The 72,089-nt window shown below is 33.8% G+C and overlaps 2 protein-coding genes across 4 annotated transcripts; both read left to right on the top strand.

Annotated features, from left to right (window-relative positions):
* Positions 1–1,928: 1,928 nt before the first annotated feature.
* On the top strand, positions 1,929–2,825 carry LOC149240935 (protein AGENET DOMAIN (AGD)-CONTAINING P1-like). Its single transcript, XM_089370378.1, has 2 exons — positions 1,929–2,447; positions 2,625–2,825. The coding sequence occupies exons 1-2, from the start codon at positions 2,028–2,030 to the stop codon at positions 2,823–2,825; spliced, it is 621 nt and encodes a 206-aa protein (XP_089226504.1). The 5' UTR covers positions 1,929–2,027.
* Positions 2,826–44,949: 42,124 nt separating this feature from the next.
* On the top strand, positions 44,950–46,622 carry LOC149240934 (protein AGENET DOMAIN (AGD)-CONTAINING P1-like). 3 transcript variants are annotated; one of them, XM_089367404.1, is made up of 3 exons: positions 44,950–45,713; positions 45,879–46,202; positions 46,353–46,622. In XM_089367404.1, the coding sequence occupies exons 1-2, from the start codon at positions 45,294–45,296 to the stop codon at positions 46,173–46,175; spliced, it is 717 nt and encodes a 238-aa protein (XP_089223530.1). In that variant the 5' UTR covers positions 44,950–45,293; the 3' UTR covers positions 46,176–46,202; positions 46,353–46,622. The 3 variants fall into 3 exon arrangements, with proteins under 3 accessions (XP_089223530.1, XP_089223529.1, XP_089223528.1); XM_089367403.1 differs by having other exon boundaries at positions 46,347–46,621; XM_089367402.1 differs by having other exon boundaries at positions 45,879–46,622.
* The last annotated feature ends 25,467 nt before the right edge of the window (positions 46,623–72,089 follow it).

Genomic DNA, 72,089 nt, shown 5'->3' with positions numbered 1-72,089 from the left:
CACGCCATATGAACATGAAGCACCCAATTTTTCATGTGAGTCAGTTGAAGAGATGTAGTCTTGATTCAGACCATCCAGAGAGGGTTGAATCGACGAGAGGACCAGCCGGGATTGTGGACAGACCAGGACTAGAGTTGGAGAAGATTTTGAGTCTCAGAACTACAGGAGTTGGTTGCCACATGCGACGGGAATTTCTTTGCAGATGGAAAGATGCACCGGAGGAGGACAGCTGGGAAACGGAGGACTCACTTTGGAGATGGAAGGACAAGATCGCAAAATATGACAGAAGGTTGAGAAGGAAGGCAAGAATTGTCGGGACGACAATGACTTCTAGTGGGGGAGGATGTAACGCCCTGCAGTTCATACCGGGCGCGCGCTCCTCCGACTCGCGAATTTGACTAAGTGTTGGTCACCATCGCACATATACGCGCGGAGTAATATGACTTGTGACGGTTATGTATATGCGATGGATGAGTGTGCGATGAGCATACCCGCACTTGGGGCGAGCCGACGGTGGACAAACCAAGTATGGGGCGCTCATTGTTATGATTGTGAGGTCGGCCAAGGTTGGGCGCACAACCATTGTGCGCTTATATATTGGTGAGGTTGCGGTACATTTGAGACATCGAACTTCGCTCTTGCTCCAACGCACAAGGAGATGTGCGCAGATTGGAGAAGGCGCAGGTCGCATTTCGACGGAGACATGGATGAGCCTGTCGAGCCGGGCGCTATAGTTGGAAGTCGATTGTGTGTGTGGTGCGCACGGGCACTCACCGCACGGAGGTGTGACTTTGTTGAGTGTTGAGGTTCGGGTGTGGGTTTGTGTATGGGTGCACCCACCCGCCCAACGATGCAAGGAGTTAACACTTCGTTGTAACTTGTATTTCGGTGGAGTTTTGGCAAAACCGCCGTGCGCTCTTGCACGGGCGGGCGCCCTCCCGATCATTGTAAAATTCTGCATTTCTAATAAAAGAGATTGATTATTATTATTGCCGAGTTGATTTTATTATTGTATATTGCTAATGGTTTCCGCACATTAATAATATGAATTCATGTGTATTATGAATTGTTAAGGCGTAGTTCGTAAAGTTTATTAACGATGGCACATCTTAATAACTTAGGCGGTGCCGCACCTGGCCAATTTAACGAAAAAAGAATTGGGGGCGTGACACCTGGGAACCCATGGCCACCCCACAGGTTTGTTCATAGAACTCACCTTCAAAACAGAAAAAAGTAGAAGTGAGGTAGATCTCAACTAATTTGGCAGTAATGATGAGTAATATGAAAGATGATAAATTTGACATCTTAAAACGTTTCCTGAATAATTCGAATTTTGGAAATTAAACAATTTAAGCTTGTAATTCTCAAAAATTTCTACTAAATTATAAACAAAATTAACCCATAATAATAATAAAAAAAACAATTTTATTAAAATTATTGATTTTAATTTAATAATAAAAAAGCAATTTTATTAAAATTGTTGATTTTAATTTTATGCCAATAATAAGAAAGAAAAAAAGAATGATCTATTAGTTAAACTGGCTATTAAAATTATTGATTTGATTTTTATACATGCAATTAAAAATCATTAATTCTTGAACCTCGAGAGTGGACCACTCCTAATGAAAGCATTGATGCATTAATTCCCTTTTGGGTTGGTCTCTAGTTTGGGGAGAACATGAATAGGATTGGTTCTAATTTTAAGGAGGGCTTGCTTTTGTGTAACTCACATTGGTTCTAATTTTAAGGAGGGCTTGCTTTTGTGTAACTCACAGTCATATATGGCTCGATATTTTTAGGCGGCTCTGTTTTTCTTTTATCAGAACTCTCAATTATATATGGGGAGCACGGAAGACAATTCGAGAGAACAGTGAACCATAATTGTATTTTATTGTTTTGTGAAACCCTCCAAATTCGAAGGGAATTGATCTCGTGGTGTGGTGTTCAGAGACAGAATCCATTTATTTGTAAAGTATTTTTGATAATTTTCCATCCAATAATTTGGCAGTGTTGCAGGAGGTAGAAACATGGAGTTGAGGGAAGGAATGAGGGTTGAGGTGTGCAGCAGTGAGGATGGATATGGCGGTGCTTGGTTCGAGGGAGTTATCGTTGCTGTTACAGCAAATGGCTGGCGTTGCAAGATACGATATGATAAATTTGTGACGAATGATGGAAAACCATTGGAGGAGGAGGCGTGGCTGCACAGTGAAGTGAGACCAATTCCACCCCACATTCAGTTGCCTCTCCATTGCTCAGCTGGGGACGCAGTGGAAGCTTATGACACAGACTGCTGGTGGCGCGGCTTCATCGTCAAATTGCTTACAGGCGCAGAAGAGGAGCTTTGGGCGGTCTACTTCCCTGACACTCGCACTCTCAAGGCATACCCCCATTCAGAATTACGCCCAGCTCAACATTGGCTCCAGGGAAACTGGGTCTTGGCGCCTCAGGTTCTACTCTTAAGTTTTAACAGATATAACACTGATTCCTATAACAATGGGGTTTTCTTGGTACAATAATTCATGGAAGGTTTTTGTGATCTGGTGGTAAAAACTATTTGAATAACTATATTAAATTAGGGTTTCTATTATACTTTAGTTAAGTAACGAATAATAAACCGTATGCAGGAAAATAGAACAGTGATAGAGCAAGTAATCCGGTATTTTGCTCTCCACAACTTGGAAGAAATTCCTTTCACATCACGCGGAGAAGGCGACGGAAAGAAAGGAAGACAGGCTGTCAAGGGAAGAAGAGGTTCTGGTAAAGGGAAAAAGTTGAATACGACTGTACGATTGTTAAGAGGACAGTGCCTGGTTGAAAAACGTTAGAATACCCAAAAATGCTGAACTGGGCCCTCTACTTTCAACTCTAAATTCTCTCCACAGAGTTGGGAACGCAGTCAAGAGAAGCGGGACTTAAGTTGATTTATATAATGAATAGTAAATCATAGCACTGGCAGTTTAGCTGGACAACAAGACACAAATGGGACTTGATTCAATACTTTGGACCACACACAAATTAATCTCAGTAATTTTTGTTCATGGCTAGATCAGTGTGCCCCTTTTATTTTTATATAGGATTTCCACATTCAATAGATAAATTTCTATATTGTAAAGTCATGAGTGATTTTGACTTTAAATATTTTTACGCACTCCAAAAATCTTGGATGAATTGCTATTCTTCCACAGATTATGTGTTTTTTTTAAAGAATTCTTAATGACTTGTACATGAAATCTTATCTGTTCAATAAAAAGGTTGATCATTTCTTATTAATTTTTCTTTTCCCAAAAGAAAACAATACTTTTGACATTTCAACCTTGTCGAGCGCATTTAATAGTAAACCTTGTTAAGTTCACTTAGCAATAAATAAAAAGTGTATATGCTTTTATAGCTAAGAGAAAGATTTTTATATTTATATTTAAACATATCATTAGGTTAGGTTATTTCAAAGAATTCACAAAATAGCTTGGAAAACAATGAAAATTTTTATAAGATTATGATAAAATTTGACAAAATTTTTTGAAATTCTAAATTACAGTTGTCAAATTTCAAGATTTTGGATGCCTTAATAATTTTTTATAATATTTTAACCATAAAAAAAATTGATTCAAACACTCTATCACTCTAATTTTTAATTTTTTTTAAAAGATTTTGAAAAAAAATCCAACACCCAAATAAATTTGTGATATCAATATACCACACCATATCAATTCATAAGAAAAATTTTATATTTAAAACTATCAACGCAGTGGAAACTCAAAAAGCTTTTGTCTAAATCATTATGCATACAACTTCTCAAAGGATATGTACTCCAATATACAATGGTCAAGAATGTGCATAAATTTTTTGTCTAAATCATTATGCGTACAAATTCTCAAAGGATATGTACTCCAATACACAATGGTCAAGAAATTAACAATGTGCATTGGCGTTGGCGTTGTTTACAAAAGCCACAAATGGGCGGTTTTTTGTTGGAATAATTTTGCCAGAATTTCTATTCTTTTTTCGAGCTTGGTAATTCAGCTACTATACAACAGTACGAAGAAACGTGATTTAACAGAAACTTAATTGTAATTCATTTTTCATTATGATTACATCATTTTTCATAAACACCTACAGCATTAGCTAACATTTCACAAATGTTGTTACTAATGACAGTACGGAGAAACGTGATTTAACATGGACCATGTTATGCCTACATTTTCATAAATATCTGCAGCACATTCAACCTTTCATAAATATCAAGATTTACTTCAACAACGCAGTTTAATTGTTAAATATTATTATTATTATATACAATATTTGCTAGGATGAATTTAACTGCTTTAAAATATATATTTTTTAGTGTATAAATAGATTTAGAGTTTTGAAAAAAAAAATTTAGCGATATTAAAATTCCAAAAAATTGAATTAGAATTTATGCCAAAATTAATATGAGCAAAACGTGTAAACTACATCTATTTGAACAATGTTCTTTGTAAATTTAATTATTTAATCGAGATTTAAGAAAATATAACATTTAATTTTTTGTTTAGTTTTAAAAACAATATACAGTTTTTTTCCCGTGTAATTATTTAACCATCAATGAAACAAGATCATCAAACAAAGAACGAGTTTAAATATAAAGTATCAGTTTATTTTGTAATTTTTTTTAGCATTCATTTAATTTTTGTTTAATTTTAAAAACAATATACAGTTTTTTTTCCCGTGTAATTATATAACATTTAATTTTTTTGTTTAGTTTTAAAAACAATATACAGTTTTTTTCCCGTGTAATTATTTAACCATCAATGAAACAAGATCATCAAACAAAGAACGAGTTTAAATATAAAGTATCAGTTTATTTTGTAATTTTTTTAGCATTCATTTAATTTTTGTTTAGTTTTAAAAACAATATACAGTTTTTTTTCGCGTGTAATTATTTAACCATCAATGAGACAACATCAGCAAACAAAGAACGAGTTTAAATATAAAGTACCAGTTTATTTTGTAATTTTTTAGCATTCATAATTCGAATAGTGTTATCTAATAATTTTCTATTTTTAAAATTGTATTTTTTAATGTATAAATAGATTTGATGTTTTAAAAATATTGGAACATTTTATTTTATATAGGCTGAACAACTTAAATTTATAATTTTAACAATTTCTAGTTTGATTTCTAGTCAAATTAGTGAAAAAATATGCCAAAAATATCCTAAATATAGAAGTGCATGAAATTAAATTGCTTGTGGGGAATAAGACTCTCCACAACCATTTGACTACTAAAGTCTATGGAGGTGTACATGATTTATTCCTTTTAGATTTGAACTTGTGACCTCTTATGAAGAAACACATGTTCTTAGCATACTTGGTGATGTCACTTGTTCGAACTAGGGATCAACAATTGAAAGAGAATATTTCCAACTATTTTCAATTTTCAATCTTTATTTTGGACATATGGGTGATAACATGGAGCTAGGTTACACTTTTTAGCGATGGGACAATTTCAAGGGCAATCAATTTTTAAGGGCTTGATCGAGTTGTTGAGGCAATTAAAAATAGTTTGATTGAGCATTTAAACAAACCCTCAATCGAGCTCTTGTGTAACCCCACGTTAAAATCTATGTAAATATAGATAATAATATGCAAACTTTAAAATTGTAAGTATTTGATAGTTATAGAAAAACTAAATTTAATTACTAATTACATTTAATAAGTAATTAACAATAGTGTGGATTAATTTCTCATTACATTTCTACCTTTTTGGTATCCCACTTACAATTGAAATTGTAATTGTAATATTTTTAGTAACTTAAAAATTAGTTTTCTATATATATATATATCCACTTGTTCAGGAAAAAAATGGTTGTAGTAATAATTAACATAGTTGTAATAATGGTAATTTTTTGTGTATAGATTTGAAAAAATATTCCATCCCACTTGCAATTGAAATTGTAATTTCACACTGCTTAAAATATATATTTATAAAATTCACTAGAGAGTTGATAATCATAACTATTAAAATCAAACTTTTATATATATATATATATATATAGATATACTTGTTCAAGGAAAAAATGTGTAGTAATAATTAACGTAGTTGTAATACTTGTAAGTTATAATTACTATAGTTGTAATGGATGCAATGCTATCTGTTGTTATAAATCTTTCTCAACTTGTAGATTGTGATTGCACTCAATTTTGTGAGTAGTTTGCACACTTGCCAAGTATATATAGAAATATTTACTCTTGATTTAAATTTACAATATATATTTTTTAAATAATAAAAACTTAAGGAAATCATAAATTTTAAAACATTATTTGACTAATTTGAATTTGAGTAATCTAGAATTAAATGTGCATATGAAATTATTTTTAAAATAATAATATTATAACATTTAGTTTAGATTAGTTTTTTTTTTTATTCATTATAATTTGATTTATTTTTATTGAAAATTTCTATATAAAAAAATTATAAAATGATTAAGTATAAAAATATGTGATATTTAAAATCAAAATAATAAACAAATTATCATTTTTAAGAATGTCAAACAAAGTTAAAATCTTTTATAGAACGTTATTTATATATTATTTTTTTGGTAAAATAAAATATAATTTAGATTTATAATTAAGGAAAATTAGAGTTTAGAATATATTTAAATATTTATAAAAATTATTTCCGCGGAATAAATAAATTTTATAATTTGCTAAAACAAAAGTATTGAGTAGCTTCCTTTTTTTCTTAGATAATTATGATACATCGATGGAGTTATAGACTCTATCGATATTTGAAATTTGAATTTCAAACACTCGATTGAGGGCTTAAAATATTTGAAATTTGAATTTCAAATATAGACTCTATCCATATTTGAAATTTGAATTTTAAACACTCGATTCAGGTCTTAAAATATTTGAAATTTAAATTTCAACTATTGAATCGACGGTTTTAAGTGCTTGATGGAGCTCTTGAGGGCCTAAAAATAGAGTTTTAACTCATCTTTTGTAGGTTTCTCTGCAACACCATTTTTTACCCTAGAGCAATCTAAACAAAAATTTTCTTTAAGTGGCGAAATTGATCGTGTTGGATTCACGAAGGAACCTTCTATCCAATGGCATATGAGTTTGACATTTTCAAATTTATATGATATTTTTTATCTAATTTCTTTTAAACATAATGCATGAAACTTTTTTGAACAATTTCAAAGGGGCTGAATCAAAAATCAATAATATAAAATATAGATTCTTTTAAACATAATGCATGAAACTCTTTTGAACAATTTCAAAGGAGCTGAATAAAAAATCAATAATATAAAATATACATAATATCACTATCTTCGTTTACGAGTCGAGCCCTCTTCAAAGAGTACTCTTGTTTTTTCAATTTATTGAAAGAGTTGAAAAAAACCTTACCTGAACACATGTGTCTCCAAAATGAAATTGAAATATTACTATACCAACTTCCAAAAATAATAAAAATATAATCCTTGATATATATATATATATATAAGACTACCATAGTTTTGCAAAAACTTGCAAGTGCATATATTGCATTTAATGGAAAATTGAGAGATTATACTACACTAAAACTTTTTGTAAAAGATATCATTAGGACAAAAACATAATTCTTCACATATTGTATTTTTACTCCTAATCAAAATTCACAATGCTTATATGAATTTGGAGGGCTCAATTCGATAAAAGAGGAAAAAATTGAAATTTCATCGCCATATTTGGCCCAAAAGTGTAACCCATATTTATGCATTCACCCATATGTATTCTCCTCTGTCACAATTATTCCAACAATCTCCCCCTTTTTCATTGATAAAATCTGCAATAATACTAAAGAACTCCCCTTATTTGTAATTCTTCTTGTGCTAGAAACTTCTCTCCTTTTGACATCAATGACAAAGGGGTGGTCCCATTGAACTTGTGTTTCTCCTTATTTGTAATTTGTATTCTTTTGTACTTTCAACCCTTGTTTTATTTGCAGCTTCTCTTAGTGACTACAACTCATCTACTATCTATAATCTCTCTTAGCTACTAAAACTATTCTTCCTTTATGTTATCTCTCCTTATGTCTACATATCTCCCCCTTTGGCATCAATGGAAAAGGGATATTTTTACTTCTTGTTACAATTTCTCCCCCTAAAATGTTAAAAATAAAGCAATTACTTCCTCTTGTTTACTTCTTCTTTGTCTGCAACTATGCTCCCCCTATCAAGGTTGTGTTTCTTTGTCCTTGCATGTAAAATTTACTCTTTTGTAGCTCTTCTCTTGAGACTACTCCCCCTATACTTGAACTTCCTTTTACTTCTTCTTTTTGGGACTACTCACCCTAGTCTTCTGCTTCATTTTATATACATCTTAACTCCTTTGATTGTAACAAGTTTGACTATAGATGGTCTACTTTCCATAATTTATAAGGAGTGATATTCTTCACTCTAATTTGTGCTCTATTCAAAATATAGAGTATTGTGTAGACTGCATCTCCCCAAGTTGTGTCTAGTAGACTAGGTTCCTTTAGCATTGTTCCTTCTGTTTTCTGTAAAGTTCTATTCTTCTTTTCAATAACTCCATTTTGTTATGGATTCCTCACCATTGACAATTATCTTCTAATCCTATGATTTTCACAAAATTCATTAGAGGTAAACTCATTTCATCTATCTGATCTTAAACACTTAATTTTTAGATTAGTTTCATTTTCAATCAGAGCTTTGAAAACTTTAAATTTCTCAAATCCTTTAAATTTTTTTAAGGAATATAACCCAGGCCATTCTTTTGTCATCATCAATAAAAACATAAAATATGTCTCACCTTTTAATATTTATATTCTTGTTTACATGAAGAGATTTCTATGATTACGTTCTAATGGTAATGGCTTTCATGATAAGTATTATTTTGTCTTAAAGCTAAACCTAGCTTGTTTCCCATGCTCACCTTTTAATATTTATATTCTTGTTTACATGAAGAGATTTCTATGATTACGTTCTAATGGTAATGGCTTTCATGATAAGTATTATTTTGTCTTAAAGCTAAACCTAGCTTGTTTCCCATGCTGACATGGATTGCAAATATTGCAAATAATATCATTTGGTCATATATTGAAGCTAATCCTCGTCTACTATCTCATAAATGGATGGGGGTGAGAGAATAAAGAGTCGTTAATTTAGTTATTTTACTGATGCAAAATGTATTTATAGAATAAAACCTCAAAACAATAGATAATATAAAAATTTTATTAATTTAATAAATATAGAAAATTATTAAAATACAAAGTAATTCCATTTCGAACTCATAAATATAAAATTAAAAATTAAAAATTCACACCTAAAAAATCAAAGTTCACTCTTAAAATCCAAATAGAAAACAAAACATATATATTCCAAACTCCTAGATAGAGAAAACAACACAGAAAACCATTAAATTCAAACCTAAGAGCTCAAAGTTTAGCCTCGAAACAATAATGGGAAAACAAAGATTTACGTAGATTTGATGGGCTCTTTTATTAGGAAGCTCTGAGGTTCATCCTTATAGTTTGAGAAATGTTCTTTTCATTCTTAGCCCAGGAATGGCTCTCCCCACTTAGGAAAATGATGTACAAGAAGATGACTTGTTGTTTATTTTTTAGTACATAATATATTTTTCCCAATAATTTTTTCCTTATTTTACATTTCAAGTGCTTGTCTTATGATTTAATTGAAAGTACGGGATAGACAGCAATAGTGATGGGAAGGAGCTTTTGACATAAATAACTCAATTTTTTCCTTATTTGTATTTTAAACATTGCTTAGCATTGTAAAGACTATGTTGATAACCAATTATATTTAATTCACATTCACTAAAAATCATGTAATCCATGTTTACATAAAAATAACAATTTCATTAAATCTAAAATTGAAACCAAATTTTAATAAAACATATCATATATATATATATATATATATATATATGCACATGAGTGCACGGTTCAGTGGTCAGGGCACTCGCACTCCGTCCGCGTTCGATCCTTCATTGTGTTGTTGCGCAGCCTATGTTGTTCCATTGCAAATGTATTCAAGTTGATGTGATGGATTGGATGTGACAATTGTCAGCTTGACTGATATGTATATATGTATAAAAAAGAGGGCCCAATATCGCTTCTTCTGAGAACTAGCCCCTCCCTTTATATATATATATAATATTTCGAATTATTATTGTAAATTATAAATATTAACAATCAAATACATGATAGGCCAACAAATCTTATTTTGAGTGGTTTGGTTTATGAAATTCAAGTCTTTTGAAAAATATTTATTTTCAATTTTTATTCATGAAAATAATTTAAATATTTTAAAATTTATGTTTAAATAAATTTTTCTATTGAAAAAGGAAAAATATATTTTTAATTTTTATTTATCAAAGTTGTATAGAGAAAATGAATGTGTCTAATTTATCAATGGAATGGTTTTTTTAAAGTTTTATTTTTCTGGTTAATTTTAATTAAAATCAGGTAAAGATTTTTAGAAACTTGAGCTTAAGTTTTTTTATTTGTAGAATTCTAGTGCTTGAAAGGTCTTTTAGAATGGTGAATCTATTTATACATTCAAAAATATATTTTAACCAACAAAAAAACACAATTTTACTTGAGATTGTATAGCCAAATTCCAAAGCAAAAATGATTATATATATAAATAATTAAACAAAATATAGAAATATAATATAAAATAATGGATACAGAACGAAAATTTTGGTAAATAATTTATTTTTAAAAATTATTAATTTAATGTGTTTTAAGTTTTAATTTCAAAGTTTACATGGAGATTTATGATAAGAACTATTTGTATAGAAAATCTTAAACATATTTTTTTTCATTTCACAATAACATTGTTTCCCACTTAAACTCTGTCTAAATAATTAAAAAATTAAAAATAAAAATAGAATAATTCAATTAAAAAAAACTATTTTACGAGTTTTTCATTTAACACTAATGTTGTCTTTACCTTAAACTTTACTCTACACAAATTATCAATTTAATATTTATTTTAATAAAAATATTATAATACATTAAGGAAAAATATTACAATATTTATTTTAATAAAAATATTATAATACATTGTCCACTTGGGTAGTTTAAGTGGTGATGGCTGGGGAATGAAATCTCACTGAATGAGAGATCTTGGGTTCGAATTGTGTACTACCTTCCCCAATCTTGGATTCAAATCTTGTACTACAAAATCAATGAAATGGCAAAAACTTTTAAAAGATTAAAAATAAATAAAAAATGTTATTTTAATAACTATTTTAATAAAATAAATAGCCATGTGCACTCAGTCAAGGGAATGCAGAAAACTTGAATGAGTTATATATATATATATATATATATATTTATTTATTTATTTTAAACAGAAATATATACGTCATTAACGAAGCGACTTCACGGCACATCTGCACAGAGTCAACGGTATAGAGAAACTTGGAGACATTATCGGCGCTAAAATTTCTGTTGTAAACCTTTTCTGAGAATTATTATTTTAAAATGGTATTAACAATGATGTATTAAAAAAAATAACTATCCAAAATTTATTTGGAAAATTATGAGTAGTTAAAATAATGTGGAAAATTTTAAAAATCTAAATTACAATTATCATGCCTCAAATGTTTTTGAGTGCCCCCAACGCTTTTTATAATACTAAATCTATTTTCATTATTAAAAACAAAATTCAAATATTCTTATTGTTAATTTCTTTAATTAAAGACCAGATTCAAATATTCTTATTGTTAATTTTTTTTTAAATAACTTAATTGAGCCATTTTTAAGCTGACTTCTCCGGAAACAACGCTATACTGGCCGGCAGTCCCGAGCGGTCACGGTGATATATGTTGGAATTTGAAGGTAAAATACTTGTAATTAATTAAATATATTAGATAGGTTATTAAGATTATATTTTAAATATATTTTGTAATTTAAAAAAATAAATATGCGATATATGTTATAAAAGTTAGTTTTCAGATGTTTTTTAAATTAAATTCGAAAAAGTGATTGCAACCCACTTAAGTAAAGCATTGGTGCAATTTTTTTTCCTTTATTTTGGTCTCTTATTTTTAGAGAATATGGATATCTTTGAGGTAATGTGTTTTTTTGTTTTTCTTTCGTCAAAACTCACAATTTCACAATTATAAATGGCAGAATATTTTTGAGCCTCTCATTATAAGAGAAGAGAATATGGATATGGATATTTGAAGTTGGTTTTGCTTTTCTCTGTTTCTCAACCAACTATTTAGAGTTCATGTTGGAGTTTGAATTAGGATAAAAAAACAATCTATCTTATTGTGTTTTATTTGGATTTTTATTGAGAACAATTTGGACATCTTTTTTTTCATTCTTGTTACTGCAATTAAATAGTGCAACTAATCTACGTTTTCAAGATTAAGGTGTTGCCCTCTTTTCCTTTAGTATTAATTATATTAATTATTTGTCTCTTTTTTTCTAGAATTGTTTAGTGAGCTTTAGTATTAATTATATTAATTATTTGTCTCTTTTTTTCTAGAAATATTTAGTGAGCTTGTAAGGGTGGAATTTCCAATAATCCTTCTTAGTGTGTATATTTCAATCACAATCCTAGCATCCATGGATGGAAAATGTTGCTTTTTTTGTGTGACTATCTCAACCTTTTTCTCATTCCAAATTTTTTCTCTTTTTTCTATTGCTTTGGTGTCCTGGTGTCCTTGTTTGCCTATGTTTGATTGATTTTGATTTCTACTTGTCTTCCTTGAAGTATTAGGCTTGACCATTGGTTCATCAATGATTTTTTTTAATATCATCATTTGATGCCAATAGTAATGCTACCAAGTACTTATCAATATATTTGGGATTTTGAGAGAGACACCCTAGTGAATAGCCCTCTTCATGAACTATGGAGTGAAATCATGCATTGATTTCCCTTACCTCCACCTAAATCAATGCCTTAAAATGTATCAATGTGTCTTGTATTTGTTTGAGTACAATCAATTTTTTATCATGTCCTTGAAATCTTTTAATTGATCATTAGTGACTATTTTTCTAGTGTTTTTCCCATTGCATCAATCTCCCACCATCGACTTCAAGCTTCAACCAGGTAAGTGTGATCCAACCTTTTTGAGTTTGTGTATCTCGAAGTACGTCTCCATATACTATATCCATTGGTTCAATTTGATGCTACCATTGATGTCAACATGGAAATGATGTTTTGGAATCCAACTTGACCATGGGGGCTTCACTCAATGAACCTCCAACATATCACATGCAATCATGGCACTATACAATACCCTTAATTTGAATACATATTGGAAAATACTTCTAAAAATCACATTATTTCACCCCCTACTAATACCAACTCAATACACCTTCCCAATTTAAAAAACACTTACTTTCACTAGATATTGTAGGTATCCATCTTTTCATTAACATTTTTTATACCCTTTTATGTTTTTTCATTAAGAAACATTTTTTATACCTACCAATATAAAAATCTTTTACCCCCTATTATATGCTCAATATATTATGTCATATTTTCCTCAATATATATCCCCTAATATGAATGCATGTGGTATGGTATTTCTCCCCAGTAAATCCCCCATGAACTTGACCTTATGATCTTCTTTCTCATATTCATCCTGATGTTCCCTTGTTATTGTTAATCCTCTAGTTCTTTTTTCTTTTTATCCCTAGAAATGAATCTTTCCTTTTATACTCACTACAAGTACTTACCATACAAGTCTCACCAAACATAATAAATACTTACCATACAAGTCTCACCAAGCCTAATAAATTTATGCGCTAATATCATATGATCTATAAATGGTTTTCTTATGGCCTATCTCTTTTGTCAACACATATGTTGATGGAGCTTAAATTCTTAAGGCCTTTATGTCTCAACACGCTTAAGTACATGCTCTTTGTTCTTTGTTTAGAATAGTTTCAAGCTATGTGTATTTGCAAAAGGCATTAAGTCGAATGGAAACACAATTAGTATGCAATTGTACACATACAAGACTCTCGAAACCACACTTTGTTTCACTTTTCCATATTAGTGGTTTTCCTTTCATATATTCCTTTCTATTTAAACATGAAATACTCATACTCCATTTTAAACACACTTTTGATTTTAAAGCCAAAGCACGAATATGGCACTATGGTGTTACATATCTTGCTTTTATGATTATTTTGAAGCAAACAACATTGCGTTAAGGCTCACCTTAGCTAACATAATGATGAATTATCACACAAACCAAAACTTTGAGCCAATACACAATTGGACAACTATGTGAAAGGGAATATTTTGGATATGGGAAGGATTGTCAAGATATGACTTGTGGGAAGGGCATATGAGTCGTAGGAGAGAGAAACTTTCTAGCGAATAGCAATGTTGCAATGTATAGCCTAGGATAATGGTGTACAACCTATGGGGAGAGATAATACACTAGATTGTAAATAAATTGTAGTCTTTAGAGAGTGTATAGCCTATAAAGAGTGAAAAGAGGTGATCCAATAAGTAAATTACAACTTTGAGAGAATATCATGTGGGGAGTGAGAGAACACTAGCCAATAGGAAAAAATTACAACTTAGTTAATGATAGCTTATAGAGAGTGAAAAGAGGCCATCTAGTAAGTAAATTACAACCTTGAGAGAGAGAGTGTATCCCGTGTGGGGAGTTAGAGAACACTAGCCAACAAAAAAATGACAACTTAGCTAATAAACTTGCAACTCGTAGGAGGGAAAAATTCAACAATAGTCATAAAAAACCAAATTAACAATTCCCTACAATTGTAACAACCTTGGAATGAAGTCCATTGATCTCCCATCTCTTAAGTGGATGAATGTGGGAGAATAAAGAGATCTTGGGTTAGATATTTTACTCATGGGAAATGTATCTATAGAAGAAAACCTTAAAAAAAATAGCTATTAAAGAATTTATATTAACTTAATCAACACAATAAACTATTTAAATACACATTAGTTCCATTTAAAACTCATAGATAGAGAAACCAACACAAAAAATCATTAGATTCACACCTAAGAGCTCAAAGTTTACCTTGGAAACCCAAATGAGAAAACTAACATTTAATTGGCTTTGGTTAGGTTTTTTATTATGCAGTAATGGGTAGATTACATGCTCCTGAATTTATTCTTATATGCTCATGAATTTATTCTTATAGTTTAAGTGAGGTTCTTCTTCGTTCTTATCCAAGGAACTCTCCCCAACTCTCCCCATGTAGGGAAACAATATATTGGAAAATGCATTAGCTCAAGGAATGGTAGAATGTTAGAGATTCCCAACCCTTCAAACTTCCCCAAGCTCATTTCTCGTCCTTTGTCTCTTTTTTTTTTTCCTACTTCTATACATTAAAAAGAGGGAAGTTTCATGTTGTTATTTTATTTTTTTAATGCATAATATAAGTTTGACCATAAAATTATTTGTTGAAAGTTTACATTTCCAATTCTTGTCATATAATTTAAGTGAATGTAGGGGTGGACACCAATAGGGATGGCAAGGGGCTCTTCACACGAACAATCTATCTCCTTTTTCATTTGTAGCCTTAAACATTGTTAATCATTGTAAAGCTTGTGACAACTAATTTTTCTTGTGTATCTTTGATTAACATCCATTAAAGGTTGTGGAATTCATTTTTGCATAAAAGTAACAGTTTCATCAATCCAAAATACTAATTGGAATAAAGATAACTCAACCAAATTTACATCAATGGACGTGTTTATTTTTTAATAGGTTTTTTTCTATATATTATGTTATTATATAGGGATTTAACCTTTGTGGGATATTTTGAAATATTCATTGTAGTATACACAAATCAAAGGTTGAGATTTATTTTGAAAGCAATTATCTTTTTTCTTCCCTTTTAATTAAATTGATTAATTAAAGAAAAACATATGAACAAGTCTCATATTAAGTGAACTATGAAACTATGATTTTTTGGACATCGAGTATTGATAAACCATCCTATTGTAACAAACCCTAAGAATCTCCATGGTAAAGTGGGAGTAAATCTCCATTGCTAAAAATGTTTTTCCATGTTTTTTTAAATGTATATATGTTTAATTTATCTATTAACTATTTTTAATAATAATATAAACTAAAGTTAGATTTTAGTTTGTTTTTATGAATGTTTTAATTTTAGCAATGAAATGTAGTGTGAAGTTTCTGTTTTGATGCTAAATAGATATTTATCAACCATTGAATTTATATGGCTATTTTGATAATAAAACATATCAAAATCTTAAAATATTTATTTTTAAAATATATATTAGAATGTTAATTGGAAAAAAATAATGACATATATTTGAAATTATTATTGTAAGAAGGAAATACAAGATATGAAAACAATTTAAATTTGAAAAAGAAACATTTATTTTCAATTTTTATTATATATTAAAATCTTAAAAATATAATTTTCAATGTTTACTTTTATTTATATATTTATATATTAATTTTAAAAAATTATTTTACTTTTAAAAAGTTATTGAGCTGAGAGGTTCATTCTACAACCCACTATGAGGGGATGTCCATGCCCTTTAAAATAAAAATAAAAAATAAAAAATATGTTCTAAATAGAAAAGTAATGCTACTATAACTAAAAAAAATGAATATGTTATAAAGTAATATGAAGAGATGTTCATGGCCTTTAAAATAAAAATAAAAAATAAAAAATATGTTCTAAATAGAAAAATAATATCTACTATAATTAAAAAAATGAATATGTTATAAAGTAATTAGAAATAAAAAAAATGTGTTAATTAGATGTTTAAATCTTATACATTTCCAAAATATTTCAACAAGAGATTTAAATACACTATTTGAATATCTATGTTAACTAATTTTAACAAGAGATTTAAATAAACTATTTGAGGATCTATGTTAACTTAACTAATTTTAACAGGAAATTTAAAATAATAATAATAATATCCATTTTTTAGGTCACGCTCAAGCCAAACACCAAATTGGTGTATGAGACCCCCTTGTTTGTGGGACAAGGGAGCCACCTCAGCGCAACGATTTGGTGTACCACACCCCCTTGTTTGTGGGACAAGGGACCCACCTCTGTGCAACGATTTGGATTTGGTGTACGAGACCCCCTTGTTTGTTTGTGGGACAAGGGACCCACCTCTGCGCAACCATTTGGATTTGGTGTACGAGACCCCCTTGTTTGTGGGACAAGGGACCCACAAGGGACCCACCTCCGCGGAGCTATTTGGTGTATGAGACCCCCTTGTTTGTGGGACAAGGGACCCACGATTTGGATTTGGTGTACAAGACCCCATTGTTTGTGGGACAAGGGACCCACCTCCGCGTAGCGATTTGACTGCTAAATTTACAAAGGCATACATACTCTAGCCCCCTCTCGTTTCGAACCTATGACCTCTTAGGAGGAAACATATGCTCTTAACCATTAGGCCCACTCAAGATAAACTATTTGAAGATCTATGTTAACTAATTTATGTCGATATGAACTTCATATATATTCACATTAAAAATAAAATAAAATAAAATAATTATGGTTAAATTTTTTATTTGGTCCTATATATACTCTATTTAGCATTTAAAAATACAATTTAAACAATGAAAAATAACACATTTTTGCACTATAAAAAAAATTACATGTGAAAAAATTTTATCCCTCTTGGCTCATGTTAAATCTGTACTTATGGATCTATGTTGGTTGAGCGAGAGGCTCATTCTACAATCCAATATGAGAGGATGTGTAAGTTTTTCCTTTCAATTTGTGTTCTAAATAGAAAAATAATGTTGGCTAAAAAAAAAAAAGTTTTAAAGTAACTAGAAGTAAAAAAATGTGTGAATTAGATGTTTAAATCTTATACTTTTCAAAAATATTTTAACAAGATATTTAAATATCTATGTTAACTAATTTATGCCAATATCAACTTCATATATAATAAGTTTTTATGATTAAAATTTTTATTCAGTTCTATATATACTCTATTTAGCATTCAAAAATACAATTTAAACAATGAAAAATAAAACATTGTATTTTGCACTCTAAAAATTTGTGTGTGAAAAAATTTGATCTCTCGGTTCATGTTGTTGGTTTTAATTATATAGAGATTATTTTAAGCGTGTTTTAAATTATCATTCAGAGACTATTTTATCAGTGAACAATAATGTTCTCTCCAACTTAATTTCTATTTAAAAAAACCTTTAAAAAAAAAATTCAATGTGAAATCACTTCCCCTCACCCAGATCGGGGCGATATATTGAACATATCCTACCAAGCTTACAAAAAAAATTAATACAGAATAATGAAAGAAAAAGAAAAAAAAAATTAATTCAGAATAATAAATTAAAAAAATCAACCGCCAAAAAACTATTTTGTCTTTTTGGATTAACAATAATACTGTCCCCGCTTTAAAAAATCAACCGCGGAAAAAGAAAAGCTGGTTTTTCGGATTAATAATAATGCTGTCTCCCACTTAAACTCATATTAAATAATTACTAAAAAAGAAAGAGAAAAATATGTTAATTTAAAATCTATTTTAATAAAAGTAACACAATACCTTGGGAAAGCGACTTCACTGACCTTTTGCACGTAGTCCAGATCCTCGAGAAAATTGGAGAAATCATGTGTGCGAACTTTTTGTGAGAATTGTTATTTTAAAATTGTATTAAAAAATTAACGAGATAAAGAAAACAAACGGTATCGAGAAGTGACAGTGATGTGTTTTGATGGTAAAATATTCGTAATTAATTGAATGATTAGATATGGTTAAAATTATATTTTTATCTTTTTTAAATTAAAAAAATAATTAAGTGATTAAATATGTAATATATGTTATTAAAATTATTTTTTTAATTCCAAAAGTGAGCGCGATCCACTTCCATAAGTGATGCTTCTGCTTGGCTAAGAGCTCGTCTTCCTCGGACGTAAGGAAACAGGTTAACGGCCCAAGACCCAGAGGCATCTGGCAGGAGTGAAAGCCTGCTCCCTTACGGACCACCAGCGGGTTATTTCATGTGGCGTGGTTTTCCTTGATAACAGTGATGTGTCAACTGACATTCGCGGATAGCAGCGAGAGATGGCTGTCCTCACTGTTGGTTTGACAAACTGAGTTTGATAGGTTTTTCCACCTTTTGAAAAAAAAAAAAAAAAAAAAGAAAGAAAGAAAGAAAGTAAGCATCGATTTCTTTCGGGTAACGTGATTTATCTGCTTTTTGTTTTATCGAAACTCACAATTATAATTGGTAGAATATATTTGTACGTCCGATTTAAAGAGAAAATGGATATTTAAAACTGGTTGTGCTTTTCTCTGCTTTTCTTTCGATTTAAGCTCTCAATTATATATGATGAATAAAGACAATTGCGAAGGTGTATAAAAAGTGGGGTTGTTTGTAGGAATGTACAAGGTAAATTTTTCATACAGAATATCAAAGGACACCGCTCACAAACAGATCACAGATCAATACACTAGTATTGTTGACGTGGTTAAAACCGTCAAAGAGGGAAACAGTGCACAGTCTCAGTCAACGTGGCCATTTTAGGCAATTTATTAATAAAAGAATGAAAATTTACATAAACTTCTCTCATGAACGGTTACCTTACAAATGACCCTCCATGCTCTTTAAATAGAGATCATGGACCAATCGGGTGTTAAGCCACAGATCAAGTGTCGGTAATACCGAGGAGAGAATGAACCGTCGGATCACTATATATCGTAACCGTCAGATTGTAAGTTATAAAAGTACATAGTAAAAAAACACACTTTACCTAACTCTACACTAGACCAAGTTATACTTAACTATTTCCTATGTGTCGGAATATCCTAACATCCCCCCTTAAGAACAACTTGGGATAGGATTGAAGGATGTACAAATATAACACAATAGGAGAATGAAGGAGACATTAGAACCTATCCTGTCACGCCCCCAGGCCTACGGTAGTCTTCCAACCGTGTCCGGCGAGGTGCGGCACCACCGTACACTTTCTTTTTAGCAATACTCGTGCACATGGACTACGCCTTTCCACGTTAACATACTTAGTTTGTTTTTCTCAACCAAGTAAAAGCATTAACCTTTATACTTAATGAAGCCCATACTCATTCATTATCCAATATGCAATTAAACCGAGAACACAACAATTGCACACAAGTATAAAGGGAGGGGCAACTCCCGAAAAGTCTGCCCGATAATAATATATTATGAACTCTTCAATAATACATCATACAAGTGTGCCTGGCAAAATCCAAGGCCAACACTTAGAATATTTACAACAAGGCATAAGACAGCCTTCTACATACACATTTGTGCACCTTTGCCCAAGAGCGGGTACCCACACGGGTCACCAAGACGCTCATACAATCCTACACAAATACCGTGTACAGAACCTCCTCAACCGTGATAACCCTTCACATAACCCAATCCAAAACATGCGAGATCCTCTTAACCTTTATGCGCATGAGGAATGCGCATCTCCTTAAGACCTTCGCACTTTTCCTTGTCCTTATGCGAAGACACTCCAAGCGAAGTTCGATGGAGAAATGAAGCTCCATCCTCCATAATATATACGCTCTCCTTCATGTGTTTTAAGGGGGGGTGCACCACTCATGGCCGACCCCACCATTTCACATATAAGCCCATGTATATATATTATTTTATTTTAATTAACCACACATATTTATATGTGCGTACAAGCCTCCATATAATATGCTTTCTTCTTATGTTTTAAGGGGGGTGCTCCACTCATGGCCGCCCCCACCATTTTACATATAAGCCCATACATATTATATTTTATTCTTATTACCCACGCATATTTACATTCCTTAACATATGTGTATAAGTCTCCATAATATATGTTTATGGGTATTAATACATGTGCCCAACACTTAGCCATATCCCGGCCTAAGTGCCTTTCGTCACATATTTCGTCGCACAGTTCGTCGCATTTCCAGCTCGTTGTTCGTCGCATTTCCAGCTCATTGTTCGTCGCATTTCTAGCTCGCCGGGTGACCGCACCTGCTCGTCGGGTGACCGCGCCCGCACCCGCCTGTTGTCAGCTTGCCGGGTGACCGCACCCGCTCGTCAGGTGACCGCGCCCGCGTCCGCCCGTGTATGTCAGCTCGCCGGGTGACCACACCCGCTCGTCGGGTGACCGCGCCCGCGCCCGCCTGTGTATGTCAGCTCGCCGGGTGACCGCACCCGCTCGTCGGGTGACCGCGCCCGCGCCCGCCTGTATGTCAGCTCGCCGGGTGACCGCACCCGCTCATCGGGTGACCGCGCCCGCGCCCGCTCGCCGGGTGACCACGCCCGCTCGTCGTGCACGGGGCGCCCGCCCATCGTGCAAGGGCGCCCGCTCGCCGTGCGCGCCTACCCGGGTCGTGCCCACCGCTCGTCCGTCGTGTAAAGAGGTGCTCGCCCGTCGTGTGAAGGGGCGCCCGCCCGTCACGTGCCTGCCCGAATCATGAGGGCCTTACATATCCCCCCTTAGTGACAACTTCCTGAACTCCAACCATAAATCGAAGTTTAGTAAACTTCACCTTTGTGAAAGCCTTTGTAAATATGTCTGCAACTTAATCATTTGTTGAACAATATTGCACTTCAAGAACATGGTCGTGAATGAGCTTTCTGATGAAGTGCATGTGCAGTTCAATGTGTTTGTTGCGCTGATGTTGGACTAGATCTTTGCATAGTTGAATGACACTTTGATTATCATGCCAAAGTGTAGTCGGACACTGCTGTTGAAAGCCAAACTCTGACAGGATCTGACGAAGCCACATGGCTTCCTTACTAGCTTCTACGGCACCACGATACTCTGCTTCTGTTGAAGAAAGAAAAATGGCACTTTGTTTCTTGCAAGCCCATGTAATAGGTCATGAACCAAGAGTGAACACATACCCTGCAGTAGACTTTCGATCATCACCAGCCCAATCAAAATCAGTGAAACCAACCAATAGAGGAGATGCTTATGCATTGTAATGAATCCCAAACTGAACTGTACCCCGAACAAAACGAAGTATTCTTTTAGCTGCTTTCCAATGACTTTCAAGTGCGTTTTGCATAAACTGAGCAATAAGGCCAACGGCAAAGGAAAGGTCAGGACGAGCATGCGTTAGATACAAAAGTTTTCCTACAAGTTGACGGTATAAGGTAGCATCAACTTCAGGGGAAGTACAAGTGACTGAAAGTTTGGCTCCAGACTGAAAGGGAGAAGGGGTTGGCTTACAGTTTTCCATGTGAAAATGGCGTAGAAGATCACATGCATGGACTGGGAGAGGGAAATACCATCCTTGGATTGCAAGACTTGAAGACCAAGAAAATAATGCAAGTGTCATAAGTCTGTCATTTTAAACTTCTTTTTAAGGCTGAACTTCACATGGTTTATAAAGTTGGGATCGCTACCAGTAAGGATAAGATCATCAACATAAAGAACAAGAATGATAAGAGACTTGCCCACTTTCTTGGTGTAGACAGTGTTGTCAAAATAACACCTAGAAAATCCAGTTTCTAAAAGAAAGTTATCCATTTTGGCATACAAGGCCTGAGGGGCTTGCTTGAGACCATAAAGGGATTTCTTAAGCCGACATACAAGGCTTGAGTCTGTTTGTATAAAGCCAGTAGGTTGTTCCATATAGATTTCTTCATGCAAGTCCCCATGCAAGAAGGCAGATTTAACATCCATCTGATGGACTTCCCATTTGAAAGAGACAGCAAGGGAAAGAAAAAAGCGGATAGAGTTCATTTTGGAAACAGAGGAGAAGGTTTCAGTATATTCAATGCCTTCAACTTGTGAAAAACCCTTAGCAACAAGACGAGCTTTATGTTTATCAACTTTTCCATCTGGTCCATACATGGTTCTGTAAACCCATTTGCATCTAACAATATCCCATATATCATTTGTCAATAATGAACGATATTCTTCATTCATTGTTGCGTCCCAATCTGGATGGCGTGAAGCTTCTACAAAGGTGTCAGGATCATAATTCGCTGAAGCTTGCGCTAGCAAAGAAGAGGCTCTATCGAACTGAAAACGTGTGCGTTGTTGATCTGTAGGATCACCGGCAAGAGCACCTATTGCATCTTGAGTAGCACAGACCCATTTTGGAAGCTGAGGAGCTGAAGGAGGATCCTGAGAAGGTGGGGGAGGATTGTCATCCTCGTTGTCATCATCTAAAGAATAAATATTTTCAGAAGTAGAAGGGATAGAGAGAGGTGGCACATCCACTGAACTAGGCTCGTAGGCCGATATATTTTCAACAAACTTTACATCTCTTCTAATGATAACATTTTTGGACTTCAGTGGAATAAGTCTGTATCCTTTGACATCTTCAGAATATCCAACAAAAATATATTTTTCACTCTTAGGTTCTAAAGCTTTATGTTTCTCATCTGGAATATGAGCCCATGCTTCACTTCCAAAAACACTAAAGTGACTTATATATGGTTTAATTGAGCTCCATGCTTCTTCTAGAGTGATATTCTTTAAAACCTTAGTAGGAATGCGATTTATTATGTAATTTGCACAGTTAATTGCTTTTGCCCAAAAATTAAGACTAAGTCCTTTAGATTGAAGCATACAATTAGCCATTTCCTTTAAGGTGCGATTCTTCCTTTCAGTTAGACCATTTTGTTGTGGAGTATATGGAACAGTATATTGCATTTGAATTCCATTCTCAGTGCAAAAGTTGATGAATTTGTTGTTAACATATTCTCCACCATTATCAGATCTTAGCTTAAGAATTTGATGTCCAGATTGTTTTTCAACAAAGGCCTTAAAGACCAAGAACATGTTAAATACTTCACTCTTGAGTTTTAAGAAGTATACCCAAGTGCGTCTGGAGAAATCATCAATGAAAGTTAAGAAATACTTGTAGCCAGAGAATGAAACAACTGGAAGTGGACCACATAAATCACTATGCACAAGCTATAAAGGGGCTGAGGCATGCCAAGAGGCACATTTTTCAAAACTATCCCGATGATGTTTTCCAAGTACACATCTGAAACAAACACCATCTCTGCAAGATACCATTGGAAGACCTGTCACCATATTTTCTTTACATAGATTCTGAAGGGAGCGATAGTTTAAGTGACCAAATCGCTCATGCCAAAGTTTGCTCACTTCATCATTATGAGCAACAAATACCGAGGGAAGATTTGATGACCCAAAGTTGTTAAACTTATACAACCTTGTAGAATCATCAGCAATGCCAATAGCTAAAATCTGTCTAGGATCTCTTAGGTCCTTAATTACAACATTGTGAGGTGAAAATTCAACGATTTTACCTCCACTTGAATGAGTTGTCTGATATATAGATAAAAGGTTGCAGGATAAGGTTGGAACACATAATACATCATTAAATTGACCATTGTCTATATGAACAGTTCCAGTCCCTACAACACTAAGAGATCTATCATCACCAACATATATATTTTTAGTGTTACAATCATTTAAAGAAGAAAACATGGCTTTGTTTTTGGCCATGTGATAAGAAGCTCCAGAATCAATGAACCACTCATGAGAATGAGAAGAATAAGATACATTTAATGCATATCCATATCGAGATGCTTGACAACCACATGCAGAAAGTGCTATTCCTGAAGATGAAGTTAAAGTTGTTGAGTGCTCCAAATGGATGATGTGCTTCTTCATCATTGCTTCCAAGGCTTCCATCTTCTTAAAGCATTTGGATTCTAAGTGGCCATTTCGATTACAAAAGTGGCAATGTCTATCAGTCTTCTTCCCTTTGTTTCTATTTGCCTTATCATTTTGTTGAAATGAAAAAATCATTTTGAGACTGAAATGACTTAAGACCCTTGTTTGGTTTAGGACCATTTTTTTTAGGATGCGACTTCTTAGAATTCTTTGAATTTGGTTGTTGCTGGGTGGGTATGCTTTCTTTGAAGAGTTTCCAAGATTAAGAAGACCAACATGTAAGAATTTTTCTTGTTCTCTTATTAAATAATCACAAAAAGCATCAAAGGGGACTTGTAGTCTTGTCCTTGAGAAATGAAGGCTTCTCTTGTAGAATGGAAGGTGGAAACAAACACAAAGTAGGCTAATCCCAACTTAGTAAGGATGAAATAAATAAGGTTACCGTCTTCTTTCTTAACCTTAACATATTCCAAGAGAAGTCTAAGGGTCTTGAACTTGGATAAAAAATCTTCAATGGAAGAAAAATTATTGGGGTCTAATGTAAGCAACTCATTTTCAAGTTGATGGGCTCTAAGTTCATTTTTAATTCCAAAAATTTTAGTGACCTGTTGCATTGCGTCATTAGGAGTATCAAGTTCTGCGATATGGAATCTAAGGTCTGGAGAAATAGACATCCCTATCAACCCATGTGCTTGATCTTGCCTATTTTCCCATTTGGCTACCTTATCTTCATCTTTCGGTTTGGTTTCTTGGCCTGAGACTATTCTATAAAGACCTTTACTTCTAAGTAAATCCACAATGTAGGACCACCATTGGAAGTAGTTGGTGCTGTCAAGAATAAATTGACATGGACTTTCCATTCTAATAGAAACTGAAACTATAGACACTGAAATTAAGTGTTCCAATGGAAAGATCTCGAAAAATTACGCTGATTAAAAAAAAGGGCTCTGAAAACGGCTTCCGGATGAAGAAATTATGGTTTTTTGAAGAAAAGTTGTTGAAGATGCCGACGAAGTGTGGGAATGTGCAGAAATGAATGATAATGTTATATTTAAAAAAAAAAAATCCATCTATTTATTTCATTGCCTGGATCTGATTCATCATCTTGTCCTGAGGACTGATTGGTTTGAAACTCGTCGACGATATTACTCCTATGTGATTTTTCAGAAAGATTTTGTTATTATTAATATGGATCACAGAAGTCTAAACTCCAAATATATATATATATATATATATATATATATATATATATATATTATCTTCAATTTAAATTTTAGTTAAATAATTAATTAAAAAAGGGAAAATAAATGTCGATTTAATATTTATTTTAATAAAAATAATTGCACTTCTAGTTTAGTATGGAGGAGATGTTGTAGGATTTAGTTATACTATGTTATGTGACATGTCATGTAAACATTTTGCCTCTCTCCAATTACATAAAAATAAAAATAATTATTAATTATAATTATTAATTAAAATATTTTGAATTAGTCAAATTACATAAAATTAAAAATAGAAATAAAATAAAATATTAAAATTAATAATTATTAAACCATTTTAGATTTATCTTAATTATGAATCTATGAAGTGTGGATAGGTTCAAAATTTCAGAAGTGTAAACCTTTCCTCAAGTTCTGCAGTGAATAAGAATTTGCACTTTAAGACATTTGATATCTAGACACTAATAAATTCATAGTTAAAATAAATCTAGAATTGTATAATATATTAAGAATTTTACAGTGAATAAGAGAGTTGCACTTTAAGACATAAGAAGGGACAACTTCAAAAAACATGTACATGGAGTCAAGGAAATGGAGAAAGCTTAAATAATTCAAAAAAGAAAAGGGAAAAAATATTAATTTGACATCAATTTTAATAAAACTATATAATAAACAACTTCACGACACTTGGATAAAGTCAAAGAATGGGAAAAATTTAAATAATTAGCATAGAAAATAAAGAAAAAAAATATATTAATTTAGTATTAATTTTAATAAAAATAATAGGCATAATTTAATTTATAAACTAAATAATTTTTTCACAAATATCCTAAGATGCAATTTCAAGTAAAAATATGATTTTTTACTATTTAAAATACATTTTTGAATACATAAATATATTAACATTTTAAAAAACAAAACTCTTAAATTCCAGATATTAAACTATTTAAACTCAAATTTAAAAAGAAAACTTTATTAAATTTTAATTAAAATTAATAAAATAATAATATCTTGGAAAAAGTCATTTAATTTGCTAAAATAATATAACGCATTGAGGACGCGACTTCACGGCATTCTCACGGAGTAAAGGGAATGGAGGAAAAGGAAGGGACATTCCCAAATAGTCAAAAGGCCACTGAGAAAATTGTGGAAATTATGTGGGCGAATCTTTCGGTGGGCAAACGTTTTGTGAGAATTATGATTTTAAATTTGTTAATAAATTTAAAAAGTCTGTTTAACAGTAATACAAGGGACGAGTGACGGTAATATGTGTTGGAATTTGATGGTAAAATATTCATAATTGTGTATTTGTTTCTAAATTATTATTTATAAAAGTAAAAATTTTAAATAATTAATTAAATATATGAATTATTTTAATAAAAAATAAAAATACATAAATATATTATTAAAATTATATTTTAAATATTTGTGAAATTAAAAAATTATTAATTAATTAAATAAATTACTAAAATTATTTTTTAAGTTTTAACCTAGGTTGTAATAACCTTCTTCCAGAAGTAAAGCATTGATGTAAAAAATTCTCTTTTATCATGGTCTGTTGTTATTTTTAGACAACTTGGACATCATTATGGTAATGAGCTTTCTTGGTTTTTTTTTATAAGGATTTACAATTATAATTGGCAGGATATTTTTGGGCCTGTCTTTGAGGGTTGGAATTTGATGGGCAAATTGCGGGTGATTTGCTCTTCAAATACAAATTAAAAATTACAAAACTGTCAAAAATTTGTCTTAAAACTATGAAACAGACTGAAAACTCTGAAAAACCTCATGAGGTGATTTGCTCTTCAAATACAAGTTAAGAATTAAAAACTGTCGAAAATCTACCTTGAAACTATGAATAGTTTCAAACAGATTGGAACTCTGAAAAACCTCAAATTTGAAGAGCTGATTTTTTTAGAAATTCCAACCCTGCTCTCATTATAGGGGAAAATGGATATTTAAAGCCGCTTCTGCTTTTCTGCTTTTTCATTGATTAGAACTCTGAGGCTTTGCAAAAACGATTGGAAAGGCGTATAAAACGTGCAATTGTGGTTTGTATTTTATTGTGTCACTACTTTGGACCACACGGACTCCAAATTCAATTTCATGATCAGATCACGCTGCCATTTTATTTTCGACAGGATTTCAAAAGTTAATAGATTTTGTAGTGGTTGAAAGCTATTGTTTTCTGATTTTGACATTAAATGTAGTAAAACACTACATATATTTTGCAATTCTGGGTGAAGTGATCTTCTTTATACTCATTTGGTTAGTTTTTCATAGAATTTTGTATTACACACATATGAAAGATGAAACTTAATCGGTTCATTTGTGAAATCTTGATCCGTTTTTTTGTGCGTGGGTTATGATTAGAATTTTCATGGAGTTTGGATGTGGTTTAAAATAAGAATAATTTAATTTGAGGGTCTCTTTTGTAGTTTAAATTTAATAAATAATGAATTGAGAACTCAAAAAGCATTTATCCATGAAACTTGTGAACCAAATTTATGTAATAACAAAATAGAATGTAGATATAAATATAAACATAGAGAGGTAATAAAATTTCATTTCAATATCAAAAAATATGGTTACATATAAAATAGAAATAAATTAGCCCCTGTGATAGTAGTTTATCTCTGAAAAGAGATGTGGCGGCTATATGTCTCTTAATTATGTTACAATGAGTCTTAAAGGCCTTATTATTATTGAACAACAAAGAGAAACCTTAAAAAACCAAAACTCTAACCCTAGGAGATGGAACCCCAAGAGTTTGTGGGCCCCGTTGGAGTTAGTTGGGCAGGCAACTTACTGGGGTCGTAACTTGGTCATATGATTTCCATTTGGTGCATATGATACCTCGTTAGAAATGTCTTTCTAAGTACTACAAGATTTACAACACGATCTTACTTGGCCCTTGCCTATGGCCCTGCTATAGACGACAAAAAAAATAAATCGATTATGAGGTCAAAACAACTCCGGAAGTTCAGGCCCTGAAAAAATGCAAAAATAGTAAATAGTGTTATAATCAAAGAAATTGGTGAAACTGATTGGAGGTCCAAGTGGAATAGGCAGGTGGCCAACAATATCCACCTGGATCAACTTATGAAACATAAGCAACACTTCCAAGTATCAACAATCTCTCCCATGACAAGTTCCTCCTTTGCGCTTTTAAATAGCCAATATCCTGCATTTCTAAACCGAAAAACTTTTCGCCATTATATATACACCATTGTTGATGACCTTTGTCGATGCATTGTGCATTAGTGTAAGATCTAGTGGGCTCCTCCCTTGGTGCCTTGTATGGGTGTTGGTTTTGGTGATTGTTGTGGTGAACTTCGATAACATATGCCCCATGGAATTGGAACTTGGAGATTGGGCCTTTGAGCCATTATTTTTAATAAAAGAGAGCCCAATATTTTTTATAAAATAACTTTTCTGGCATAAAAGGCTGAGAGCAAAAAATTGAAGAGCTTAAAGAAGTAGCGCTTCCCTTTCAGCATTTCATGGCTTTTGTTTGAGGAGCCTTTATTTTTTTCACCTGGCAGGATTTGGCTACAACATATTGGCTCTAACTAGGGACAATGTTTTGCTTGTCAAACATTTAGAACAACAGGCCAATAACCTTGTTAGGAATGGAGTCAAAAATCTAAAAACCATGAAATATAAAATCTCTCCAACACCTTTTTTGACTGGAACTGCTTCCCTTATTCATCAATTGAAAACAATGAACTTAAATTAGTGAAAGTTAAAACTAAAATGCTTATTGACTTAGCTTATTTATGTGCAATACGCTACCTACATACAAGGTTGATCTCAATCACGTGTAATGAACCTTCCAATGATACCACTCCAATATTTGAGTGCTGGAACTTATGTCACTGTACTCCCGAAATTTAGGAATTAAAACAAGCATATACCATATAAAATCTTTAGATATAAAATTTGATACATACCCTAAAACTAATCTTTTTTGTTGACCAAAGAAGGCTTCCATATAGTCTACTACAAGATTGTAGAATACAAGAGAAAAATAAGTAGCCACTTCATTTTCTTGAATAATCTCATGACATATGCCTTTTTAGATAGGGTAGCCACAAACACTTCTTGTCTCTTCAATTTTGGGCTCTTTCTCAAAAGATTGTTGGTAATTATCTCCTTCCCACTTGCCTGTGAGTAGGTTTGTTTCAAGAACTACACCAAAATATTCCTTTGAATCTGATCTAGGTGGATATTGGTGGCCACCTGCCTATTCCACTTGGAACCCCACCATTTTTTCTTTCATTTTCCTTAATTGTAGCACAATTTACTATTTTTGACAATTTTTCAGTTCCTGAACTTTTGGAGTTGTTTTAAGGCCCTAAACGATGTTTTTTTGGAAAACAAGCAAACTGGTAGTTTTTGTCAAGAGTTTGCAATCGAAAGTTGTAGTCCTCAATAAATATTTCTAATGAGGTATTGTACACATCAAAAAAATATTGTATGCCCAAGTTACGACCCCGAGAAGTTGGTATACCAACTAACCCTGATGGGGCCCACAAACTTTTGGTGTTTCATCTCTGAGGGTTAGGTTTTTGGATGTTTGAGGTTTTCCTTTGTTTTTCAATAATAAAAAGGCTTGTGAGCCTCATTGTAACACAATTCAAAGGCATGTAGCCGCCACATCACTTCTTAGAGATAAACTACCATCACCTGGGCTAGTTTATTTCCATTCTACATGTAAACAATTTGCAATATTTTTTTATCAATGAATTGAAGTTTAATTCCCTGTAACTCTATGTTTCTGTTTAAATGTATATTTCATTCTGTTCCTGCATAAATCTAGATCAAAAACATATGAGTCATAGATTGGACCGTCCTCTGCAAACCCTAACCCTTCATTTGAATCATTAGAATAAAAAATAGGGACACCAACAAAATATACAAGATAAGACCTTTGATGGCTGGTTTACAACTTAATGTTGTCTCCTTCTTCTTGACTGCTGAATAGAAATTCTTGATGCGGGTTTGAAATTTCCTCTAGTTTAATTCTCCCTTGACTTTCTTGGAACATGATTAACGAATTTTCTGCTTGTGGGGTTGTTGAAGAACAATATTTTTTTAAATTTCCAACATCTTTTTTAGAAAAAGTTAGCCCCATGCATTTAGAGACATTCATAATTAATTTCACTATAGATCCCTTGAATGCTTCATACATTATCATCATTATCATAAGTTTCTTCAGTGGGATCGTCATGAGCTTTAAACGTTTTTCAGAATCATAATATTCACAACAACCTTGAAAAAGAAACTCATGTGCATATGAAGTTCTAAAAAAAGAATTGAACATTGAATGGAAATCTTTCAAAGAGGAAACACTTGAACAAGGTAAAGACCTGTACAAAACCCTAACTCCCTGGTCCATAGAAAACATGAACAACTTCATTTTCACATCTTCATGAACAATACCTTGTTGCTCCATGAATTCATGAAAATTTCTAAGGTGCTAAGCTAGACTTTAATCTACATGGCATCTGAATCTTGGAAGATATATATTCCATTCATGAAAAGAAGTTACAAAATGAGGATAACTAGCAATGTCAGTAAAATATAGTGGTGCAAATTTATTAGCCAAAAATGCAAGGAGCGCCATCTTTAAAACCCAAAAAACTAAAAGTACCCAAAATGAAGCTAATAGGTGAAGATATTATAGCTTATCACTCATTTTTGTCACCTTCAAAAACCAAACAAAAATATTTCAACCGAGTGAAGATACTTAACTCCATCCCCAACAACGACGCCAATTAGATGTTGTAACCCTAGAGATAGTTCCTGGCTGTAAAGGAACTAACGCCAAAAGAATCCAAAATATTGATAAAAAACTTTAAGATAAATGGCTAGAGTGGGACCATGAGTGCTGTAATCAATAATCTAGTTCAAAAACCTAACATTCAAAACTAGCTTGGCCAAAAATCATAAGGATTTTGGAAATGTAATTAGTGAGTGGCTAGAAGAAAGATGAAGAGGGACAAAGCTTTACAAATTAGGTAGACAAGAATCTGAACTTAAACTCTACTAAAAGAATGGTGAAGAAGACAATAAAATGAAGGAGTTTCCAGCATGGTGGGGTGCCCATTAAGACTTTTTAAACCAAAAAATGAGTACCAATTTAAGGTAATTTGATAATTAAAGCTTAAAAATTCTACTAGTACAATATATTCATACTAGCAGAAGAAAACATAATGTCAAACATAAGAAGGAACATTGTTTTGCAATTTACCCAAGAGTTAGAATGAAAATGGTTTTTATTTTTCAGTTTCTTAGAGATTTCTCCATCACAAAGTCTCCTGGTATATAGACTTTGAACCCCCTCATATAGGTTCTTCTGTCCATTTTTAAAGAAGGATTACATTCAAGAAAAGTTACATGTCACTATCAAACTCTAACTTTCTAAATATTTGGTACTGACATGACGCAGTAGGAGTTGGGGTGTATTGATTGTTAGCTGACTTGGACACTGGTTAGCAGAGCTAACTGAGCATGAAAAAGATGAGAAATTGAAAGGTAGTAACCACATGATCTTGTAACTCAATCATTATATATTAGGACTTACAATATTATAAATGTATATGTATACATATTATATAATATTAATATTGTACTCAACCATTTACATGACTTTACAACGTTTTTTAATACATTAGAATTTTGATTAAAGCCGCAACACATTAATACGATTCAAATGTAAATGGTGGATGTAGGTCCTTGGCTATTTGTCGCATCCAAGTTGGAGTTGAAGTGGACATGCATTATTTTTTGTGGTAGTTGATAGTTCATGTGGACCCCATCTTACATTGACAAATCAACTATGATTTTTGAAAACCATAAACCACTTTGTGCCAGGTCCTTGTGGTGGTTTTTGAAAAAACGGTGAGGGGTAGCGCAATGAAGCATGGTCATTGATTTGATGATGCCCGATTTAAATGAAACCATTTTGCGCTATCTCATTAAACTTAGATTGGTTTGGCCCGTCGAAAACCTCATGATTTGGATCTTTGACACTCTAGATTGTCGATTTTTTTGGAACCTGCAAAAGGATTAACTGGATTGCATTGAATTTCATGGTCGTTGAATGGCATATGGGACCTAGGTTGATGTTATATGCCAACATTGGGGATGAGGTGGATGGTGTGCTGAAGCAGGTCCCATTCTTTTTTTTATGTATCTGTTGGCAAACAAATTGCAGTTCCACAAAACCTGATACCGCTTCTTAGGGGTACCCAATGGTGGTTTTTGGAAAATGTTGGGGACCTCCTAGAATCAATATTGGTCGTCGATGTGTTGATTATTGGTTTCACAATCCGGCTTTCCAGGAACTCCCTTAATTTCATTTCTTGTGCACTTTAACTTCACAGGAAACACTTGGATTTGAGGATGAACACTTTGGGTTGTCAATTTGTTTGGGCAGCTGCAAGAAATATATGCATTGGTTTTACATCTAGCTATATCATATATATGTTGGTGTCTCAAGCCTTCTAACACCACGAACGCTAATAACACCATCCCTTAATCCCAACCAGGATTCTTGCCAATGTTTGAACACTGTGGCACTGCACATGGTTTACTTTTTCATAACGTAACGAATCAGAAGGAGACCCAAACAAGAGGTTGTCACAGGTTGCATTGAAGATCCATGAAACTTGTGAAACATAGGCAACACTTCCCAATATCAATAATATATTTGATGGAAAGTTCCGCCTTTGTGTTTTTAAACAACCAATATCCCTCATTTCTAAACCAAAAAACTTTTTGGCATTATATAAACATCATTGTTGTTGACCTCCGTCGACAGGTTGTGCATTAGTCTAGGCTATTATGGGCTTCCCCCTTGGTGCATTGTATGGGCGTTGGTTTTGGTGAACTTCGATAATGTATTCCCCATGGAATTGGAACTTGGAGATTGGGTCTTCCAACCCACTACTTTAATAAAAGAGAACCCAATAACCCAATATTTTTGATAAAATAATTTTTTGGCATAAAATGAGAACCCAATATTTTTGATCAAAGAATTTTTTTGGCATAAACTCTCGAGAGCAGAAAATTGAAAATATTTAAGAACAAATGTCTCCCTTTCACTTCAATTTAAGAATCAATATCTCCCTTTCAGTATTTCATGGCTTTTTTTAAGGAGCCTTTATCATTTTCGCCTCGCAGGATTTGGCTACAACAATTTTCATTTATTTCAACATGGAAATGATCCTTTGGATAATCCAATTTTCACCTCGCAGGATTTGGCTACAACAATTTCCATTGATTTCAACATGGAAATGATCCTTTGGATAATCCAATTGTAACCTAGGATATTCTTTCTCATGTTCTCCACGATGTCCCCTTGACATTGTTAGTGCTCTGCTTCTCTTTAGCCCTAAGAATAAATATTGTCTTCTTCTGTACACACTGTAAGTACTTACCATATAAGACTTACCAAGCGTACTAAATATTGAACTCTAATACAATATGATTTATAAAAGGTTGGCTTATAGCCTATATATTTTGTCAACACCTATGTCTGTGGAGCTTAAACTCTTAAGGCATTTATGCCTCAACAAGCCTAAGTACATGCTATTTGTTCTCTATTTGGATTGGTTTCAAGCTATGTGTATTTTCATAAGGTGCCAAGGCCAATAACTAACTACAAAGAAAATTCAATTGTGTCCTTATAGCTTTGTTTACCCAACTTAAATGTCAATATGAGAAAAACATCACTCTATTATTGGCAAATCAATATCAAAATATTTAATTTCAATTCTTGATAATTCCATTAGGACAATTTGAAAGCACAATCAATGATACAATTGTACACATACAACACTCTCTCAACCACACTATGTTTCGCTTGCCATTTGAGTAAGCTTGCCATTTGAGTAATATACTTGGCATATATTTGCTTTCTTTGTAAATATAATATACTCATACCCCATTTTAAAAAACATTTTTTATTTTAAAGCCAAAGCATTAAGAATGAACTCTTTTGTCATATGTCTTGCTTTGTGACTATTGTGAAGCAAATTGCTTCAAAATTTGCTAAAGATTCACTCGGCTAATAAAAGGATGAATTCTCACACAAACTAAAATTCTGAGCCAATACACAATTGTACAACTATGTGAAAGGGAATATTTGGCCTATGGGAGGGTTTGTCATCTTGTAGGAGAAAGAGACAAGGCACATAGGAAGGCGTATAAGTTGTGGGATAGAGAAAATTTCTAGCCAATAGAAAATTTGCAATGTATAGCCTATGGGATTGGCATACAACCTATGGGGAGACTCTATTACACCAATTTGCAAATAAATTATAGCCTTTATAGAGTATATGGCCTATAGAGATTAAGAAGATACCATTTGATAAGTACTTTACAATCTTGAGAGTGAGTATAGCCTGTGGAGACTGAGAGAACACTAATCAAGGAAAAAATTCCAACTTAGTGAATGAAACTGCAACCATGGAAAATTTTAGAGGCGAATGTTCGCCCTTTGGTGAAATTAAAGGGTTTTAAATTTTCAGTGGGCGAATATTTTGTATCATAGTACATTTTTACAAATGGCCGCAAATAGCCCACTTTATTTTAAGGGAGAGGGTAAAAAAGGTAAATTTAGCCCTTGAAATTAGGAGTTACAACCTTCCATTCACCCTAGTTTTCAAAAATAGGTTTCATTTAAGTGAATCCTATGGGCCAAATACCATATTTATAAAAGAGGTATGGCAAATTGATAAAAATATAAATAAATGAGAGGTATGGTAAATAAATAAAACATTTTTTATATTTACTCCATAAGTCACCTTATATACATGCAAGGGTGTAAACAAATAAAAATATAAATAAAGTGGAGGTATGGTAAATAAATAAAACCTCTTTTTATACTTACTCAAAAGGTATGGTAAATAAATAAAAATATAAATAAACTAGACGTATGGTAAACAAATAAAACACTTTTTTATATTTACTCCATAAATCACCTTATATTTACGAACATTCAAAAAATGTGTTATATTTAGGTGAAACCTATGGGCAAAATACTATGGTCCAAATACCATGGCTAGATTATTATTAATACCATGCAAAAAAACATTATTAACCCTAATATTAATATTAATAAAAATAAAAATGGCACATGGTATTGACCCATGGTATTCATGTGGAATGTAGCCTATTTAAATGGGGGATTTAAACCAACATAGATCATCTTTACTTTGGATCTACTAAGCCCCGAGAGGGATCAAATATCGTGATATGCAAACTAGCATAGAGTGAAAAAATATTTGATCCCTCTCGAGGCTTGGTGGATCAAGAGTAAAAATGGATGTTGTAATTTAATGTATGTTAAACATTTTAACTTGGTTAAAATAAAAAATAAAATAAAAATTAATTATTAATTTTATTAATTTTTATAAATTACTAATAGTAATTTTTAAGCTCCAAGTTTATGATAACCCATGGTATTGAACCATGGTAATACCATGGTATTCATGTGAGCATAGAATATTTAAAGGGGAAATTCTATCATCTTAGATCCATCTTAATTTTGGGTCTACCAAGTGCTCAGAGGGATAAAAAGATTTCATCCCCCTAAGAGTGGTAGATGTGGAGTTAAGATGGATATAGGTTGGTTTTTATGATAATGAAGATATTAAGTAGACTTGGGAAATTATATTGTAAAAACATCTTAAGGTGAATGGTTAAAGCTACATTTAGTCACTTCACAAAATTTAGTAAAAAATACCAATATCTCCATTAATATTGGTTTTTAACTTTTTCTGATTTAACAAAAAAATTCAAAACAATGAAACCTTATCGCTCTTTCCGCATCACCCTCGCAGAGGATTTCTCACCATTTTTCAAACATTCTCAATATGATATCTTCATGAAAAAGTTTAGGTACTGATGTTGGATTAGTTGTTTGAAAAATAAGCTGGTTTGTATAACCTTTCATCTTCTGTGCTATTCTTAGTTTGTCCTAATGATATGTACGGGTTGGAGTCATTGCACCATAGTTTCCTAAAAGGTGGAGATTGTTCACCAAAAAGGAAATTAATCTGCATGTTACAACACTGTTAAAAAATGCGAGACCTATGAGGGTAGTGAATTATGCTAATAAGCAATTTAGATTGGGAGAGACGTAATTAAATTTTGTTATTTAATTGAAGATTTCCAATTAAAATAATAATAAATCTACATTTATATATTCATATATTGATTGGAAGGATTCTCAAAATAGTCACTTCTTTCAATTAGATTCCCTTCAAGCGTTTGGGATACCTAATACTTCCTTATATAATATAGTTGGGGCTTGCTACTTGTTGGCGTGTTGGGGTAAACAAACTTGATGTGTTTTTTTTTTTAATCTCGCAGTTGGAGTCTATGGAATAAGAAAGAAATTTGATAACTTGAAAAAAGTGGTAGCTTGACAAAAGTTGTAGAGAAAAGATTAATCTCTCCTACCTTGACAGAACTCATTGCCAATATCAACACCTACAAGAACTTTGTTGTGGAATATTATCAAAACTAATAGAAGGATATGAAAGAGTGTATTGTAAGAACCTTGACAAACACGACCACTGAAACTTGGAACATTGTTTGTAGGAAGAGAAAATTATGTTTCTTTTTTCCAAACATGTATGTTAGTATATTACAGTTTAATGAATATGTTTTCTTATTATCATATATGGTTTCATACTTTAACAAAACATTCGCCAAGACTTCACAATGTTTTATTATTCAGTAAAAGATTTGCCAAGATTTTACAAGATCTTATAATTCAGTGAAATATTTTCCATCACTGTACAAGATAATATAATCTGGTGAGAGATTCGCCAAAAAAATTATATATACATATTATATTATTGATAAAATCACCTCCCATTTTTCCTATGAATCATGAGGATTAGCCCATTTATTATACATATAAATTTAGGGTGGTTCTTAAAATTTTCCTTTACTGCAACTTGCAGGAGAGAATAATTCACCAATAGTCATAAAGAAATCTAATTAGAAATTTCTTACAATTTTATAACAACCTTGGAATGAAGTCCAATTATCTCCCATCTCATATATGGATGAATAAGGAAGAATAAAGAGTTGTTGGGTTAGTTATTTTACTCATGGGAAATGTATCTATGGATGAAAATCTGAAAATGATAGTTAGTAAAGAATTATTATTAACTTAATCAACATGGGAAACTATTAAAATACAGAGTAGTTCCATTTAAACTCATAGATAGAGCAATCAATATAGAAAACCATTAGATTCGTATAGAAGAACTGAAAGTGTATCTAGAAACCCAAATGGGAATTTAACTAACATTTAATTGACTTTTTACTAAGTTTTTTTGTTATGTAGCAATGGCAAGATTACAAGATTTTGGGTTTATCCTTATAGTTTGAGCAACATTCTTCTTCATTCTTATCCAATGAACCACTCTTCCCATGTAGGGAAATAATGTATAGGAAGATGACTTAGTTCAGGAATGCTAGAAGGTTAAACATTCCCAACCCTTCAACTTCCCTAAGCTCACTTCTCCTCCTTTTTCTTTCTATTTTTTTGTTTTTCTTTTGTACACTGGCGAAGACGCTTCATGTTGTTTTAAGTTTTTAATACATATTATTTTTATAGTAAAATTCTTCCTTGTATCTTTACATTTCTAATATTTGTCTTATTATTTAATTGAATGTAGAGGCAGACCTCAATCATGATTGTGAGGGCTCTTCACACAAATAGCTAAGGCTCCTTTCTCATTTGTAGCCTCAAGCATTGTTAATCATTTTATATATTGTGCCAACCACCAATTATTCTTGTGTATATTTAATCCACAAGGGTGTGCAATCCATTTTTACATCAAACAAAATTTCATTATAAAATATATGTTAATATGATCATATGAAAACAAGCCAAGGGATAGCTTAATTAGTCAAGTTCCCATTGCTAAGTACCTTGCCAATTGGGAGGTCACGGGTCAAATCTCTTCGACACCCTTGGGGTTAAACCCAACCAGATAAGTCGACGGGTAGATCCCTTCAGGTGTATCTACCCGAAATATTACCTGTGGATGTAGTGGCCACTCAAACAAATAATTACATATAATTGAAATTATTATTATAAATTATGAATATTAAGAATGAAATACATGATATGAAAATAAAAGGCGTTGTCTACCGAGACCACAATTTCGCCAGAAACCGATCTTTGTTTTTTTGAAAAATTTGATCATATGAGTGTTTCAATCATTTTTTTGGCCACAATTTCGCCCTCAAAGTCATTTTTTGCCAAAAGCCGACCTTTGTTTTTCCGAAAAACTTGATCATATGAGTGTTTCAATCATTTTTTTGATGGTGGAAATCCGACTTTTGTTTTTTCAAAAAATTTGATCATATGAGTGTTTCAATCATTTTTTTGATGGTGGAAATGGATTCAGCACCATCAAAACCCCTAGGGCACCCAAAATCCTAAAGCTTAACAGCTATAACCCAAATTTCTCAAAATTTTTTGCCGAATTTTTACCAAAATCATACGAAAATTTCCACTATTTCGAAAAATTTGATCATATGAGTGTTTCAATCATTTTTTTATGGTGGAAATGGATTCAACACCATCAAAAACCCATAGGCACTCCTGAAGCTTGACAACTATAACCCAAATTTCTTAAAATTATTGCCGAATTTTTACTAAAATCATATGAGAATTTCCATTATTTTAGAAAAAATTACAACTTTATTAAATTATTCTAAAATAAAAATGACTTTTATATAAATTTTAATTAAAAACATAAAGATTTATTTTTAATTTTTATTTATAAAAATAATTTAAATAATTTTTATAATAAAATATATATACATATATAAAACAAAAATAGAAAAGTATAATAGATAACGACTACGAGCAAAGATTTTGGTACACAAACTTTGTGTGAGAATTATCGATTTACTCTATAAAGTTTTGTCCAAATTTCACGGGAAAGAATCATGTTGGAACCAATTAGTGAAAACAACAAATTATTTTATTGATTTATTTATTTAATAATATATTGTTTCTCATTTAAATTTTGCTTAAATATTTTAAAAAGAATAGAATAAATTAATGATTTGCTTAAATATTTTAAAAAGAATAGAATAAATTAATGATTTAGTTTTTATGAAATTTTAGGTTAAAGTTTTATGAAAAAAATGTGATAAAAAAAAAAAAAAAACCATTTTATTGGTTTTTTCATTTAACAATAATGTGTATATGCGATTCATTATTCTCGACATTGTCTCTACTCTGTCAAGTTCATTCACTTCAAGTCCAATATGCCAAGATAATATATGTGGTATCATTGAGGTTCTACTGACAAAGGAGTTGGAAGCTCAAGAGAACATACCCATTTCTAGAACGTTGCCAAATGATATCAAGAGACCATTTTTAAACTTATTAGGTACATGATGGACCATGCATTAGCTAAAACCATGAATGAAAGAAACTTCTTTTTTGATGAGGACATTCTATATCAAATTGTTGATTGGTTATCTAACCTATGCCACACCCGTAGTTGTTAAAACTAGGATATGTGCATAATAGAGCTCTATTGGCACATGAAGACCCCGGTTGGAAAGGCCTTTGCAGACAAAGAGAAATAAGAAAGCATTCTCCCCCTCCAACTTAGTATTATTCAAGTAGAAATAAGGCACCTATCTTTAGAGCACCAAGATATGGCTAGATGGATTAACCATATTGAGGCCCTCATCCCCAAGAGAAAAGGACTAGCCTCCTCGGGTACCCTGCAACACACATTGAGGTGTCCACTTTAGTATGGACTAGCCTCCTTGGGTACCTTGCAACACACATTGAGGTGTCCACTTTAGTATGATTTTTTGATGAAGTCTCTTTTAGGGCTTATATATTTTTATTAGGTAACAATAAACTAGTTACTCAGTTGTTTCTTTCTTATAGTTTATGTTATGATGATTGTAGTCATACTCTTATCTATTACAATATGTATGTAATTTTTTGGACTCACAATCTATGTATTTTTTGGACTCTTAGTCTATGTTTCCGCAACTGGTTTGGTTTCCCTAGTGGTAGGCCACAACATAAATAATTTTAACTATATTGTTGGATATTTTTCCTTGTTAGCAATAGAATCTACTTAATTTACCAAAAAAAATGTTATCTTCAACTTAAACTTTAGTTAAATAATTAATTAAAAAAAGGGGAAACAAATGTTGATTTAATATATATTTTAATAAAAATAATTGAGCCTCTAGCCTAATATGGAGTAGATGCTGTAAGGTTTTGTTATATTATATTATGTTAAATGTGATGTGATGTTATGTAAACATTTTGGCTCTGTGAAATTACATAAAAATAATAAAAATAATTAATAGATATAATTATTAATTAAAACATTTTGACCCACTCAAATTACATAAAAATAAAAATAGAAATAAAATAAAATTTTAAAATTAATAATTAAAATTATTAATAACTAAACCACCTTAGATTCATCAAAAAGAGAAGGATTTTTTTTTAACCCTTACGGAAAAATCATAATTTTCACTGATAGTAAGAAAATTACATATTATAGATGTTGTGTAGAATATGTTGTAAAGTGAGGCGACTCGGCCATCCAAAAAAATATCAAAGCTCAAAATGGCTCCACACAGGGAGTACAATTTTTCAAAAAATATCAAAGTTCTATAATGCTCCACACATGGAGTATTGATTTTGTTCTGCCTTTATATACAACAAGTGTAATAATGATATATATGTACTTATAACTATGCAAAAAAATATCCATGTAAAAACATGCCCCTCCAGGCCTTTATGCTTTGAAGTCCATTTATGGTCAGTGATAATATTGATAGTGTTCACCGTCCCTCTGTTCCTGTATCATCCATGTACCTCTAGGCTGGTTCACAGCTTCCTTGGAAAGCTGATCGGAAATATGGTTACGTTCCCCAAAGAGAGCGCAGCTGCAGTAGCCATTCCGACCCTAGTCATAGGAGGAGAGGGTGGCTGAATGGGAGCATTTTTGCGCTTCTTCAGAGTCTCTTTGACCGCCTTTTTCTGAGCAGAGCTGATGATCGCTCATTGATCAGGTGCCTCTATGTCAATGACAGGTTCCTCCGACTGGTGATTCGAGGCTTTAGCTGACTTGTTCATAGGGCATTCCTTGAATAAATGCCTAATCTTGTGACACCTCCTGCATCGAAATGGAACCCCCTCATAATCAAGAATTAGCATATGCGTGTAGTGTCTCCAATGTAGAGTAATATATTCTTCCAGGCCCTCCCTTGTGTCGAGGTGAACCAGAATCCTCACTAGGGACATATTGCCCGAAGATAGGTATGAGCTATCATGCTCCAGGAAGGTTCCCAGGGCATTCCCAATACAACAAAATATATCCTCAAACTAGAAGTGAAGGGGAAATTCAGGTAGTTTAAACCACAGTGGTCATGCGCCCATCTGCTCCCTCTCAGGGTCGAAAAGAGGGCTCCATCTTTTGAGCAGCACAGGGGTGTGCTCAATATGCCAAAATTTGGATAAAATCCATGTGGTGTGTTCAACCCTTGCAAAGCGAAGTGCAAACCATCCCCTGACTAGGGTTTGTACAAATGGGAGTTCTGTCAAGATGTGCCCCCATATTTTGGTTGTCCACTGCTTGAGCCTGGTCATGGAGTAATTTCGTCCTCACACCTGTCCAACTAAAACTTTATCAGTGGTATCCAGTGCTTCACCCATCTGAATGTCTTCGCTGAGACGAAGAGCGATGTTCTGATATTTTGCCTTTACACACTTAGCCTTCTTCCCTTGCTTATGGCTCTTTGTGCTGTCGTCGTGCTGAGGAGTTCCCAGAGGGGGATTCTGTTCGCCCGGGTGGTGCTCAGAGGGATTCTCTTTAATATCCAATGGAGTGCCCTCAAAACATCTAGAGGTGGGAGGTGCCGAATAGTGTGGGAGAGGTGGTTGGTCGGATAAAATAGGGGGGCCTCCTTGAGGAGTAGAAGAGGGTAAATGAGTAGTGATGTAGACCTAAGGGTAAAGCGAGTAACCCGGGGGGTAAGTGGAGGGGTTGGGGCTAATGCAGCTAGCCATAAACTGTAGGGTTGCCAGTGAAGGTGGAGGGGTAGCAGAAACCAGCCAAGAGGGAGGGTCCTCTGGCAAGGATGTAGTCAGATAGGAGGGTCCCGAAATAGATGGCCAAGGCCAAGGGACTATCTAGGAGTAAACATCATGAAGGCCAGGGATGTGAGGAAATGACCCTTCCGTTATCGGTGGAGGAGATGTCGTCCAGATGGAGACAAAGGCAAATGGATCCTCGGTATAGTCTACCTGGTCAAGCTCCATGGCCTTAACCATATGAAAACGATGTACTAGCTACCAGGAGTCCCCGAAATGTCGTTCTCCGGTGGTTCGCTGCATAGCCAAGTAAGAGTAACGGAACATGAGAGCCATCTCGAGTGAGTGTGGTGTTGATGGAAACAACGACAGAGTATGCAGGCAAAATCTTGACCGGGGCGGAAGGTTCAGACCGCCAGAGAGTATGTGACCAAACGCTAGCCTTCATCAGGTTGTAGCCGATATTTTCGCCAGAGCTCCATTCCTCCAATTTATCAAGGAAAAAAAATTAATTTAATATCAATTTTAATAAAAAGGGAAAAAATATTAATTTAATATCAATTTTAATAAAAATATATAACCGAAGGAATTTATGACATTTGGAAGAGTCAAGGGAATGAAGAAAATTTAAATAATTAAAGAAGAGAAAAAAGAAAAAAATATCAATTTAGTATTAATTTTAATAAAATAATAGGCCTAAGTCTAACTTAAAAAGAAATAGACTTTTTCACAAATACAATTTCACGTAAGAATGGCATTTTTTTGCTATTTAAAATATTTTTTTCAATATATAAATGAATTCAACACCTTGAAAACCTTCAAAACACTTAAATTTTACAAATTAAAAAACTTAAACTCAAGGTTTTAAAAAATTATGTTTAATTTTAATTAAAATTAATAACCAAAAATATAATAAAAAAGTTTATTTGTTTGTTTGTTTGTTTTTGTTTTTTTAAATTTGCTTCATCATTATTTTTTCTATAAGATGAACAATGGCAAAATAATATAATACTTTGAAAAGAGACTTCACTCCGAAAAAATAAAGCCTAGAAAAATATAATTTTATCTATTAGTTGGATGATGGAAAAATAATAATAGGAGTCGTCCACTGAGGTGGAGAAATTGCCACGATGGTCAAAAGTGGCCAGAATCCCCGTAAAAAAAATTAAACAGTGTTTGGATTATATTTTTGATAATGGAAATGGATTCAACACCATCAAAAACTTTTAAGACACTTAAAATCTTAAAATTTAATGACTATACTTTAAATTTACAAAACTTTTTTTCAAAATATAACCATAATTTCCAAAACATTCTTGACAAAATAAACAACCTCAACTAAAATATAATATAACACAAATATAACAGGAAACTCCTATTTCATAGACCATAGAAAAGTAAATGCTCCCTGACATGCCAGCCATTTAGCTTTCGCCCTCTGAATGACAACGCGCTCTGAATGACAACGCGCTAGCAACCTGGAAAGAGAAGATGAAAACTACTTTTCTATGGTCTATGAAATAGGAGTTTCCAATATAACACCTTGAGGGGGCCACTTCACTGCACATCCGCACGAAGTCAAGGGAATGGAGAAACAGAAAGCGACTTGACGGCACATTCGCACGGAGTAAAAGGCAATGGAGAAAATTGTGGAAATTATGGGGGCGAATCTTTCGGTGCGCAAACCTTTTGCGAGGATTATTATTTTAAAAATGTAATCGGTAATATGGGTTGGAAATTGATGGAAAAATATCAGTAATTTGGTATATGTTTACAAGAGGGTTATTGGTGGTAAAAGTGAAAATTTTAAATAAATAATTGGATATAAGAATTATTAAAATTTTATTTTAAATATTTATGAAATTAAGAAATTAATGATTAATTTCTTAAATCTTATTAAAATTATTTTCTTAAATATTTTCTAAATTTTAACAGTGGCTGTAACCCACTTCCAGAAGTAAAGCATTGATGCAAAAAATTCTCTTTTATTCTGGTCTGTTATTTTTAGACAACTTGGATATCATTGTGGTAATGAGCTTTCCTGCTTTTCTTTTTATCAGAACTCACCATTATAGTTGGCAGGATATTTTTGGGCCTCTCATTATAAGAGAAAATGGATATTTAAAGCCGCTTCTGCTTTTTCTTTGATCAGACCTCTCGGCGTTGCAAAAACAATTGAAAAGGTATATAAAACGTGCAATTGTGGTTTGTATTTTATTGTGTGCTCAAACTCTCCGGATTTGAGGGAATTGATGTCCAGAGAATGAATCCATAGGTTTGAAAGTTGTTTTTGGTGATTTCCTATCCAAGAATCTGGCAGTGTTGCAGGAGTTAGAAATATGGAGTTGAGGAGAGGAATGAGGGTTGAGGTGTGCAGCAGTGAGGAGGGTTATGGTGGGGCTTGGTTTGAGGGAGTTATCCTCACTGTCACCACAGATGGCCGGCGTTGCAAGATCCGATATGATAAGTTTGTGACAGATGAGGGAAAGCCATTGGTGGAGGAGGTGTGGCTGCACAGTGAAGTCAGACCCATTCCACCCCACATTCAGCTGCCTCTCCATTGCTCAGTTGGGGATGCAGTTGAAGCTTATGACACTGACTGCTGGTGGCGTGGCGTCATTGTCAAACTGCCGACGGGAGCGGAAGAGGATCTTTGGGTGGTCTATTTCCCTGACACTTGCACTCTCAAGGCATATCCCCATTCAGAGTTACGCCCAGCTCAAGATTGGCTCCGAGGAAACTGGGTCTTGGCGCCTCAGGTTCTTTTTGTCTGATACTCATTTAACTGGGCTTTTCTGGGTTTAATAATTCATGGAAGGTTCTGCAATCTGGTGTTGATTTAAAAGCAATTTGAATATTCTGTTACAGTAGGTTTCTGCTGTACTTTGATTGAGTCTGAGTAATGTATATTCAACTCTGTGCAGGAGAAAACCCCAATCATAGAGCAAGTAGTCCTGTCTTATGATCTGGACAACTCGAGGAAAACTCATCTGAAATCAGGCGAACCAGACATCGGAAAGAAAAAGAGGCAGGCAGTTAAGTGCAAATCAGCTTCTCTTTGCGGAACAGCTTCTGCTAAAATAAAAAGGTTAAAGATAACTGTCAAAACTAGTGCACAAGAACACTGGGAAATTCATGACTCTCGAAAGAATCATGGACGGAGGGCACCTGAGGCAGTCAAGAGAGAGGGGACTGAACCTAATATGGTATATGATCTGTAAATTAGAGCGGCACCGAACCTATAGCAGGTATGGTTGTTTTACTTATTTTTAATCAGGGTTATCGGAAGAAGAAATTTAGCCTAGAGCAGGTTTCAAATGTACATAGTTTTATTTGGGATTGAATCACATGACCTGTAAAGACTAAAGCTGCCCACTAACCTTAAACCACAGCCTCAGGCTACTTGAGTATGGTTTATCAGGAGTGGAGCAGGAGATAAATGGAACTTGAGTCAGTATTTTGGACCAGACAGACTCCAAATTCAATTTGGTTATCAGATCACGCTGCCCTTTTATTTTCTACAGGATTTCAAAAGTTAATAGATTTTGTAGTGGTTGAAAGCTACTGTTTTCTGATTTTCTACGGTATTTCAAGAGTTAATAGATTTTGTACTGGTTGAAAGCTATTGTTTTCTCATTTGCAGGAAAACACCACATAAATTTTTGCAATTCTTGGTGAAGTGATATTTTTTATACTCGTTTAGATTTTCATAGAATTTTGTATTACACAGATGAAATCTAAATCTTAATCGGTTCATTTGTGAAATCTTATCCATTTATTTGTGGGTGGGTTATGATTAGAATTTTCATGGAGTTTGGATGTGGTCTAGAATAAGAATAATTTAATTTGGAGTATTAAAAGTATTTTATTTTTATTTTTTTTAATTTAAATTTAATCTCGCTAATTTACACTTCATCCATATTTAAATAAATATATATGTAATTTAATTTTACTAATCTATAATCTGGAAAAATAGTAAATAATGAGTTGAGAACTCAAAAATATTGGTCTCTGTTTTTGACATAACAAGTAGGAAGAAAGTTGAATAAAGCAGAGTGCACACAAATAAAAGTTCGGTTTCGTTTTTAATTAAGATGATAAGAGGATAAGTATAGTCTATTTTGAAATAAGTTTTTCAAAATTTTCAATAAAAAATTATGGATGATTTAAATTTAATAATGTGAGAAACTTGACCATGGGGCTTCACTCAATGAACTTCCAACATATTATGTGCAATCATGGCATTATACAATACCCTTAATTTGAATACATATTAGAAAATACTTCTAAAAATCATATTATTTCACCCCCTACTAATACCAACTCAATACACCTTCCCAATTTAAAAAACACTTACTTTCACTAGATATTGTAGGTATCCATTTTTCATTAACATTTTTTATACCCTTTTATGTTTTTTCATTAAGCAACAATTTTTATACCTACCAATATAAAAATCTTTTACCCCCTATTATATGCTCAATATATTATGTCATATTTTCCTCAATGTATATCCCCTAATATGAATGCATGTGGTATGGTATTTCTCCCCAGTAAATCTTCCGTGAACTTGACCTTATGATCTTTTTTCTCATATTCATCATGATGTTCCCTTGTTATTGTTGATCCTCTACTTCTTTTTATCCCTAAAAATGAATCTTTCCTTTTTATACTCAATACAGGTACTTACCATACAAGTCTCACCCAGCATAATAAATTTATGCGCTAATATCATATGATCATTTATTGGTTTTCTTATGGCCTATCTCTTTTGTCAACACATGTTGATGGAGCTTCAATTCTTAATGCCTTTATGTCTCAACACGCTTAAGTACATGCTCTTTGTTCTTTGTTTAGAATGGTTTCAAGCTATGTGTATTTGCAAAAGGCATTAAGTCCCGTGACTAACTACAAAGAAAATTCAATTATGTCCCTGTAGCTTGGTTTACTCAACTTCAATGTAGCAAAAACAACACTTTATTATTAACCAATCTACGTTAAAAAAAAAAAAAATTCAAATCTTTATAGTTCCATTCAAACGACTGGAAACACAATTAGTATGCAATTGTACACATACAAGACTCTCGAAACCACACTATGTTTCACTTTTCCATATTAGTGATTTTCCTTTCATATATTCCTTTCTTTTTAAACATGAAATATTCATACTCCATCTTAAACACACTTTTGATTTTAAAGCCAAAGCACGAATATGGCACTGTTGTGTTACATATCTTGCTTTTATGATTATTTTGAAGCAAACAACATTGCGTTAAGGCTCACCTTAGCTAACATAATGATGAATTATCACACAAACCAAAACTTTGAGCCCATACACAATTGGACAACTATGTGAAAGGGAATATTTGGCATATGGGAAGGATTGTCAAGATATGACTTGTGGGAAGGGCGTATGAGTCGTAGGAGAGAGAAACTTTTTAGCCAATAGCCAACAGCCTAGGATAATGGTGTACAACCTATGGGGAGAGATAATACACTAGATTGTAAATAAATTGTAGTCTTTAGAGAGTGTATAGCGTATAAAGAGTGAAAAGAGGTGATCTAATAAGTAAATTACAACTTTGAGAGAATATCATGTGGGGAGTGAGAGAACACTAGCTAATAGAAAAAATTACAACTTAGTTAATGAAAGTTTATAGAGAGTGAAAAGAGGCCACCTAGTAAGTAAATCACAACCTTGAGAGAGAGAGTGTATCCCATGTGGGGAGTTAGAGAACATTAGCCAACAAAAAAATAACAACTTAGCTAATAAACTTGCAACTTGTAGGAGAGAAAAATTCAACAATAGTAATAAAAAACCAAATTAACATTTCCCTACAATTGTAACAACCTTGGAATGAAGTCCATTGATCTCCCATCTCTTAAGTGGATGAATGTGGGAGAATAAAGAGATCTTGGGTTATATATTTTACTCATGGGAAATGTATCTATGGAAGAAAACCTTGAAAAAAATAGCTATTAAAGAATTTATATTAACTTAATCAACACAATAAACTATTTAAATACATATTAGTTCCATTTAAAACTCATAGATAGAGAAACCAACACAAAAAATCATTAGATTCACACCTAAGAGCTCAAAGTTTACCTTGGAAACCCAAATGAGAAAACCAACATTAATTGGCTTTGGTTAGGTTTTTTATTATGCAGTAATGGGTAGATTACATGCTCCTGAATTTATTCTTATATGCTCATGAATTTATTCTTATAGTTTAAGCGAGGTTCTTCTTCGTTCTTGTCCAAGGAACTCTCCCCATGTAAGGAAACAATATATTGGAAAATGCATTAGCTCAAGGAATGGTAGAATGTTAGAGATTCCCAACCCTTCAAACTTCCCCAAGCTCATTTCTCCTCCATTGTCTTTTTTTTCCTGCTTCTATACATTAGAAAGAGGGAAGTTTCATGTTGTTATTTTATTTTTTTAATGCATAATATAAGTTTGACCATAAAATTATTTGTTGAAAGTTTACATTTCCAATTCTTGTCATATAATTTAAGTGAATGTAGGGGTGTACACCAATAGTGATGGCAAGGGGCTCTTCACACGAACAATCTATCTCCTTTCTCATTTGTAGCCTTAAACATCATTAATCATTGTAAAGCTTGTGATAACTAATTTTTCTTGTGTATCTTTGATTAACATCCATCAAAGGTTGTGGAATTCATTTTTGCATAAAAGTAACAGTTTCATCAAGCCAAAATACTAGTTCGAATAAAGATAACTCAATCAAATTTACATCAATGGATGTGTTTATTTTTTAATAGGTTTCTTTCTATATATTATTTTATTATATAGGGATTTAACCTTTGTGGGATATTTTGAAATATTCATTGTAGTATACACAAATCAAAGGTTGAGATTTATTTTGAAAGCAATTATCTTTTTTTCTTCCCTTTTAATTAAATTGATTAATTAAAGAAAAACATATGAACAAGTCTGAGATGAAGTGAACTATGAAACTATGATTTTTTGGACACTCTAAGAATCTCCATGGTAAAGTGGAAGTAAATCTCTATTGCTGAAAATATTTTTCCATGTTTTTTTAAATGTATATATGTTTAACTTATCGATTAACTATTTTTAATAATAATATAAACTAAAGGATTTTAGTTTGTTTTTATGAATGTTTTAATTTTAGCAATGAAATGTAGTGTGAAGTTTCTGTTTTGATGCTAAATAGATATTTATCAACCATTGAATTTATATGGCTATTTTGATAATAAAACATATCAAAATCTTAAAATATTTATTTTTAAAATATATATTAGAATGTCAATTGGAAAAAAATAATTACATATCTTTGAAATTATTATTGTAAGAAGGAAATACAACATATGAAAACAATTTAAATTTGAAAACGAAACATTTATTTTCAATTTTTATTATATATTAAAATTTTAAAAATATAATTTTCAATGTTTACTTTTATTTATATATTTATATATTATTTAAAAAAAAGTTTACTTTTAAAAAGTTATTGAGCTGAGAGGTTCATTCTACAACCCACTATGAGGGGATGTCCATGCCCTTTAAAATAAAAATAAAAAAAAAAAATATGTTCTAAATAGAAAAATAATATCTACTATAATTAAAAAAACTGAATATGTTATAAAGTAATTAGAAGTAAAAAAAATGTGTTAATTAGATGTTTAAATCTTATACATTTCCAAAATATTTCAACAAGAAATTTAAATACACTATTTGAATATCTATGTTAACTAATTTCAACAAGAGATTTAAATAAACTATTTGAGGATCTATGTTAACTTAACTAATTTTAACAAGAAATTTAAAATAATAATAATAATAATAATATCCATTTTTAAGGTCACGCTCAAGCCAGACACCAAATTGGTGTATGAGACCCCCTTGTTTGTGAGACAAGGGACCCACCTTAGCGCAACGATTTGGTGTACCAAACCCCCTTGTTTGTGGGACAAGGGACCCACCTCCGCGCAACCCCCTTGTTTGTGGGACAAGGGACCCACCTTCGCTCAACGATTTGGATTTGGTGTACGAAACCCCCTTGTTTGTGGGACAAGGGACCCACCTCCGCGTAACGATTTGGTGTATGAGACCCCCTTGTTTGTGGGACAAGGGAACCACGATTTGGATTTGGTGTACAAGACCCCCTTGTTTGTGGGAAAAGGGACCCACCTCTGCGCAACAATTTGGTGTATGAGACCCCCTTGTTTGTGGGACAAGGGACCCACCTCCACGCAGCGATTTGGTGTATGATACCCCATTGTTTGTGGGACAAGGGAACCACGATTTGGATTTGGTGTACAAGACCCCCTTGTCTGTGGGACAAGGGACCCACCTCCGCGCAACGATTTGGTCTATGAGACCCCCTTGTTTGTGGGACAAGGGACCCACCTCCGCACAGTGATTTGACTGCTAAGCTTACGAAGGCATACATACTCTAGCCCCCTCTCGTTTTGAACCTATGACCTCTTAGGAGGAAACATATGCTCTTAGCCATTAGGCCCACTCAAGATAAACTATTTGAAGATCTATGTTAACTAATTTATGTCGATATGAATTTCATATATATTTACATAAAAAAAATAAAAAATTATGGTTCAATTTTTTATTTGGTCCTATCTATACTGTATTTAGCATTTAAAAATACAATTTAAACAATGAAAAATAACACATTTTTGCACTATAAAAAAAATTACATGTGAAAATTTTTTATCCCTCTTGGCTCATGTTAAATATGTACTTATGGATCTATGTTGGTTGAGCGAGAGGCTTATTCTACAATCCAATATGAGAGGATGTGTAAGTTTTTCCTTTCAGTTTGTCTTCTAAATAGAAAAATAATGTTGGCTATAATGGCGCAAAAAAAAAAAAAAGAGAAAGAAAGAAAGAAAGAAGAAGAAAAGTTTTAAAGTAATTAAAAGTAAAAAAAAATGTGTGAATTAAATGTTTAAATCTTATACTTTTCAAAAATATTTTAACAACATATTTAAATATCTATGTTAACTAATTTATGCCAATATCAATTTCATATATAATAAGTATTTATTGTTAAAAATTTTATTCGGTTTTATATATACTCTATTTAGCATTCAAAAATACAATTTAAACAATGAAAAATAAAACATTGTATTTTGCACTCTAAAAATTTGTGTGTGAAAAAATTTGATATCTCAGTTCATGTTGTTGGTTTTAATTATATAGAGATTATTTTAAGTGTGTTTTAAATTATCGTTTAGAGATTATTTTATCAGTGAACAATAATGTTCTCTGCAACTTAATTTCTATTTAAATAATTAAAAAAAAAATAAGCCTTAAAAAAAAAAACAAAAATTCAATGTGAAGTCACTTCCCCTCACCCCAATGGGGTGATATATTGAACATGTCCTACCAAGCTTACAAAAAAAGAAAAATTAATACAAAATAATAAAAAAATAATAATAATAATACAGAATAATATATTAAAAAAATCAACCTCGAAAAAAAACACTATTTTGTTTTTTTATTAACAATAATATTGTCTCCCACTTAAAAATATAACAGCGGAAAACAAAAAAAATTTATTTTGCTGGTTTTTTGGATTAATAATAACGTTGTCTCCCACTTAAACTCATATTAAATAATTATTAAAAAAGGAAGAGAGAAACATGTTAATTTAAAATCTATTTTAATAAAAGTAACACAATACCTTGGGAAAACGACTTCACTGAACTTTTGCACGTAGTCCAGATCCTCGAGAAAATGGGAGAAATCATGTGGCCGAACTTTTTGTCAGAATTGTTATTTTAAAATTGTATTAAAAAATTAACGAGATAAAGAGAACAAACGGTATCGAGAAGTGACGGTGATGTGTTTTGATGGTAAAATATTCGTAATTAATTGAATAATTAGATATGGTTAAAATTATATTTTTATCTTTTTTAAATTAAAAAATAATTAAGTGATTAAACATGTAACCTGTGTTATTAAAATTATTTTTTTAATTCCAAAAGTGAGTGCGATCCACTTCCATAAGTAAGCATCGATTTCTTTCTGGTAACGTGACTTATCTGCTTTTTCTTTTATCGAAATTCACAATTATAATTGGTAGAATATATTTGTACGTCCGATTTAAAGAGAAAATGGATATTTAAAACTGGTTGTGCTTTTCTCTGTTTTTCTTTCGATTTAAGCTCTCAACTATATATGATGAATAAAGACAATTGGAAAGGTGTATAAAAAGTGGGGTTGTTTGTAGGAATGTACACGGTAAGTTCTTTATACAGAACACCAAAGGACACTGCTCACAAACAGAGCACAGATCAATACACCAGTATTATTGACGTGGTTAAAACCGTCAAAGAAGGAAAAAGTGCACGGTCTCAGCCAAGACGGCCATTTCAGGGAATTTATTAATAAAAGAATGAAAATTTACATAAACTTCTCTCATAAACGGTTACCTTACAAATGACCCTCCATGCTCTTTAAATAGAAGTCATGGACCAATCGGATGTTGAGCCACAGATCAAGTGTCGGTAATACCGAGGAGAGAATGAACCGTCGGATCACTACATATCGTGACAGTCGGATTGTAAGTTATAAAAATACATAGTAAAAAAACACACTTTACCTAACTCTATACTAGACCAAGTTATACTTAACTATTTCCTATGTGTTGGAATATCCTAACATCCCCCCTTAAGAACAACTTGGGATAGGATTGAAAGATGTACAAATATAACACAATAGGAGAAGGAAGGAGACATTAGAACCTATCCCCCTCAGTGACAACTTCCTGAACTCCAACCATAAATCGAAGTTTAGTAAACTTCACCTTTGTGAGAGCCTTTGTAAATATGTCTGCAACTTGATCATCTGTTGAACAATATTGCACTTCAAGAACATGGACGTGAATGAGCTTTTTGATGAAGTGCATGTGCAGTTCAATGTGTTTGTTGCGCTGATGTTGAACTAGATCTTTGCATAGTTGAATGACACTTTGATTATCATGCCAAAGTGTAGTCGGATGCTGCTGCTGAAAGCCAAACTCTAACAGGATCTGATGAAGCCACATGGCTTCCTTACTAGCTTCTACGGCACCATGATACTCTGCTTCTGCTAAAGAAAGAGAAATGGTACTTTGTTTCTTGCAAGCCCATGTAATAGGTCATGAAACAAAAGTGAACACATACCATGCAGTAGACTTCCGATCATCACCAGCCCAATCAAAATCAGTGAAACCAACTAATAGAGGAGATGCTTATGCACTGTAATGAATCCCAAACTGCACTGTACCTCGAACATAACAGAGTATTCTTTTAGCTGCTTTCCAATGACTTTCAAGTGGGTTTTGCATAAACCGAGCAATAAGGCCAACAACAAAGGAAAGGTGAGGATGAGCATGGGTCAGATACAAAAGTTTTCCTACAAATTGATGGTATAAGTTAGCATCAACTTTAGGGGAAGTACAAGTGACTGAAAGTTTGGCTCCAGACTGAAAGGGAGAAGGGGTTGGCTTACATTTTTCCATGTGAAAATGGCGTAGAAGATCACATGCATACTTGGACTGGGAAAGGGAAATACCTTCCTTGGATTGCAAGACTTGAAGACCAAGAAAATAATGCAAGTGTCCTAAGTCTGTCATTTTAAACTTCTTTTTAAGGCTGAACTTCACATGATTTATAAAGTTGGGATCACTACCAGTAAGGATAAGATCATCAACATAAAGAACAAGAATGATAAGAGACTTGCCCACTTTCTTGGTGTAGACAGTATTGTCAGAATAACACCTAGAAAATCCAGTTCCTAAAATAAAGTTATCCATTTTGGCATACCAAGCCTGAGGGGCTTGCGTGAGACCATAAAGGGATTTCTTAAGTTGACATACAAGGCTTGAGTCTGTTTGTATAAAGCCAGTAGGTTGTTCCATATAGATTTCTTCATGCAAGTCCCCATGCAAGAAGGCAGATTTAACATCCATCTGATGGACTTCCCATTTGAAAGAGGCAGCAAGGGAAAGAACAAGGCGGATAGAGTTCATTTTGGAAACAGGGGAGAAGGTTTCAGTATAGTCAATGCCTTCAACTTGTGAAAAACCCTTAGCAACAAGACGAGCTTTATGTTCATTAACTTTTCCATCTGGTCCATACTTGGTTCTATAAACCCATTTGCATCTAACAAGTTTTCGTCCCTTTGGAAGGGGAACAAGATCCCATCTATCATTTGTCAATAATGAGCGATATTCTTCATTCATAGCTATGTCCCAATCTGGATGGCCTGAAGCTTTTGTAAAGGTGTCAGGATCATAATTCGCTGAAGCTTGCGCTAGTAAAGAAGAGGCTCTATCGAACTGAAAATGGGTGCGTTGCTGATCTATGGGATCACCGGCAAGAGCACTTGTTGCATCCTGAGTAGCACAGACCCATTTTGGAAGCTGAGGAGCTGAAGGAGGATCCTGAGAAGGTGGGGGAGGATTGTCATCCTCATTGTCATCATCTAAAGAATATATATTTTCAGAAATAGAAGGGATAGAGAGAGGTGGCACATCCACCAAACTAGGCTCGTAGGCTGACATATTTTCAACAAACTTTACATCTCTTATAATGATAACATTTTTGGACTTAAGTGGAATAAGTCTGTATCCTTTGACATCTTCAGGATATCCAACAAAATACATTTTTCATTCTTAGGTTCTAAAGCTTTATGTTTCTCATCTGGAATATGAGCCCATGCTTCACTTCCAAAAACAGTAAAGTGACTTACATATGGTTTAATTGAGCTCCATGTTTCTTCCGGAGTGATATTCTTTAAAACCTTAGTAGGAGTGCGATTTATTATGTAATTTGCACAGTTAGTTGCTTCTGCCCAAACATTAAGACTAAGTCCTTTAGATTGAAGCATACAATTAGCCATTTCCTTTAAGGTGTGATTCTTCCTTTCAGTTACACCATTTTGTTGTGGAGTATGATGAGCCCCAAAAATGTACAATTATTTGGGCTCATTCAACTTCCTAATTTGGCTTAGTCCACCATTCTCATTTGTTTATTGCATGTTTTTGATTATTTTTATGTTAATAGAGTGAATTTGGTTAGTCATTATGCCAACAAGTCTAATGGGTGCTTTGTGTAGCCTTGTTGGTCAACTTGGAGACAAATTTGAAGGTCTTAATGAGCACTTGGCAGCCAAATTCATGGGAGAACAAGCTAGAGGATTTGTAGGAAGGTGTCTGTTGGCATTATGATTCAGGTGTTGTCCTTGATGGCAAACTCATTCAGGTGGTAAATCAAGAAGGACGCAGGAAATATGTTCAGCAAGTGCGTCCCCGCAGGTATACCATACAGAACCCGCGTCCAGGGACGCAGGCCAGCCGTTCAGCAGGTGCGTCCGCCCAGTGCACACATTTCAAGGCAGAGAAAAGCACGTGGGGGTTTCTTGTGTGGTATCTAGCCGACGGTTTTTGTGTTTCTATGGTGTCGGCTCGTGGTATTGTTCCACGCTTTGGGGAGAAGCTTGCCTATATAAAGCCAAGGAGTTCATTTGGATTAGGTATCATCTTGGTTGAACATCTCTTGGTGAGATCTAGTCCAAATCTATAAGGGCGAATCTTCTAATGGACTACGATCTATATGGCGCATGATCAGATCTGTGGATCTGAGTGTTTGGGTTGGTTCTGAAGTCCTCTTATCTTCTATATCTGAAGGGACGCAGATTCAGTGAAGGGAAAGTGCGCCGGGACGCAGTACAGTAAAGGCTCAGGTGCGTCTCTGAAGCGAAAGACGCGGCGCGATAGTGTTGCTGGGTGCGTCGGTCGCAGAAAAGCAAAGAGGAACAGTGCGTCTGCACGCAGAACAGCATATGGTACACTGCGTCCAGTCGCAGGCCACAGAAAGAAAATATGCGTCCCTGTCTTAAGATGATCTGTTGACTGTATATTTCTGTCCATAAGGTGTTCTGGGTTGTTTCTGTAATTACTGATCTGATATCTGTAGTAGACTGTATCTATTGTATACTTGTTGATCATTTGATTCTTCATGAAAAGAAGTAGGGGGTTGTAGCTCCCTTCCAGGAGAGACTGGAAAACGAGAGAGAGTTGTAGCTCTCTGCAGGTTGCAGCCTGCGTGCTGGTAAAGGACTGCACCAGTACAAAATCATTGTAAAAAGAATTTCTTGAAAGAAGATAGAGACATATTGCAGCAGGTGGTTTTTCTCCCGCATTGGGTTTCCACCTTACATCTTGTGTTCTTTGGTGTGACTGTCTATTTTCTTTATTCATGCTCATTGTTTTATGGTACTGATATGCAAGAATATTTCAAAAGATCAAATAAGGAAGATTTGGTAAATTGCTAGATAATACTGATTCACCCCCCCTCTCAGTATTATTTCCAACAATTGGTATCAGAGCAGGTCCTTCAGAAAAGCTTGATCGCTTGAAGGTAGATCGTTCATCATGAGCAACTACGAGAGAGAAGCATCAATCAGGCCACCCGTCTTTGATGGGACAAACTTCAATTATTGGAAGGTAAGAGTTACTGCATATCTTCAATCTCTTGGTACAGAAGTTTGGAACATTGTAGAATCAGGCTATGCCTTTCCTTCAGCTACTCCTACAGATCCAGCTGAGAAAAAGCAGTATGAAACAAATGCAAAAGCAGTCAGTACTCTATTAGGAAGTATATCTCAAACAGAGTTCATGAAGGTCATGCACTTCAAATCAGCAAAAGAGATATGGGACAAAATGATCACTAGCTATGAAGGAGATGAACAGGTAAAAGAAGCTAAACTTCAAACTCTCAGGATTCAATATGAGACTCTCAAGATGTATAATGATGAAAGTGTGGCTAATTATTTTCTTCGGGTAGATGAGATTGTTAATTGTATGAAAAATTTGGGTGAAGAAATAAAAGAGACTATAGTAGTTCAAAAGATTCTAAGATCTTTATCCCCCAAGTTTGAATCTAAAGTATCTGCAGTAGAAGAAAAGGAAAATCTCCGTGTTCTCACTATGTCTCAGCTGCATGGAATTCTAACTGCTTATGAAATGAGAAAGGGAGGTCCATCAGACAGAAGGGAAGCTGCTTTTAAAGCATCAGGCAAAGAAGATCACTATGAAGCAAGTCATGTTCCAGAAGAAGAGGAAGAAGAATCAAATTTTGTCAGAAATCTTCAAAGGGGTTCTGGAAGGTTCAGAGGTAAGCTACCTTTCAAATGTTTTGCTTGTGGAAGAGTAGGTCATTATGCTGCAAAATGCTCTTATAAGGATAAAGGAAAGGAACCAGTTAGATGGAACAAGAAACAGAGTGCAAATAAGAAAAGCTACTACACCCATGAAGATAGTGATGGCTTATCAAACAGTGATGAAGATGAACAAGGTAACAAATATAGATTGTTAATGGCATTTGAAGATGATGATTATGAGGATGCTGTAGATGTGGATAACCTTTATGATGAAATTACTAGACTCAAGAGATGTATAGAAGAAAAGAACATGATTATTGATACTCTACAATTTCAAATTGATGAAAAGGAAAAACATCTTGAAAAATTAGAAGGTGAAATTGTTGGTCTTAGAAAAGAAATTGAGAAAACAAAAACTATTAATCTCAAGTTTGTCAAAGGATCTGAAACTTTGAATGAGATTATCAGTGTGCAGCGGTCTCCACTAAATAAGACAGGTCTGGGCTATAATGGAGAAACTTCTCAAGCATCCACTTCAAAAAGTTATCTTGATGCAGCAAGAAGAAATGAGCAAGAGCACAAGGAAGATCATCAGGTAAAGCAGGGACAAACGTCAAACAGAAACTATCAGGGGCAATCCAGCTTAAGGGTGAACAAAAGCCACAACCAGCCACAGGTAAAATCTTCCCAATTTGGTTCAAGAATAGATGAAAATAGAAATTACAATCAGTTGGCTGGTAGATTCAATAATCGCAGAAACTTCTTCAATGGACAATGCTTTTCTTGCCATAACTTTGGTCACAAAGCAGCTCAATGTGTTGCGTATAAAACAATCATGACTAGGGAAGCTCAAAAACAAAGAAGTATGACAGGGATTACAAAAAGGACCTATAACAACTTTTCAGCTCTTGAAAATGAAGTTGAATGCTCTATTTGCAATAATTTTGGACATGAAGACTTTGAATGCAGAAGCAGGTTTCCGGAAAGAAAGGTACAAGAACAAAAAAAGGAACAAGCCTCAGGCACCAAAACATGGAAAATAAAGGAACCTCAAACAGAAAGATGTGGGATAGCATTCTATGCAGAAGGACAAGAAAATCTATGGTACATTGACAGTGGATGTTCAAAACATATGACAGGTGATAAAGAAAAACTTGAATCTTATTCTAATTTAGAAAAGGGAAAGAAAGTCTCTTTTGGAAATGATACTCCTGCAACTATAAAAGGAAAAGGTATTGCTCCTTTAAAAGAAGATGTTAAGGCTGGAAATGTTTTGTTTGTTGATGGACTAAAGCATAATCTTCTAAGTGTAAGCCAGATGTGTGATCAAAGAACCGAGGTTATATTCAGATCAAATGGATGTCTTGTTCGTGATCTTGATACAGGTAAAACAGTTCTCAAAGGAAAAAGAACTCCAAATAATCTATACATATTTGATGAAGGACAACAACAATGCTATCTAAGCAAGGATGAAGAGCACTGGTTATGGCATCGAAGGTTGGGACATCTAAGCTTCTCACAAATAAGGAAAGCTTGCAAATATCAGGCAGTTCGCGATCTTCCAGATATCAAAATTCCTGACAACACCATATGCAGATCATGTCAGTTTGGAAAACAGACCAGAACTAACTTTCCAGAGAAAGAAGGATCAGCCAGCATGCCTCTTGAGCTAGTACATACAGATGTATGTGGACCATTCAGAAAAAGAACACCTAGAGGAGAGGAATACTTGATATTATTTATTGACGATTTCTCCAGGTTTGTTTGGTTAGGACTTATGAAGCACAAAGATGAAGCTTTCGAAAAATTCAAATCCTTCAAAGCTTTGGTTGAAAATGAATCAGGTCACAAAATTAAGTGCCTCAGATCCGACAGAGGTGGAGAATTTACTTCAAATGAATTTTTCGATTTCTGTGATGAACATGGGATAAGGAGAGAATTTTCTACAGCTAGAACTCCTCAGCAAAATGGAGTAGTGGAAAGAATGAACAGAACAATCCAGCAAATGGCTCGTGCTATGCTTGATGAATCAGGAACTCCTGCAACCTTCTGGGGTGAAGCTGCACATGCGGCAGTTATTATTCTCAACAAGACAAATGTCCGAGTGAACAGCACTCAAACTCCTCATGAGCTCTGGAGTGGTAAAACTCCTTCGGTAAAGCACTTCAAAATCTTTGGGAGCAAATGCTATATCAAGAATACTGAGGAGCAGCTTGGCAAACTTGATCCTAGAGCAGATGAAGGAATTCTTCTTGGCTACTCTCCACATAGCAAAGCATACAAATGCTACAATAAAAGACTTGGCAGAATTGTTGACAGCATTGATGTAGTGGTTGATGAGAAGGGATACATTCCTAGGCAAATACATCGTGAAGACATTGAAGAAGATGAAAGCTACCCTCAAAGACAGAATGATGAAGAAGAAGAACCGCAAGAACAATCTCAAGAAGGACCTCACGAAGAAGCAGAAGAAAGAACAAGAATAGAAGAAAAGACTCCATCCAGATATGTTCAAAAGAACCATCCAGAATCTCAGATCATGGGACAAAAAGAAGCAGGTATACAAACTAGAAGAACAGTTGCAGAAGCTTCAAGTTATTTGGCATTACTCTCCTCTACTGAACCACAAAATGTGAAAGAGGCATGCAAAGATGAATGTTGGGTGAAAGCAATGGATGAAGAACTTGAGCAAATCGAAAAGAACAACACTTGGGAGCTGGTTCCTAGACCAAAGGATAAGAATGTTATCGGAACAAAATGGGTTTTCAAAAATAAATTGAATGAAAATGGAGAAGTAATTAGAAACAAAGCCAGACTTGTTTGTAAAGGGTATGCACAGCAAGAAGGAATAGACTTTGAAGAAACTTTTGCTCCTGTTGCAAGACTTGAGGCCATCCGAATGTTTCTTGCTCTCTCAAGTTGTCAGAACTTCAAAGTATTTCAAATGGATGTGAAATCAGCCTTTCTGAATGGAGACTTGGATGAAGAAGTGTACATTGAACAGCCAGATGGTTTCATTCTTGGAAACGATCCAAATCTTGTATGCCGATTAAAAAAGGCTCTCTATGGTCTCAAACAAGCTCCAAGGGCTTGGTACTACCGGTTGGACAAATATCTTCATCAACAAGGTTTTTCAAAAGGTTCAGCAGATAGCAATCTTTATATAAAAGTTGAAAATGACAAATTACTAATACTTGTTGTGTATGTAGATGACATTATTTTTGGCAGTAATGAAGAAGCTATGAGTCAAAGCTTTGCCTCGGTCATGCAGAAAGAATTTGAGATGTCCTTGCTAGGAGAACTGACATACTTCCTTGGTTTGCAAATCCAACAAAAGAAAGGAGGAATCTTTTTATCTCAAACCAAGTATCTCAAGCAGATTTTGAAGAAATATGGCATGGAAGATGCAAAACCAGTATGTACACCCATGGTCACAGGATGTAGTCTCAGTGCAAATGATGAATCTGCAGCAGTACATCAACCAACCTACAGATCTATGATTGGAAGTCTACTATATTTGACAGGTACCCGACCAGACATCATGCATGCAGTTGGAATAGTTGGAAGATTTCAGGCAAATCCAAAGGAGACTCATCTTCAAGCAGTGAAGAGAATCTTCAAATATCTTCAAGGGACTCAAAATTATGGCCTATGGTATCCTAGAGATACAGATCTCACTCTTCATGCTTATACAGATGCAGATTGGGCCGGAAGCGTGGATGACAGGAAAAGCACAAGTGGTGGTGCATTCTTTATGGGTTCCAGACTGGTATCTTGGTTCAGCAAGAAACAGAGTTCAATTGCCTTGTCTACAGCTGAAGCGGAATATGTTGCTGCCGCATCTTGTTGCACCCAACTTCTTTGGATGATGCAGACTTTGCAGGATTATCAAATCACTTGTACACCTCCTATTCCTATCTTATGTGACAACACAAGTGCAATCAGCATCTCAAAGAATCCGGTTATGCATTCAAAAACCAAGCACATACCAATCAAGTACCATTTTCTCCGGGAACAAGTACTTGAACAGAAGGTCAAGTTGGAGTATGTTCCTTCTAAGGAACAAGTTGCTGATATTTTCACCAAACCGTTGCCCAGGGACACTTTTGAATACCTCAGGCAAAAGCTGGGGGTTGTTGATGCATCATCTCACTGTTGATCATCTTTCTATTGATGGTATAGGCTCAGGGGGAGCACATAATGCATTGTTGGCATTATGGAGAAGGAGATCTTGAAAATAGCTGCAATATGTCTCTGTCTCCTTCATGATGGATTTCTAGTTACAGATCTGGAGAAGCATGAGCATAGGGGGAGCATACCCTTTGCCCTTGATGTCAAAGGGGGAGAATGATGACGCTGAAGATTATGTGGTTGCCATCAAGTCCAAAGGGGGAGTTTGTTGGCATTATGATTCAGGTGTTGTCCTTGATGGCAAACTCATTCAGGTGGTAAATCAAGAAGGACGCAGGAAATATGTTCAGCAAGTGCGTCCCCGCAGGTATACCATACAGAACCCGCGTCCAGGGACGCAGGCCAGCCGTTCAGCAGGTGCGTCCGCCCAGTGCACACATTTCAAGGCAGAGAAAAGCACGTGGGGGTTTCTTGTGTGGTATCTAGCCGACGGTTTTTGTGTTTCTATGGTGTCGGCTCGTGGTATTGTTCCACGCTTTGGGGAGAAGCTTGCCTATATAAAGCCAAGGAGTTCATTTGGATTAGGTATCATCTTGGTTGAACATCTCTTGGTGAGATCTAGTCCAAATCTATAAGGGCGAATCTTCTAATGGACTACGATCTATATGGCGCATGATCAGATCTGTGGATCTGAGTGTTTGGGTTGGTTCTGAAGTCCTCTTATCTTCTATATCTGAAGGGACGCAGATTCAGTGAAGGGAAAGTGCGCCGGGACGCAGTACAGTAAAGGCTCAGGTGCGTCTCTGAAGCGAAAGACGCGGCGCGATAGTGTTGCTGGGTGCGTCGGTCGCAGAAAAGCAAAGAGGAACAGTGCGTCTGCACGCAGAACAGCATATGGTACACTGCGTCCAGTCGCAGGCCACAGAAAGAAAATATGCGTCCCTGTCTTAAGATGATCTGTTGACTGTATATTTCTGTCCATAAGGTGTTCTGGGTTGTTTCTGTAATTACTGATCTGATATCTGTAGTAGACTGTATCTGTTGTATACTTGTTGATCATTTGATTCTTCATGAAAAGAAGTAGGGGGTTGTAGCTCCCTTCCAGGAGAGACTGGAAAACGAGAGAGAGTTGTAGCTCTCTGCAGGTTGCAGCCTGCGTGCTGGTAAAGGACTGTACCAGTACAAAATCATTGTAAAAAGAATTTCTTGAAAGAAGATAGAGACATATTGCAGCAGGTGGTTTTTCTCCCGCATTGGGTTTCCACCTTACATCTTGTGTTCTTTGGTGTGACTGTCTATTTTCTTTATTCATGCTCATTGTTTTATGGTACTGATATGCAAGAATATTTCAAAAGAATCAAATAAGGAAGATTTGGTAAATTGCTAGATAATACTGATTCACCCCCCCCTCTCAGTATTATTTCCAACAGTGTCCCCCTCATTTATGGGCCCTTACCTCGAATTCTCCACCATCAGCTCGGAGTTCAAGGGCCACCGAATCAATCAGCTCAAGGGCAGCCAAGCAAGTCAAGTTGGACTGCTGTTAACTCCAAGTCTTGGGCAGCCAAGTCCCTAACTTTTAGGAGGACTGTTGGGTCCTCAAATTGTATAAATAAGAAGGCTTGGGGCCTCATTTTGGTTAGCTAGTGGTTGGTCATTTTTGGTAGCTAGTTGGTAGTCATTTTTATAGCTAGTTAGTCATTTTGTTTTAGCCATTAGTTAGCTAGCTTGTAGTTCGATTTTTAGGCCATGGATTAGCTTTGCTTTCAGCTCATTCTCAAGCTCTCCTTATGGACAGTTTTGATGTACTTTTCATTTCTTGATTAATAAAGATGGATCCAGCTTTGCACCAGCTCTAAATCTTTCATGGGAGGCTGTAGCTCTTGGGGTTGGGCCCATCTCAAGCGCCCAGTACCTCCCTTGTTTCTCTTTATGTGTGTTTGCTGCGTTCTTGAGAAAAAATCTGCTCTTTAGATTTAATTCATGCTGTGTTACTTAGGTTGCTTTTGATGGTTAAAGTAGTTTCTTATGTTTAAGATAGATTGGTAGGAGTTATTCATGCGTTTATATCTCTTTGATAATGTTTTGTTCACAGGTTGTATGTGATTCTTTTCATGAATAAGGTTGCTGTCCACCGATTGCATTAACTTGTTAGATAGATCACATGATATTTCGATTGCATGCAAGATGTAGTTGGTTTGATCAAATAACCACTATGCAGGGCATCTTCATCACCTCCTCGTTCATTTGAGCCTCGTTCAGATCAGCTCCTCCATCACCAAGTCTGTTTCCTTAGCTCCCATCTTCTCTTTTGCCAAGTAACCTTACCTTCTTCTCCATTGTTGCCTCAACTACCTTAAAGCCAAATCAGCCTTCCACATATCATCTCATCACTCCATCCATCAGTTCCTAGGTCACTTCAGACCCCCATCCTACCTCCATAACCATCCATGCATCTTTCATCAACCATCCATCCTCAAAAACCCAATTCGTAAACATCCTGTAGAAGAATTACAGAACATCCTGTAGAAGACTTACAGGACTTTCCTGTAGAAACCCCTGCAGACTTCCTGTAGAAGTTCATGAACACGGTTGCATGTCATCCAGACTTTGTGAAACTCTCAGAAAGGATACTGGGGATCCCTTAGACTCTCTCTGTACCATCCCAACCTTTCCCAAAGCATTTCATCCCTTGATCCATCCCTGCACAGTGGAAAACTAGTTAGAAGCACATGCATGATAATTTCAACAACTTAATCAAAAATACAAAAAGATGTTTTCTTCAGATAGTGATAACGTAGACACATGCATTTTACTTTCCTAGAAGTAATGGCATCTCTTTTCGTTGTTTGCATTCTTTCCTTTGCATCAGTGGGACTAGCTGGTAGAATTAGGGTTTGCTAGGGTTTGTGTTTCTTTTTAGCTTTCAGTTCATTTTTGTCAAGTAGATTAGTCTCCTTTGAGCTAGCTTTCGTCCATCATTGATAAAGCTTCTTCTGTGAGCCTATAGAAGTTGGCTTGAGCCCTAGCGGACTTGTGCAAGCTGACCAAGTGACAGCTGTGACAAGAGCTAGTACTTGTGCATACAGCACCGTCGCTTCCAAGTTTGTACGAACTACCGGGTTGATAAAATGAGAGACAGGAAGCTCCAGGAGTTGTAGCATTATTGCTACAATACTGGAGCTCACCAGAGTATATGGAACAGTATGTTGCATTTGAATTCCATTCTTAGTGCAAAAGTTGATGAATTTGTTGTTAACATATTCTCCACCATTATCAGATCTTAGCTTAAGAATTTGATGTCCAGATTGTTTTTCAACAAAGGCCTTAAAGACCAAGAAGATGTTAAATACTTCACTCTTGAGTTTTAAGAAATATACCCAAGTGCGTATGGAGAAATTATCAATGAAAGTTAAGAAATACTTGTAGCCAGAGAATGAAACAACTAGAAGTGGACCACATAAATCACTATGCACAAGCTGTAAAGGGGCTGAGGCGTGCTAAGAGGCACATTTTTCAAAACTATCCCGATGATGTTTTCCGAGTACACATCCGAAACAAACACCATCTCTGCAAGATACCATTAGAAGACCTGTCAACATATTTTCTTTACATAGATTCTGAAGGGAGTGATAGTTTAAGTGACCAAACCGCTCATGCCAAAGTTTGCTCACTTCATCATTATGAGCAACAAATACCGAGGGAAGATTTGATGACCCAAAGTTGTTAAACTTATACAATCTTGTAGAATTATTAGTAATGCCAATAGCTAAAATCTGTCTAGGATCTCTTAAGTCCTTAATTACAACATCGTGAGGTGAAAATTCAACGATTTTACCTTCATCTGAATGAGTTGTCTGATATATAGGTAAAAGGTTGCAAGATAAGGTTGGAACACATAATACATCATTGAATTTACCATCGTCTATATGAACAGTTCCAGTCACTACAACACTAAGAAATCTATCATCACCAACATATATATTTTTGGTGTTACAATCATTTAAAGAAGAAAACATGGCTTTGTTTTTGGCCATGTGATAAGAAGCTGCAGAATCAATGAACCACTCATGAGAATGAGAAGAATAAGATACATTTAGTGCATATCCAGATCGAGATGCTTGACAACCACATGTAGAAAGTGCTATTCCTGAAGATGAAGTTAAAGTTGCTGAGTGCTCCAAATGGATGTTATGCTTCTTCATCGTTGCTTCCAAGGCTTCCATCTTCTTAAAGCATTTGGATTCTAAGTGGCCATCTTGATTACAAAAGTGGCGATGTCTATCAGTCTTCTTCCCTTTGTTTCTATTTGCCTTATCATTTTGTTGAAATGATTTTTCATTTTGAGACTGAAATGGCTTAAGACCCTTGTTTGGTTTAGGACCATTTTTTTTAGGATACGACTTCTTAGAATTCTTTGAATTTGGTTGCTGCTGGGTGGGTAATGCTTTCTTTGAAGAGTTTCCAAGATTAAGAAGACCAAGATGTAAGAGTTTTTCTTGTTCTCTTATTAAAGAATCACAAAAAGTATCGAATGAAAGGGACTTGTAGTCTTGTCCTTGAGAAATGAAGGCTTCTCTTGTAGAATGGAAGGTGGAAACAAACACAGAGTATGCTGATCCCAACTTAATAAGAATGGAATAGATAAGGTTATCGTCTTCTTTCTTAACCTTAACATCTTCCAAGAGAAGTCTAAGGGTCTTGAACTTGGATAAAAAATCTTCAATGGAAGAAAAATTATTGGGGTCTAATGTAAGCAACTCATTTTTGAGTTGATGGGCTCCAAGTTCATTTTTAATTCAAAAAATTTTAGTGATCTGTTGCATTGCTTCATTAGGAGTATCAAGTTCTGCGATATGGAATCTAAGGTCTGGAGAAATAGACATCTCTATCAACCCACGTGCTTGATCTTGCCTATTTTCCCATTTGGCTGCCTTATCTTCATCTTTCGGTTTGGTTTCTTGGCCTGAGGCTATTCTGTAAAGACCTTTACTTCTAAGTAAACCCACAATGTAGGACCACCATTAAAAGTAGTTGGTGCTGTCAAGGATAACTTGGCATGGACTTTCCATTTTAACAGAGACTGAAACTATAGATACTGAAATTAAGTGTTCCAATGGAAAGATCTTGAAAAATTAGGCTGATTAAAAAAAAAAGGGCTCTAAAAACGGCTTCCAGATGAAGAAGTTATGACTTTTTGAAGAAAAGTTGTTGAAAATGCCGACGAAGTGCGGGAATGTGCATGAATGAATGATAGTGTTATATTTAAAAATAAATCCATCTATTTATTTCATTGCCTGGATCTGATTCGTCATTTTGTCTTGAGGATGAACCACACTGGTTGGTTCAAAACTCGTCGACGATATTACTCCTATGTGATTTTTTCCGAAAGATTTTGTTATTATTAATATGGATCACAGAAGTCTAAACTCCAAAAAAAAAAAAAAATATTATTATCTTTAATTTAAAGTTTAGTTAAATAATTAATTAAAAAAGCGAAAATAAATGTCGATTTAATATTTATTTCAATAAAAATAATTGCACTTCTAGTTTAGTATGGAGGAGATGTTGTAGGATTTAGTTATACTATGTTATGTGACATGTTATGTAAACATTTTCACTCTCTCCAATTACATAAAAATAAAAATAATTAATAATTATAATTATTAATTAAAATATTTTGAATTAGTCAAATTACATAAAATTAAAAATATAAATAAAATAAAATATTAAAATTAATAATTATTAAACCATTTTAGATTTATGTTAATTATGAATCTATGAAGTGTGGATAGGTTCAAAATTTCAAAAGTGTAAACCTTTCCTCAAGTTCTGCAGTGAATAAGAATTTGCACTTTAAGACATTTGAACTCTAGACACTAATAAATTCATAGTTAAAATAAATCTAGAATTGTATAATACATTAAGAATTTTGCAGTGAATAAGAGAGTTGCACTTTAAGACATAAGAAGAGACAACTTCAGAAAACATGTACATGGAGTCAAGGAAATGGAGAAAGCTTAAATAATTCAAAAAAGAAAAGGGAAAAAATATAATTTGACATCAATTTTAATAAAACTATATAATAAACAACTTCACGACACTTGGATAAAGTCAAGGAATGGGAAAAACTTAAATAGTTAACATAGAAAATAAAGAAAAAAAATATTAATTTAAATAAAAATAATAGGCATAATTTAATTTATAGACGAAATAATTTTTTCACAAAAATCTTAAGGTGCGATTTCAAGTAAAAATATGATTTTTTCCTATTTAAAATACATTTTTGAATACATAAATATATTAACATTTTAAAAAATAAAACTCTTAAATTCCAAATATTAAACCATTTAAACTCAAATTTTAAAAAAACTTTACTAAATTTTAATTAAAATTAATTAAAAAAATAATATCATGGAAAAAATCATTTACTTTGCTAAAATAATATAACGCATTGCGGACGCGACTTCACGGCATTCGCACGGAGTAAAGGGAATGGGGGAAAAGGAAGGGACATTCGCAAGGGGTCAAAAGGCCACTGAGAAAATTGTGGAAATTATGTGGGCGAATCTTTCGGTGGGCAAACGTTTTGTTAGAATTATGATTTTAAAATTGTTAATAAATTTAAAAAGGCTATTTAACGGTAATACATGGGACGAGTGACGGTAATATGTGTTGGAATTTGATGGTAAAATATTCATAATTGGATATTTGTTTATAAATATAATCATTATCTATAAAAGTGAAAATTTTAAATAATTAATTAAATATATGAATTATTTTAATAAAAAAAAATAAAATATATCTATATATATTATTAAAATTATATTTTAAATATTTGCGCTTACCGGGCTTTGGATTGACGGTGAATGGGTGCGATGTTAAGGCACTCCTTGCGATAGGTCACCGGTTCAAATCCCCCGTGGGTACTTAGGTAGTCTAAACTAGAAAAAAAAAAAAAAAATTATATTTTAAATATTTGTGAAATTAAAAAATTATTAATTAATTAAATAAATTATTAAAATTATTTTTTAAGTTTTAAGGTTTTTTTTTTTTCCTAGTTTAGACTACGTAAGTACCCACGGGGGATTTTTTAAGTTTTAAGGTAGGTTGTAATAACCTTCTTCCATCGGCCTGGAGTATGCCGTAAAACTGCTTCTGCTTGGCTAAGAGCTCGTCTTCCTCGGACGTAAGGAAACAGGTTAACGGCCCAAGACCTAGAGGCATCTAGCAGGAGTGAGAGCCTGCTCCCGATTACAGACCACCAGCAGGGTTATGCCAGGTGGCGTGGTTTTCCTATTTAACAGTGATGAGTCAAGCCCAGCGTTCGCGGATAGCAGCCAGAGATGGCTGTCCTCACTGTTGGTTTGACACTTGAGTTGATAGGTTTTACCACCTTCGGAAAAAAAAAAAATAACCTTCTTCCAAAGTAAAGAATTGATGCAAAAAATTCTCTTTTATCATGGTCTGTTATTTTTAGACAACTTGGACATCATCATGGTAATGAGCTTTCTTGGTTTTCTTTTATAAGAACTTACAATTATAATTGGCAGGATATTTTTGGGCCTCTCATTCAAGGTTGGAATTTGATGGGTAAATTGCTCGTCATGCGGTGATTTGCTTTTGAAATATTAGTTAAAAATTATAAAACTGTCAAGAATCTGCCTTGAAACTATGAAAACAGATGGAAAATTCCGAAAAACTTCATGGACTCATTTGTTCTTCCAATACAAGTTAAAAATTACAAAACTGTCAAAAATCTACATTAAAACTATATAAAAACAGATGGGAAACTCCGAAAAACCTCAAATTCGACGAACTGATTTTTTTTTTTTAAATTCCAACCCTGCTCTCATTATAAGGGAAAATGGATATTTAAAGCCGCTTCCGCTTTTCTGCTTTTTCATTGATTAGAACTCTGGGCTTTGCAAAAACGATTGGAAAGGCGTATAAAACGTGCAATTGTGGTTTGTATTTTATTGTGTCACTATTTTGGACCAGACGGACCCCAAATTCAATTTCATGATCAGATCACGCTGCCCTTTTATTATCTACAGGATTTCAAAAGTTAATAGATTTTGTAGTGGTTGAAAGCTATTGTTTTCTGATTTTGACATTAAATGTAGTAAAACACTACATAAATTTTGCAATTCTGGGTGAAGTGATCTGTTTTATACTCATTTGGTTAGTTTTTCATAGAATTTTGTATTACACACAGATGAAAGATGAAACTTAATCGGTTCATTTGTGAAATCTTGATCCGTTTATTTGTCCGTGGGTTATGATTAGAATTTTCATGGAGTTTGGATGTGGTTTAAAATAAGAATAATTTAATTTGAGGGTCTCTTTTGTAGTTTAAATTTAATAAATAATGAATTGAGAACTCAAAAAGCATTTATCCATGAATTGAGAACTCACAAATTTATGTAATAACAAAATAGAATGTAGAGATAAATATAAACATAGAGAGGTACCAAAAATAAAATTTCATTTTAATATCGAAAAATTGAAATATGCTTACATATAAAATAGAAATAAACTAGCTCCTGTGATAGTAGTTTATCTCTGAAAACAGATGTGGCGGCTATATGTCTCTTAATTATGTTACAATGAGTCTTAAGGGCCTTATTATTATTGAACAACAAAGAGAAACCTTAAAAAACCAAAACTCTAACCCTAGGAGATGGAACCCCAAGGGTTTGTGGGCCCCATTGGAGTTAGTTGGGCAGGCAACTTACTGGGGTCATAACTTGGTCATATGATTTCCATTTGGTGCATATGATACCTCGTTAGAAACGTCTTTCTAAGTACTACAAGATTTACAACACGATCTTACTTGGCCCTTGCCTATGGCCCTGCTATAGACGACAAAAAAAATAAATCGATTATGAGGTCAAAACAACTCCGCAAGTTCAGGCCCTGAAAAAATGCAAAAATAGTAAATAGTGTTATAATCAAAGAAATTGGTGAAACTGATTGGAGGTCCAAGTGGAATAGGCAGGTGGCCAACAATATCCACCGGGATCAACTTAGGAAACATAAGCAAGACTTCCAAGTATCAACAATCTCTCCCATGACAAGTTCCTCCTTTGCGCTTTTAAATAGTCAATATCCTGCATTTCTAAACCGAAAAACTTTTCGCCATTATATATACACCATTGTTGATGACCTTTGTCGATGCATTGTGCATTAGTGTAAGATCTAGTGGGCTCCTCCCTTGGTGCCTTGTATGGGCGTTGTTTTTGGTGATTGTTGTGGTGAACTTCGATAACATATGCCCCATGGAATTGAAACTTGGAGATTGGGCCTTTGAGCCATTATTTTTAATAAAAGAGAGCCCAATATTTTTTATAAAATAACTTTCTTGGCATAAAAGGTTGAGAGAAAAAAATTGAAGAGCTTAAAGAAGTAGCGTCTCCCTTTCAGCATCTCATGGCTTTTGTTTGAGGAGCCTTTATTTTTTTCACCTGGCAGGATTTGGCTACAACATATTGGCTCTAACTAGGGACAATGTTTTGCTTGTTGGACGTTTAGAACAACAGGCCAATAACCTTGTTAGGAATGGAGTCAAAAATCTAAAAACCATGAAATATAAAATCTCTCCAACACCTGTTTTGACTGGAACTGCTTCCCTTATTCATCAATTGAAAACAATGAACTTAAATTAGTGAAAGTTAAAACTAAAATGCTCATTGACTTAGCTTATTTATGTACAATACCCTACCTATATACAAGGTTGATCTCAATCACGTGTAATCAACCTTCCAATGATACCACTCCAATATTTGAGTGCTGGAACTTATGTCACTGCACTCCCGAAATTTAGGAATTAAAACAAGCATATACC

This window comes from Pinus tabuliformis, chromosome 8 (assembly GCF_031772625.1).
Source record: "Pinus tabuliformis cultivar Carrire ecotype Pingquan chromosome 8, CPIR1, whole genome shotgun sequence".
Taxonomy (NCBI): domain Eukaryota; kingdom Viridiplantae; phylum Streptophyta; class Pinopsida; order Pinales; family Pinaceae; genus Pinus; species Pinus tabuliformis.
This window is presented reverse-complemented; position numbering and strand designations above follow the sequence as displayed.

Bases quoted from the DNA above. Each gene is read 5' to 3' on its own strand.
- LOC149240935 (XM_089370378.1), top strand. From the start codon at position 2,028: ATGGAGTTGAGGGAAGGAATGAGGGTTGAGGTGTGCAGCAGTGAGGAT. The intron at 2,448-2,624 runs GTTCTACTCTTA...AACCGTATGCAG, and splicing joins ACTGGGTCTTGGCGCCTCAG to GAAAATAGAACAGTGATAGA.
- LOC149240934 (XM_089367404.1), top strand. From the start codon at position 45,294: ATGGAGTTGAGGAGAGGAATGAGGGTTGAGGTGTGCAGCAGTGAGGAG. The intron at 45,714-45,878 runs GTTCTTTTTGTC...AACTCTGTGCAG, and splicing joins ACTGGGTCTTGGCGCCTCAG to GAGAAAACCCCAATCATAGA.